The sequence below is a fragment of the Pseudophryne corroboree genome, chromosome 12, assembly GCF_028390025.1.
Source record: "Pseudophryne corroboree isolate aPseCor3 chromosome 12, aPseCor3.hap2, whole genome shotgun sequence".
NCBI classification, from domain to species: domain Eukaryota; kingdom Metazoa; phylum Chordata; class Amphibia; order Anura; family Myobatrachidae; genus Pseudophryne; species Pseudophryne corroboree.
Window position 1 is genome coordinate 21170233 of NC_086455.1, and position 72089 is coordinate 21242321.

The 72089-nt window shown below is 47.0% G+C and overlaps 1 protein-coding gene across 1 annotated transcript; it reads left to right on the forward strand.

Moving 5' to 3' along the window:
• The first annotated feature begins 11279 nt into the window (after nt 1-11279).
• Nucleotides 11280-58348, forward strand: VPS45 (vacuolar protein sorting 45 homolog). Its single transcript, XM_063947175.1, has 15 exons — nt 11280-11545; nt 13984-14118; nt 14323-14383; nt 15031-15110; nt 15367-15435; nt 18831-18968; nt 24404-24514; nt 25852-25986; nt 26622-26735; nt 34511-34678; nt 38541-38699; nt 38796-38903; nt 46690-46811; nt 49421-49552; nt 57045-58348. Exons 1-15 carry the CDS (start codon nt 11453-11455, stop codon nt 57130-57132), a joined length of 1713 nt encoding a protein of 570 aa, XP_063803245.1. The 5' UTR covers nt 11280-11452; the 3' UTR covers nt 57133-58348.
• The last annotated feature ends 13741 nt before the right edge of the window (nt 58349-72089 follow it).

The following is a 72089-nucleotide window of genomic DNA, read 5'->3' on the forward strand; positions in this document are numbered from 1 at the left end:
AGAATCTAAAGAGAAAGAGACGCTAAAGATCGGAGAAGGAATGAAGGGTGCCTACAGGATCGCACACCTTGGAGGTGACGCACAGTCCTTGATCACGCCAGAGAAGATAGCTAGAGTTGTTAATGACAGGGGGAAAGTATGCCTACTGTGTGGCATAATGTGACCGTGGTGCGCCTACTATGTGGTATAATGTGACCGTGGTGCGCTTACTGTGTGGTATAATGTGACCGTGGTGCGCCTACTATGTGGTATAATGTGACCGTGGTGCGCTTACTGTGTGGTATAATGTGACCGTGGTGCGCCTACTATGTGGTATAATGTGACCGTGGTGCGCCTACTATGTGGTATAATGTGACCGTGGTGCGCTTACTGTGTGGTATAATGTGACAGTAGTGCACCTACTGTGTGGTATAATGTGACAGTGGTGCGCCTACTGTGTGGTATAATGTGACCGTGGTGCGCCTACTGTGTGGTATAATGTGACCGTGGTGCTCCTACTGTGTGGTATAATGTGATCGTGGTGCACCTACTGTGTGGTATAATGTGACAGCAGTGCGCCTACTGTGTGGTATAATGTGACCGTGGTGCGCCTACTGCGTGGTATAATGTGACAGCGGTGCGCCTACTGTGTGGTATAATGTGACAGTAGTGCACCTACTGTGTGGTATAATGTGACCGTGGTGCGCCTACTGCGTGGTATAATGTGACAGCGGTGCGCCTACTGTGTGGTATAATGTGACAGTAGTGCACCTACTGTGTGGTATAATGTGACAGTGGTGTGTGTACCTACTGTGTGGCATAAAGTGACCGTGATGCGCTTACTGTGTGGCATAATGTGACCGTGATGCGCCTACTGTGTGGCATAATGTGACCGTGCTGCTCCTACTGTGTGGCATAATGTGACTGTGCTGCGCCTACTGTGTGGCATAATGTGATTGTGATGCGCCTACTGTGTGGCATAATGTGACCGTGGTGCTCCTACTGTGTAGCATAATGTGACCGTGATGCGCTTACTGTGTGGCATAATGTGACTGTGGTGCACCTACTCTGTGGCATAATGTGACTGTGTGCGCCTACCGTGTGGCCTAATGTGAATGTGGTGCACCTACTCTGTGGCATAATGTGACTATGGTGCACCTATTGGCCCTCATTCCGAGTTGTTCGCTCGCTAGCCGCTTTTCGCAGCATTACACACGCTAAGCCGCCGCCCTCTGGGAGTGTATCTTAGCTTAGCAGAATTGCGAACGAAGTATTCGCAATATTGTGAAAAGATTTTTCTGTGCAGTTTCTGAGTAGCTCGAGACTTACTCTTCCAGTGCGATCAGTTCAGTGCTTGTCGTTCCTGGTTTGACGTCACAAACACACCCAGCATTCGCCCAGACACTCCCCCGTTTCTCCAGCCACTCCCGCGTTTTTCCCAGAAACGGCAGCGTTTTTTCACACACACCCATAAAACGGCCCGTTTCCGCCCAGAAACACCCACTTCCTGTCAATCACACTCCGATCACCAGAACGAAGAAAAAACCTCGTAATGCCGTGAGTAAAATACCAAACTTCTTAGCAAATTTACTTGGCGCAGTCGCAGTGCGAACATTGCGCATGCGCAATTAGCGGAAAATCGCTGCGATGCGAAGAAAATTACCGAGCGAACAACTCGGAATGAGGGCCATTGTATGGTATAATGTGACCGTGGTTTGCCTACTGTGTGGCATAATGTGACCGTGGTGCGCCTACTATGTTGCATAATGCGACCGTGATGCGCTTACTGTGTGGCATATTGTGACCGTGATGCGCTTACTGTGTGGCATAATGTGACCGTGATACGCTTACTGTGTGGCATAATGCGACCGTGATGCGCTTACTGTGTGGCATAATGCGACCGTGATGCGCCTACTGTGTGGTATAATGTGACAGTGGTGGTGCGCCTACAGTGTGGCATAATGTGACCGTGGTGCGCCTACTGTGTGGTATAATGTGACCGTGGTGCGCCTACTGTGTGGTATAATGTGACCGTGGTGCGCCTACTGTGTGGTATAATGCGACCGTGATGTGCTTACTGTGTGGCATAATGCGACCGTGATGCGCTTACTGTGTGGCATAATGCGACCGTGATGCGCTTACTGTGTGGCATAATGCGACCGTGATGCGCTTACTGTGTGGCATAATGCGACCGTGATGCGCTTACTGTGTGGCATAATGTGACCGTGGTGCACCTAATGTGTGGTATAATGTGACAGTGATGCGCTTACTGTGTGGCATAATGTGACAGTGGTGCGCCTGCTGTGTGGTATAATGTGACAGTGGTGCGCCTACTGTGTGGTATAATGTGACCGTGGTGCGCCTACTGTGTGGTATAATGTGACTGTGATGCGCCTACTGTGTGGTATAATGTGACCGTGGTCCGCCCACTGTGTGGTACAATGTGACCGTGGTGCGCCCACTGTGTGGTATAATGTGACCGTGGTGCGCCTACTGTGTGGTATAATGTGATCATGGTGCGCCTACTGTGTGGTATAATGTGACTGTGATGCGCCTACTGTGTGGTATAATGTGACCGTGGTCCGCCCACTGTGTGGTACAATGTGACCGTGGTGCGCCCACTGTGTGGTATAATGTGACCGTGGTGCGCCTACTGTGTGGTATAATGTGACCGTGGTGCGCCCACTGTGTGGTATAATGTGACCGTGGTGCTCCTACTGTGTGGTATAATGTGACAGTGGTGCGCCTACTGTGTGGTATAATGTGACCGTGGTGCTCCTACTGTGTGGTATAATGTGACCGTGGTGCGCCTACTGTGTGGTATAATGTGACTGTGATGTGCCTACTGTGTGGTATAATGTGACCGTGGTGCTCCTACTGTGTGGTATAATGTGACTGTGATGCGCCTACTGTGTGGTATAATGTGACCGTGGTGCGCCCACTGTGTGGTATAATGTGACCGTGGTGCTCCTACTGTGTGGTATAATGTGACAGTGGTGCGCCTACTGTGTGGTATAATGTGACCGTGGTGCGCCTACTGTGTGGTATAATGTGACCGTGGTGCGCCTACTGTGTGGTATAATGTGACTGTGATGCGCCTACTGTGTGGTATAATGTGACCGTGGTGCGCCTACTGTGTGGTATAATGTGACCGTGGTGCGCCCACTGTGTGGTATAATGTGACCGTGGTGCTCCTACTGTGTGGTATAATGTGACAGTGGTGCGCCTACTGTGTGGTATAATGTGACCGTGGTGCTCCTACTGTGTGGTATAATGTGACCGTGGTGCGCCTACTGTGTGGTATAATGTGACTGTGATGCGCCTACTGTGTGGTATAATGTGACCGTGGTGCTCCTACTGTGTGGTATAATGTGACTGTGATGCGCCTACTGTGTGGTATAATGTGACAGTGGTGCGCCTACTGTGTGGTATAATGTGACAGTGGTGCGCCTACTGTGTGGTATAATGTGAGCGTGGTGCTCCTACTGTGTGGTATAATGTGACCGTGGTGCTCCTACTGTGTGGTATAATGTGACCGTGGTGCGCCTACTGTGTGGTATAATGTGACCGTGGTGCGCCTACTGTGTGGTATAATGTGACCGTGGTGCTCCTACTGTGTGGTATAATGTGACTGTGATGCGCCTACTGTGTGGTATAATGTGACCGTGGTGCGCCCACTGTGTGGTATAATGTGACCGTGGTGCTCCTACTGTGTGGTATAATGTGACAGTGGTGCGCCTACTGTGTGGTATAATGTGACAGTGGTGCGCCTACTGTGTGGTATAATGTGAGCGTGGTGCTCCTACTGTGTGGTATAATGTGACCGTGGTGCTCCTACTGTGTGGTATAATGTGACCGTGGTGGGCCTACTGTGTGGTATAATGTGCCTGTGGTGCGCCCACTGTGTGGTATAATGTGAGCGTGGTGCTCCTACTGTGTGGTATAATGTGACCGTGGTGCGCCTACTGTGTGGTATAATGTGACCGTGGTGCGCCTACTGTGTGGTATAATGTGACCGTGGTGCGCCTACTGTGTGGTATAATGTGACTGTGATACGATCGCACCGCAATTACAGTATGGTTGAAGAAATTGTGGATGCCTCCTGCCGGTGCAGCCTGGCTGCGACGGTAGGAGTTCCGACGCCATTTTCTCCAGCGTAGCGGCTGCATGTCGCCGCTAAAATGCCACCAACACCCCCCCCATTTCCCCGACGCTACCCCGATAATGCTCGGACACTGCTCCCACCCACCCTGCGAACGCCTCTGCCTGTCAGTCGGGCACAGGCGTTCGTGGTTAATGCAATCCAATCATATTAACTGCTCGCGCAGGACAGGACCTACGCGCACCTTTCTCAAAAACTGCGGTCGTGATGCGACCTGAATAAGGTCTTCCGGGCATAAAAGTAACAAAAATATTTTGTGAGGCAGCAGTAGAACACATAGAAAAGGAGGCTACATAGCATAGTTGGCACCAAGTTTGAAAAATGCTTGTAGCTTTTGGTGCTTTTGCAAGTGCCTCATTCACGAAGCTGGTAAACCAGGGGGTGATGTGCAGTATAATCAGATGTAATCAGTGTCAGTGATTTGTTACATAGACTATGAAGAAGCCCTATAGCACCATCTTCTGGCCATATGTGGTGGTGTCACATCTGCCCATAAACTTATGATTTCCACCTGCCTTACAGGATAATAATAATAATAATAATAATAATAATATGACAGAAGACACATAGTGGTATCCAATTAGCCGTGATAATGCCATATGCGATCGCGGCTAATGTTATTGCACCTATCTCCCGAAAGATCGGGTTATCGCACCCTGCGCACTGCGTTTATCGCACCTATCCTATTCCAATAGCATATGAAAAAGTGGGGAAATTTGCCTGTACCCCCCAAAATGACAAACTAATATCGGAAACCATTATAGAAGTCTATCAGTGGCCATACGTGTAACTAATTGTCGTCATTAAATTGGGTCAAATGGCTGTTATATGCATGTTTTTTTTAAATGCTGAAAAATTATAAAAAGATATTTTTTTTATTCAAAATTAGTGCTCTCATTAAATTTGGGGTACACAAAAATGGGTGTATATATTTGGGTCAATTTAGGGAACTTAAAAATGTGGAAACGGACCGATTACTCCCATCTGCAAGCCTAAAAACACTTGTGCCATTCATAAAACACCACAATATACCTATCCCATACCTTGTACCGTTTTCATCACTTTGCATTTTTCACCCCAAAAATTACATGTCATTATTGGCTTATTAAAAATAATTAAAAACTTCTAATTAATCATTCAGGGGGGTGTCCCCGGGGTTCAGAACCAAATCCTGACATTTTTAGCTTAAAATAGGGATTCTGCACTACTTATCACCACCTCTGAGATGGTGAAGAGAAATCTGCGATAAACCCTATGAAGACTTATCGGCAATAATTTATCATCGGTAATAGGATACCGAATTATCACACTTAATTGGATACCCTCCGTGGAAGAGCTTGAAACATTTATGTGGCTTGAGAATTAGAGCACAACTATTATTAATAATTATTATTATCCTGCCATCATTTGCTGATTTGTTTGTTTTGCATCATTTCTTTTAAGTGCCATGGTGTCTTGATATACAAATATGTGCCTCTAATTTTATGACAAAATGGCTGAAATTGCGAAGCAACCATTCGATTGGTGGAAGATGTGGTGGGTGAATAAGATAGGTAGATTGTTTCCCCACTTAATGGCCGAATGTCACATTTTGGAGGTATGTACATTTCACTGAAATTTTTATTTTTTTTATTTCTTAGTATATTGTTTATTTCATGATCAAGAAATCTTTATTTGGGTAGAATAGTGGAATAAATATGTTTTTCTTTAATATGGATGTAATGTAAGAAGAAACGTGACAATATAAAAAAACGACAACAATCTTTCTTGCCTTAATTATTCAGAGAAACCGTGAAGGGGCGCGGCAGCTTACCATGTATTTGCAAATATATGTAACAAATATCTCTGAATTTCTATTACCATATAGTTCTCAAGTATGGCGCGACAGCTTACCATGTATTTGCAAATATATGTAACAAATATCTCTGAATTTCTATTACCATGTAGTTCTCAAGTGTGGCACTGCAGCTTACCATGTATTTGCAAATATATGTAACAAATATCTCTGAATTTCTATTACCATATAGTTCACAAGTATGGCACGACAGCTTACCATGTATTTGCAAATATATGTAACAAATACCTCTGAATTTCTATTACCATATAGTTCTCAAGTATGGCGCGGCAACTTACCATGTATTTGCAAATATATGTAACAAATTTCTCTGAATTTCTATTACCATATAGTTCTCAAGTATGGCACGACAGCTTACCATGTATTTGCAAATATATGTAACAAATATCTCTGAATTTCTATTACCATATAGTTCTCAAGTATGGCGCGACAGCTTACCATGTATTTGCAAATATATGTAACAAATATCTCTGAATTTCTATTACCATATAGTTCTCAAGTATGGCGCGACAGCTTACCATGTATTTGCAAATATATGTAACAAATATCTCTGAATTTCTATTACCATGTAGTTCTCAAGTATTGTTGCAAGTACTATTTATTAGTGTGCGGGGGTATATTAGAGGGTGAAAAGCAACCCCTTTCTGTTTGCCTGAGGTTTACACCGTTATTGTGTCTTTATGTATAAATGTGAAAGCTCCTGTTCGGTTGTCCTGTACAGATCTTCTGCACAACTGTCTGTGGTATTGTGGTACGCCAGAGGAACGCATATGCCGGATGCCACTTCCCAGTTTCTGTGGCCAGCCAAGTAGCCTCGATCGCCTGATAATGTAAACTCTCCACATTGTACACTGCATGTACACATCTCATCCTGCAACACAAATTTTCCTTCTTGCATAAATGAGCACGGTGAGCGGAATCCCTCTGCACCATTCACATTTGGCAATGAAAGCCGGACTGCACCCAGCTGTTACCATGAGTAGGAGCAAAAATGTCCCCCTATAGTAGCCTATGTCATCTTGAGGTGCCAAGGCTTGTGCCTATTCATATAAACAATCCCAGTCATGCAAAATAAGGTGCATGATGCACTGACAACGTAGCAAAATCTGTTTACTGACACATGTTGTTTCCAATCTTTTATATACCGACACCGGGATCCCAAAGGAGGACGCAATCCCTGCGTCTAGATACCGACGTCCAACGGCATGCCGCTGTCACAATACCGACGGCTGACATCCAGATCGTCCTAACAGTGGGAAGCGCTGGCATCCTGCTGCAGGGGCGAGGTTAGGTTTAGGCAGAAGAAGGAGGGTAAGGGTTAGGGAGCAGGGACGGAAAGGTTAGGGTTAGGGACCGGGGAGGGTGGATTTGGTTTAGGCACATAGAAGGTGAGTTTAGGGATATCCTTAAAACCTGGACTGTTGGGGTTCCTTGAGGACAGCATGTGGGAACCTCTGCTATAAACTATGATATTACATACAAAAATACTTTATCTCATTACAAATCACTGGCTGCCAGGTAATTGTTATTAAATTGAATCCTGCTGTCTATAAATACATTATGGATTGCTATTACTTTATTAAGTCTAAGGGGTCTATTTATCACAAGAAATTTGTAGACTATCCCCCTGAAAACACATTTTTGAGTGATATCCGTAATTTTTTAGCATCCCCATAATACAAAGTTTCCCAAACTCTGCCATTGTAGTTCAGGTTTCATAGGTAAATATAGAGGGGGTTTCCAGTTGCCCTGGAACCCCTTCCCCGGACCAGACACGAGCTTGACTCATGACCACAACAGCAGTAGTACTATACTACGGTTAATCTGGAGCTGCGGCCACAGCATGTAGTATGAGGGATGGAACGGAGCTGCTGCGCATGCAGCTTATCCCTCTAAGTCTGCTGTATGTGTGAATCTGTGTGCTTAATTGGCGCCCTAAACCACATAAACCAGAGAGCTGCCTCCAGCAAGAAGAGACAGGTGTCTTACCATGAGGTGGGAGAGTGTGTCCTTAGGTAGCTTAGTACTGTCTCCTTCTGGTTATACTATGTATCATATGATGTTTAACCTTATCCTGACCACTTATTTTATTTATATGAGATAAATATGTTTCATAGACTCTACCCTACAGCTTACAATATGGATCAGGCTTTCCCAAACTTGGTTTTCAGGCAACCCCAACAGATTAGTACAAGATAAGTATGCCCTCTTCATGGGCTGGACACAATTGCGCTAAGGTCAGGCATTTGTAAACCTCTCTCTAGAAATCTTGCATTTGCCCCTGGGTTTGAAGGGTATACATGCTTGAGTCTAGATGGTTAAATCAAATTGAATGAGCTACTAATTAAGTCACCTCTGCTCAAGCATGGATATCCGTACAACCTGTTCTGTAATGGTGGAGTTTGGGAAACTCTGTAATATATTTATTGTTTTTTTTCTTGCACAAGCAGTTCCCACAGATTTCAATGGGGCTGCTATATTGTGAGATTTATCTTGTTCTGTGATGCGTAGAATTCCAGAGCTCCGCATGCTGTAAGGGCAACTGTTCTGCAATTTTTACCGGAAAGGGATCCCCCGGGAGGAGGCAGCCAGGCTGTCACAGAGAGAGGTGTTGGGCAGAATAAATGGGTGGTGCGGAGGGGGATATCCACATTGTACAGCGAGGGGCATAGCTACAATGATGCAATTCAGCGCAAATCTCATAATTGGCCGCCTTGAATGGAGTTGGCGGCTTGAATCCTCTTCCAGGAGGCCGGGAGATGCGGGAGCCTCCCAGACATTCCGGTACAGTAGGCAAGTCTGGGCTGCATATGGCTGCATGTGCGCATTAGACTGGCCGCAGAGTAAAGGGGTGATCACTCTGCTTCCAACCCTGCGCTCATATCGGAGCCCGCGTCCTGACAAGGGGTGTGCAGTGCTGAAAGTGGGGTGGTACGGTGTGTGGCATAATGTGTAATAAGCATTACGGTGTGTGGCATAATGTGTAATAAGCATTACGGTGTGTGGCATAATGTGTAATAAGCAATACGGTGTGTGGCATAATGTGTAATGGGCATTACGGTGTGTGGCACAATGCGTAATGAGCATTACAGTGTGTGGCATAATGTGTAATGGGCATTATGGTATGTGGCATAATGTGTAATAAGCAATATGGTGTGTGGCATAATGTGTAATGGGCATTACTGTGTGTGGCATAATGTGTAATGGGCATTATGGTGTGTGGCATAATGTGTAATAAGCATTACGGTATGTGGTATAATGTGTAATGAGTGTTACTGTGTCTGGCATAATGTGTAATAGGCATTACGGTATGTGGTATAATGTGTAATAAGCATTACAGTGTGTGGCATAATGTGAAATAAGCATTATGGTGCGTGGCATAATGTGTAATAAGCATTACGGTGTGTGGCATAATGTCTAATAAGCATTACGGTGTGTGGCATAATGTGTAATAAACATTACGGTGTGTGGCATAATGTGTAATAAGCATTACGGTGTGTGGCATAATGTGTAATGGGTGTTACGGTGTGTGGCATAATGTGTAATAAGCATTACGGTGTGTGGCATAATGTATAATAAGCATTACGGTGTGTGGCATAATGTGTAATAAGCATTACGGTGTGCGGCATAATGTGTAATGGGTGTTACGGTGTGTGGCATAATGTGTAATAAGCATTACGGTGTGTGGCATAATGTGTAATGGGTGTTACGGTGTGTGGCATAATGTGTAATGGGTGTTACGGTGTGTGGCATAATGTGTAATAAGCATTACGGTGTGTGGCATAATGTGTAATAAGCATTACGGTGTGTGGCATAATGTGTAATAAGCATTACGGTGTGCGGCATAATGTGTAATGGGTGTTACGGTGTGTGGCATAATGTGTAATAAGCATTACGGTGTGTGGCATAATGTGTAATAAGCATTACGGTGTGTGGCATAATGTGTAAGGGGCATTACTGTGTGTGGCATAATGTGGCCATGCCCCTATTGTCAGGTAGACACTCCCCTAGTTTTGTGTGACCACACCCCCTCATGACACATGACCACGCCGATTTTTACTATCAGTACCACTAAGAAAAAAGTTCTACTTGCACCACTGGGGGTGTGGATCATTGGGTCGACCCTTATTAGGTTGACAGTCATTAGGTCGACCACTATTGGTCGACAGTGACTAGGTCGACACCTGGAATAGGTCGACACGGTCATGAGGTCGGCACAGAAAAGGTCGACATGGGAAAAGGTTGACATGAGTTGTTTTTTTCCCTTCGTTTTTTTGGTGTCATTTTCATTGTAAAGTGACCAGGAACCCCAAGTAGTGCACCATGCAAGGTGCCTCGCTCCACTACAGGTTACTATTCCCAATCGTTGTCCACGTGTATAGTAAACCCAACAAAAAGTTTAAAAATGTTTGTTTGTTTTTTAAAAACTCATGCATACTGTCCTGATTTTTGCGGGACAGTCCCGTTTCTTTGGGACTGTCCCACCCGTGGGCCACGGTGTTCCGTGGAGGGCATGACCCCTCAGTGACTAAAACGGGGGCGTGGATTGCAATTGCGGCACTTGCATGAAGCCACGCCCCTTTCACATAGACCTCACCAGTTTTTTTCTAAATGGGGCGTGGCTTCGCCAAGTGTCCCTCTTCCACTCTACAAAATGTTGGGAGGTATGCTCATGTCGACCTTTTCATGTGTCAACATTTGCCATGTCGACCTAAAGATCATATCGATCTAAGTGAGATCGACTCAAAGACCGGATACCCTGACAAGAGAACATTACAGCAATACAGGACAGTATTATTTTTTGCTTCAGGTTATTTGTACATTTTCACATCCACACTGCAGTAAATTCAGGATGCGATACAGCTGTATAGACCCCACTCTTGTTTTTGCCATTGTCTATCATTGCTTGTATTATGGAATGACTTGCTTGTATGTTTATTGTTTACATATCATTTTTTGTTTTTGATCCTTTCATAAAAAATCAGAGTATACAAAAAAAAATGTGGGCTGGGATAAAGAGGCCTCTGTGTAGGACTGCAGGTAATGTGTGGGTGACTTGGGCAGTGGGCTTTGCCCTATATAGGACATAGATAGTACTTGTATTATCAAAACAGGGCCTGGAAAACTGCTGAGGACTACAACTCCCGGCGTGCCTTGCGAGACGCGATGTCGCTCACCACCTAATTACTAAAGGTAATAGTTGGTGGCGTGGATAGTAGAGGAACTATCCCGCTGGCCTAGCTCCTCCCCCTTGCGTCGTAACTCCTCCCCCTTACGGAAAAGGTCCCTTAGCCCACTTGATTCTAGCATCTACCGTGAGCAGACAGCGGCTGACTACAACTCCCGGGGTGCTTTGCGGTTACACCCGGAAGTGAAGCACCCTACGGCGCTGTACAGCTGAGAGCAGCCGGGTGTACCGTCCTGTCACTGGGGAGATCTCTCAGCCCGCAGCAGCCATGAACACCACGTTGGCTGTCAAGCATTACGTCTCCAAGATGATAGAGGACAGCGGGCCCGGGATGAAGGTCCTGCTCATGGACAAGGAGACGGTGAGGGGCTGGCACTGTGCAGCCGGGCAGGGATGCTGTGTCTGCATTTACGGGGGGCAGTGTCCTGCCAGCCATGGACATTGTCCAGCAGGCCAGGGATTGGGATATCTGTCTTCCCTCCTCTAGGCTTCGTGTCACTGGACTACACCACCTGTCATAAGTAGACCTCAGGTGACTGCTGGGAGTTGTAGTTCAGCAGCTGGCACCTTGTCTAGGGGAACTTAATTCGGCTATTATATCTGTGCTACTTCGCCGCATTCTACTATTATTATTATTATTATTTGCATAGTGGTCAGCATTGCTTCCTCACAGCGCTGATGCCTTGGCTTCACTTCCTGCCAAGGCAGATATCTGTGTGGAGTTTGTATGTTCTCCCTGTGCATGAGTTTCCGCCCTCGCTCCAAAAACATACTGGTAGGTTACTTATACAGAAACATAGAATGTGACGACAGGTAATAACCACCTGGCCCATCTAGTCTGCCCATGTACACGCACACACTAAAGGTGGGTACACACTGGCCGATATATCGGGCGTTCTCTTGAACGGCCGATATATCGCGGGTCCGTCAGCCAGTGTGTATGGCCGATACGTCTGTGAACTCCGTCGTTCACAGATGTATCGCGCTGGCGGTAAGTGTTCTAACTCTAACCCTCCATTCCTGCAGCCTGACCCTAACCTACCCCCCCAGTGCCTAACCCCCCCCCCCCAGTGCCTAACCCTCCCTTCCTGCAGCCTGACCCTAACCCCCCCCAGAGCCTAACCCTAACCCTCCCTTCCTGCAGCCTGACCCTAACCTACCCCCCCAGAGCCTAACCATCTCTTCCTGCAGCCTGACCCTAACCTACCCCCCCAGAGCCTAAGCCTCCCTTCCTGCAGCGTAACCCTAACCTACCCCCTCAGAGCCTAACCCTCCCTTCCTGCAGCCTAACCCTCCCCCAGAGCCTAACCCTCCCTTCCTGCAGCCTGACCCTAACCGTAATAGTGTTCACTCTAGGAGTGAAAAGAGGCAGGGTGCCGGACTCCGGGGGCAAATGTGCTTCGCCGCGCGCGCCCCCGTTTCGGGGACGCGGCCACGCAAATTAGGGGGCGTGGCCACACCTACGTCATTTTAGGGGCGGGGCGGCCCACAGACGCTACTATAGAGAGCGTCTGTGGCCGGCGACGTCACTGTTGGGGGCGTGCCCAGCACCTCCGTCGGTGCTGGGCTTCCCCCAGCCCTCTCCCAATGCGTGAATGGATGCTGCGCGCATGCGCACGGCATCTATACACGCCGGGAGGGCAGGAAGCGGGCAGCTGTTCTAGCAGGGCGCCGAAAAAGGGGCAGGGCGGGTTTTGCCTGCTAAAAAACGGGCAGGGCGCGGCGCCCTGCTAAAACAGCCTAGAGTGAACACTACGTAACCTAACCCTCCCTTCCTGCAGCCTAAGCCTAACCCCCCCCCTCCCCCCCTATAGCCTAACCCTCCCCGATGGTCCCTAACCGTAACCCTCCCAACTTAGTGCCTAATCTAAACCCACCCACCATTCTTAGTGCCCCCCTCCCCCCGCAGCATAACCATAAAATCCCCCTGCCCCCACCCCTCCTACACAGCCTAACCCTAACTTTCTTGTGCTGCAGCCTACCCTAACCCTTCCCCTGCAGCCTGAACCTTACCCGCCCTGGCGTAGTTATGATCGGGATGCTGGCAGTTGGGGTTCCGGCGCAGGCATTGTGATCCGTGTCAGGATATCGGCGTCGGTCTTCTGACCAGTGCCGGGATTATCCCGTCTGCCGGCATGCCGGCGGGATCCCCTGTGTGTCATGTCTGAAAAGAATTTGTATTTTAGCCGTGCTTTGCTCTTGGAGAATGTGAGTAACCCGATGTTGGCCCTCATTCCGAGTTGTTCGCTCGGTATTTTTCATCGCATCGCAGTGAAAATCCGCTTAGTACGCATGCGCAATGTTCGCACTGCGACTGCGCCAAGTAACTTTACTATGAAGAAAGTATTTTTACTCACGGCTTTTTCTTCGCTCCGGCGATCGTAATGTGATTGACAGGAAATGGGTGTTACTGGGCGGATACACGGCGTTTCAGGGGCGTGTGGCTGAAAACGCTACCGTTTCCGGAAAAAACGCAGGAGTGGCCGGGGAAACGGTGGGAGTGCCTGGGCGAACGCTGGGTGTGTTTGTGACGTCAACCAGGAACGACAAGCACTGAACTGATCGCACAGGCAGAGTAAGTCTGGAGCTACTCTGAAACTGCTAACTCGTTTGTAATCGCAATATTGCGCGTACGTCGGTCGCAATTTTAAGAAGCTAAGATTCACTCCCAGTAGGCGGCGGCTTAGCGTGTGTAACTCTGCTACATTCGCCTTGCGAGCGAACAACTCGGAATGAGGGCCGTAGTGCGATGTAAAGCGAGAGTAACATCATTACCTGCCCTGTGTCCTTCTTCTGCAGACGAGTGTGGTGAGCATGGTTTACACGCAGTCTGAGATCCTGCAGAAAGAGGTCTATCTGTTTGAACGCATTGATTCAGCTCACCGGGAGAGCATGAAGCATCTGAAAGCCATTTGTTTTCTCAGGCCCACCAAGGTGAGCATCAGTGTTTTACTTTTATTACTGCGGCCTTGACCACAGGGCACTTTGGTGACTTGTTAATATCCTGATATTTAACGGCAGGGGATTTCTTATTGTAAATATCTAGGCATGTTTTATGTTGATGTTAATCCTTAATATTTTTCTTAGTGAATCAGATTCCTAGCACTTAACGCATGTTTCTTTCTTTCTTCTAACAAGGAGAATGTAGGTTACCTAATCAAAGAACTTCGCAGACCCAAATACAGCGTCTATTTCCTCTGTAAGTACATGTGAGAGATAATTTCTAACCACTCCCTCATGAACACTACGGCGGCCATATTGCTTGTTGTATGACCACCTATTTGGAATGTTTCCCTAGCCGCCTTTCCCAGCTGCTGTTCCAATGAGTGTAGATCGTTGGGTCGACAATAACTAGGTCGACAGTCATTAGGTCAACCACTATTGGTCGACAGTGACTAGGTTGAAACGGTCATTATGTCGACATGAACCAGGATGACATGACATTTTAAATTTTTTTTTTCTTTTTTGTGTTTTCTTTGTAAAGTTACTGGGAACCCCAGTTAGTGCACCCCCTCGCATGGCTCCAAGGTGCCTCACTCCACTGTTCCAATAGCCCCTTGTGATTTGAGGCTTGAAAGAAATGCTAAGTGGCTAGCTGAATTGGATATTCCTCTTGTTAGGGCATTTGTCAGTGTCAAATAAGTTGGTGTTGTAAACGTTACTCAGCACCTGTATTCATGTTACTGTTGTGTGACGGTCCAAACGGCAACCTGTGCTTATTGCATCTTGAATATGGAAACTCTATTACTAAGGTTCCCTACACAAGACGATATGCTAGTTCCGTATTTAGAGCAGGCCAGCGTTTTAGGCTTCGATGTCCCTCTCTCATGCAAGTGTCATTTTCAGACTTCAGCAACGTGATCAGCAAGAGCGACGTGAAGTCTCTGGCGGAGGCAGACGAGCAGGAGGTTGTCGCTGAAGTACAGGTAAAGGATCTGGCGTAGGAACGTCATACAGGGCTGTAGAGGAAAGATTTCTGTATAGAACAGGTGGATGAAAGCTTGCCGGCAATAGGCATACCCATTTTATATCATTTTAGCTTACTAGCAACTGTAATCTGTTACCATTATGGGTAAAGAAGAGCACGGAGGGCTCAGTCATAGGTCTGGGCACCTCTGTCAGCCATGTTTGTGTAGCCCTTTCATCCCCTGAGGTCTGACATTCGTCCTTTGTGTTTTGCAGGAGTTCTATGGAGATTACATTGCTGTGAATCCTCACGTCTTTTCTTTAAACATTATGGGCTGCTATCAGGTGAGATGTCTGCCAGGGCTGTGACGGCTGAACGTGGGTGAGACATTCTGAGCAGCAGCGGCGGCATTCAGTGGCTAAACCGGAACTTCAGCTTATCTTCTATAAAGTCGCTATTAATAATGCATAGGCACACTGTAGTGTTCATTCTAGCACCCTGCACCTTTCAAAGTCCATGCAGTTCCTCTTTCTTGCCTGGGGTGTCGCTCTCTGCTGTGATGCTTCTCGGCACACTCTGATCTGTTACTCAGTGCTGTGATACAGACCTGTGTGTGCTGAGAAGCACCAGAGCAGAGAGTGACACCTCAGGCAGGAAAGAGGAACTGCACAGGATTGGAAAGGTGCAGGGTGCTAGAATTAACACTACACTGTGTAGCACCTGCACTGCTGACGGGGCGTCTCCTGTGTGTAGGGAGATGTCTCGGCGGCAAGGACCGGGGCCTAGAAACCGCATGAAGTGTGAGGGTAGCTTGTCAGCGGAAACCCCACACTAGGAATAGGCTGGTGCCTTGGCAGTGAGGTGGGGGAGTGGGGCACATTTTACATTCAGAGTAACTCCGCCTCCCTAGCGGGCTTCCTGGCACTAACTGGACAGGAGTCATGCTGCTCTCTGCCTCCCCTCCGTGTCCTCAGCTGCTGGGAAGTACACCCAGAGCTGGGGGGGGGGGGGCATTGCGGGCTGGGACTCTGGTTTTTCTCTTATACTTCACTGCTAGTTTGCTATTTTACAGCTGGGGTATTGTATGTATGCGGCCCTCCGGCCTTTGTGGAACTACAAAAACCAGCATGCCCTGAATCCGTTTTAGCATGCCCTAGTAGCAAAACTGTGGCAGATCATGCTGGGATGTGTAGTTCCACAACAGCTGGAGGGCTGCTTGGTGAATATTCGTTTTACAGTGTTCCTTTGTAAACCTGTTTGTAGTGGCTAGGGGCAGCTTTGAGACCCTCTTTGATCCATGGCCTGCGTCGACATGCCTTTGGAAAATGGGTTCAGAGGAACTCTGGAAAAGGTTTCATGTCGGCATGTTATATATCGAACTCCTTGAAATTGGGAAAAAGGTGCACAATCCATCTGGCTGTCTATGGTTGAGCGCCGTCAGTAACACCAGACTGGCCAAGGCGGTGATGGTACAGAGTGCCCCATGTTCTTGTGTCCTCCAAGTGGATGAAAGAGGAAATGGGATTTATATCCTTTTTCCCCGAATCCATTGTGAGGTCACCGAGCACCCACCCATGTACGCTCTACTTCTCTGGTTACAGTCTTACTAAAGTGAAATCTTCCTGACACTGATGTTCCCCTCTCTTTGTCCGTTTCCCTCCGGCCGTGTTCTGCGGGAGCAGTTAGAAATATACAGGTGCCGTGCAGGGTGGGGATATAGAAGAAGGCGAAACACAAAACATTGACTATCGTAAAGTACCAAAGAGGCAGATTTACTAAATGTTCTAATACAGACAAGGGAAGGTGTCGCCCAGATTCTATCATTTTCTGAAATGCAGTGGAGACATGGTCCTCATTCCAAGTTGATCGCTCGCTAGATATTTTTTGCAGAGCAGCGATCAGATAGTCTCCGCCTCTAGGGTAGTGTATTTTCACTTTGCAAGTGTGCGAACACCTGTGCAGCCGAGCGGGACGAAAACGTTTTGTGCAGTTTCTGAGTAGCTCTGGACTTAGCCCTTGCGATCACTTCAGCCTGTCCGGTCCTGGAATTGACGTCAGACACCCGCCCTGCAAACGCTTGGACACGCCTGCGTTTTCCCAAACACTCCCTGAAAATGGTCAGTTGACACGCATAAACGCCTTCTTCCTGTCAATCCCCTTTGCGATCAGTTGTGCGAATGGATTCGTCGCAGCAACGATACTATTTGTACCCGTATGACGCGTGCGCGCATTTCGGTGCATACGCAGTAGTAACCTGATCGCTACGCTGTGAAGAACGGCAGCAAGCGATCAACTCGGAATGAGGGCCATGGTTGCTAAAATCTGGTTGCTATGGGCAACTCCACCACTTTTCATTTTTAGAAGCTTAAGTAAATCTACCCCCAATTCTAGAATGTGGCAGTAAACCCCATGATCCAACGTCCACCCACGGAATAGGAGAAATAATTTATTGTACGCCTAAAAATCTTGTGCTAGCGATTTAATAGCCTGTGAAGCCGCTGTCTGAGATTGCTATATATGAAAGACTGTACTTCTGAGCTGAATAGTGCACACAAAGTAACTGGGGGATCTATACGGGTAAGTTCTCATATCTGCAGCAAGTACCTATGTTAGAAGGGAGGTGATTCCATAGCTGAGCAGCCACAGGGCGACTGACATGCTTTGGAGTGTTGCTTTGAGGAAACGCACTGTATAGATGGGCTGATCCATAAACAAAGGCAGGGCCGCTGATGGCGCAGTAACCGCGATTGTCTGCGTAATCAGCTTTTTGACCTGTATAATGTACTAACAGGACACTGTACCAGAAAGGTGACAGGGCGTACACTATCTGTCTCTCTTTCTCAGACTCCATAGCAGATCCTACTTATTCGGTGACCCTAGTTCAGCTGAGTAGAGGTGGGAACCTCTGGAAGGTATATAGGGGGTCATTCCGACCCGATCGCAGCATGCTTTTGTTCGCACAGCTGCGACCGGGTCACTACTGCGAACGCCCGGGCGCCGTAATGCGCACGTGCGACGCTGACAGCGGAAAAAGCGGTCGCAGTGGCGATTGTAAGAAGATTGACTGCAGGAATGCGTTCCGGGGTGTCATCTGACCGTTGGAGACCGTTTTCGGGGAGTGGTAAGGAAAACGCAGCCGTGTCCAGGCGAACGGAGGGCGGATGTCTGACGTCAAAGCCGAGCCCATCATTGCTGGATCCGTCGAACAGGGTAAGTATGTCCAGGGCTGGTCTTGTTTTGAGTGAAACTTTTTTAGCATAGCAGGGATGCACGAGCGAACGCAGCCCTGCTATGCTAAAATACACTCCCCCATAGGCGGGGATTAGTTGATCGCACCAGCAGAAAAAAGTTGCTTGGTTGCGATCAACTCGGAATGAGGTCTCTAGTGTGACTCCGAGTCCTTCTTCCCTTACCTGTCTTTAAGGGGCGGCCTGTGCTGCCCCTGACACAAATATTTGTGGGAAATATCCGGGCTTCAAAGAAATGACATGATCAATTAAACCTAGTTCTTAGTCTCCATGGCAGTCCTTGCTTACGGGATTAAGCCAAGCCAATTTTTTCCATTTAATATTTTTTATGGTCTCCAAAGGGCTGAATAGGTCACGTAAAGAAATTCTAGTGGGAAGACTGAATGAAATGCACAAACTATACATTATGTATGGATGCTTTGTACAGACTTGGAGGATAGGTCCTCACAAGAGTTACCATGTTTTCTAAAATAGCTCTTTCTGCATTTCAGGGTCGGAACTGGGATCCTACACAGCTGTCCAGAGCAACGCAGGGACTGACCGCGCTGCTGCTCTCCCTGAAGAAATGCCCCATGATACGGTACCAGCTCTCTTCAGACATGGCGAAGAGGCTAGCTGAGGGAGTCAAGGTGGGTGTAAGGCAGCAAGGCCCCAGCCCTGATAATTGGTCAGGTGCTCGTGCTACGCCTGGGAGTCGGCTCTGTCATCCTTAGTTCTGCTTTAAATATTGTCATATTATATCCGCCCTCTTGGGGGGGGGTACAAACTAACCAATGTGGGCCAAGCCCCACGCTTGGGAAGCAAGGCACTTTAAAGACAACAGGCTCCTCCTCTCACTACTTAAAAAAATAAAATAAAATTTAAATCCCCTCCACAATGTGACCTCTGCCACTGCCGCACTGTTCCACCTTTATTACTTTCATTCATTAAAGATTGATTACTGTCCTTCTGACTCCACTTAGCACCTGGAATTGATTTCCACTGTCTCCCCGTTTTTTTTTACTCTTCTTCCTGAGTTGCCTTGCTCTCCCATTGGGGGAGCTAGGTGAAGCACATGGCCTGGGGGTAGACTATACATCTGGGCACTCTCGCCCATCTGCTGAGGATTGCTCCCGTCTCGTCTCGGCACAGAGACTAATGTCTTTTATAGTGGTTCATACACAGTAATTCTGCGTGTCACGGGAACCCACCCAGGCTGAGATGCACCCCTATGTTTTTAGTCTAGACCAACAGGTTGAGAACTTATAGACCAGGGTAGAGTACACAATCTGTGACTCTCTGGCTTGGTTAGTGCATGATAGGACTTGTAGTTCCACAACAGCCGCAAGTTGCCTAAACGTAGAATGTACGGTGTACATTGTTCTCTTACCAGGTATGTCTAGTGGAACAACAATACCCAGCAAGCTGTACCGAGTCTGCTAATTATCACATAGGAATATCCTGAATGCTTAGCCATAGGTATGTCTAGTCACTAGTGTATTAAATATTAGCAGATTTATCCAAGTTTTATTTGTAGTTATTTGGGGAATGTGTAATGGTTTCATCCCTACACATTATTTGTTTGTTTAAGTTTTATTGCCCCAAATGGGTGATGGGCTAGGGGAGGGTCCAATCAATCAATGTGCTTACATACACATGTTTGGGCTTTATATTGGTGTGTAGTTTAGCTGATTTTAGCGTAGCTGAATCATTGTGTGGAGAAAATCTCTAAGGGATTCGTCTGGCACTTATACTGGACTTTAACTGGACGGAAACTGCATGGAAACTCCAAACAAAAGCAAATCAACACAATCCACCAAACCTTGGACTGCAGCTACAAATGTATGTACACACCTATTATTCTCCAAACCTCACTTACCCGGACACTAAACATTCACTTTCTGCAAAAAACCTGCAATACAACTTTTACTCTGACCCTGCAAATACCTGGAAAACAAATGTTTAATTGAGAAGCATATTTGATGAAATAACACTGACTTGTGGTTTGCCAACACTGTATAATTTTCCATCTAACATCAACAAATATTTGATTTACTGGTAATCTGTAGATATTAACATCATTTTAATTACTTGCAAATCGTATTTCTTTCTGCAAACTTCACTGCTCTCTCATACAGCCACCACTCCTCCCCCTATTCTCATTACACTACCAGTTTACACACCATCCACACTATGGCCAGGCTGGCAACCCCCCTTACTCATTGTCCTTCTATTCCTTTATTCTGTCCCCTGTTACCACCTCTATCCCTCTCTCACAGTCTCCTACATCTCATCCTCCCTCCTCTCCTCTGTCTGCCTCCCTACCCCTCTTCTGTTTCCCCATTGCAATTCACTTCTGCCCCTTCACACCACTTATACCCCACCGCTCAACCCTACTCTTTCCCTCCTCTGCCTGTCTCCTCACCTCTCCTCCACCAGTATCAAACTGCACTCCCTCCCTGTTTCACGCATGCAGTCTCCCTTCCTAGCCAAGGCCCCAGCACCATCATCACACCCTCTTTATCTTCTCCTTCCAAATTACTCCTACCTCAACGCTACAGCAATCCTGATAATCTCATTCACATCTCTCCCACAAACTCATACCCCCTATCTTGTGCACTCTGGAATGCCCGATCTATTTGCAACAAACTGACCCCCACTCATGACCTTTTCATTTCCAACTCCCTGCACCTCCTGGCCATTACAGAAACCTGGATTACTCCTCATGACACCACTTCTCCTGCTGCTCTCTCTGCTGGGGGCCTCACATTCTCACACACACCCCGACCCGGGGGTCGCCATGGGGGTGGTGTTGGGATCCTTTTACCCTCAAGCTACACATACCAACTTATACCTCCAGAACCTTCTCTTACATTCTCTACATTTGAGGTCCATGCATTACGCCTCTACCAACCAACTAATCTTCGAGTTGCTGTAATTTACCGTCCACCTGGCATTTCCTCCAAATTCCTTGACAACTTTGCTTCCTGGCTACCTCACTTCCTCTCTTCTGACATTCCCTCCATTATTCTAGGTGATTTCAACATCCCTATCGATAACCCCACAAAATCACCTGCCTCTAAACTCCTTAACCTCACCTCTTCACTTGGTCTCTCCCAGTGGACCACCTCACCCTCCCATGTGAACGGGAGCTCACTGGATCTGGTTTTCACTCACCGCTGTGATATTTCTGATTTCTCCAATTCCCCTTTTCCCCTCTCTGACCACCATTTGCTCTCTTTCAACTTATCTATCTCTGCTTCCCCATCTCTCCCTCCTAAGGCTACCATCACGAAGCGTAACATTGAGGCTATTGACACCTCATCCCTGTCCTCCCTGTTTGACTCCCTTCTCTCTCCTCTTCTCTCTCTCACATGCCTTGAACAAGCCACATCCCTATACAATGCATCTCTTACTTCTGCCCTTGACTCTGTTGCTCCGCCAACCACTATTCACCCTCGCAGATCAACACCTCAACCCTGGCACACCAAATGCACCAGATACCTACAAAAATGCTCACGTACTGCCGAGCGACAGTGGAGGAAATCACGCTCTAAAGCAGACTTCCTCCATTTCAAATTCATGCTCTCATCCTTCAGTACTGCCCTTTCCCTTGCTAAACAATCATACTTCAAAATCCTCATTTCTACACAGTCTTCCAACCCCCGGCGCCTCTTTGCCACTGTTAACTCCCTCCTCTGCCCACCACCACCTCCTCTCCCTTCCTCATTGTCTGCTCTTGACTTTGCCACTTATTTCACATCCAAGATTGACTCCATACGTCAGGATATCACTTCCCACCAGACCAGCAACCAGCCACCACCCATCCCTTGCCACCCCTCCCCTTCCCTCTTACCAACTCTGACATCTTTCTCCCATGTATCTGGCGAGGAAGTCATGGCCCTCATCCGTTCCTCCCCCCCCACAACCTCCCCGCTCGACCCTATCCCCTCCCACCTCCTCCGTTACCTCTCCCCTTCTGCCTGTTCCCATCTTGCCCACCTTCTCAATCTCTCCCTTTCATCAGGCACTGTCCCCTCTGCCTTCAAGCATGCTCTTGTCTCCCCTATTCTTAAAAAACCTACCCTTGATCCTAACACTCTCTCCAACTATCGACCCATCTCTCTCCTCCCCTTTGCCTCCAAACTTCTTGAGCGTATTGTCTATAATCGCCTCACTGCCTTTCTTTCCTCTCACTCACTGCTTGACCCATTCCAGTCTGGTTTCCGTTCTCTCCACTCCACTGAAACTGCCCTCACAAAAGTCTGCAATGACCTCCATGCAGCCAAATCTAAGGGCCACTACTCTCTGCTTATTCTTCTTGACCTCTCTGCTGCTTTTGACACTGTGGACCATCCTCTCCTTCTGCAAATCCTTCACTCTCTTGGTCTGCGTGATACTGCCCTCTCCTGGCTGTCCTCCTACCTCTCTGATCGTTCCTTCTCTGTCTCCTCTCATGATGCTACCTCCCCCCCACTTCCACTAACTGTTGGTGTCCCCCAAGGCTCTGTTCTTGGTCCTCTCCTTTTCTCTCTCTATACGTCCTCTTTAGGTGAACTCATTAGTTCTTTTAACTTCCAATATCACCTCTATGCTGATGACACTCAAATCTACCTCTCCTCCCCTGATCTCTCCACGGCTCTCCTCACTCGTACCTCAAACTGTCTTTCTGCTATCTCTTCCTGGATGTCTCAGCGCTTTCTTAAACTCAACATGTCTAAGACTGAGCTGATCATCTTCCCACCCTCCCGCACAGCCTCACCTCCCACAATCTCATTATCCATTGATGGCACAACTATCTCCCCTAGCCCCCAAGTACGCTGTCTTGGCGTAATCCTTGACTCCTCCCTCTCCTTCAAACCACACATTCAGCACCTCTCACAAACCTGTCATTTTCATCTCAAAAACATTTCTAGAATCAGACCTTTTCTCACACAGGATGCCACTAAGATCATTATTCACTCACTGATTATTTCCAGACTGGACTACTGTAATCTCCTCTTAACTGGCCTCCCTGACAATCACCTCTCTCCACTCCAATCTATCCTCAATGCTGCTGCCCGGCTCATCTTCCTCACCAAACGCACTACGTCTACCTCCCCCCTCCTACAGGCCCTCCACTGGCTTCCCTTCCCTTTCAGAATCCAATTCAAACTTCTCACACTCACTTACAAAGCACTCACCCACTCCTCTCCCATCTACATCTCTGACCTTATCTCCCTTTACTCTCCCACCCGTCCTCTTCGCTCTGCTAATGCACGCCGTCTCTCCTGTCTTCTGATTACTTCCTCCCACTCCTATCTCCAAGATTTTTCACGTGCTGCTCCATTTCTCTGGAATTCTTTACCTCTCCCCCTCAGACTCTCCACCTCTCTACAAAACTTCAAACGGGCTCTTAAGACCCATTTCTTTACCAAACGTAGCCAAATCTCAACATAACCCTCTGTTCCACGCTCTCTATGTACCCCATCTGTGTCATCCCTGTCTGTCTACCCCTCCCCTTAGAATGTAAGCTCTCACGAGTAGGGCCCTCTTCCCTCATGTGCTTATACTTTTCTTACTTTAATAATCCTCAACCGCCCAGATCCCACAGTTTTTTGACCACCTGGAACTTATCTCTATGTTTACTGGTGTAGTTATGCTTAGCTGCCCTGTACTTGTCCTATATTGTATTCAACTGTAAGTCACTGTTTTCCTATTTTTTATGTGCATTTGTACTCTGTAATCGGGCGCTGCGGAACCCTTGTGGCGCCATATAAATAAAGGATAATAATAATAATAATACTTGTAGGGCACCTGGGAAAAGGGATATCCTGTAAAATGTAATCTAAGGAGAGAATGTACAGTATTATGTATAGATTGTTTTCCCATACTGAGTACAAATTAACTTGAGAGACGAGAAGTTACGTAGTTTGTAATTAAGCGACACAGCTGGCCTATCCGCTTCAGCCTTTCATATTTTCTAATTGTGTGGGCACAAAAGAGCGAATAGTATAATGGAAATTTCCCGGGGTAATTGTATGTCTAGCTGTAGGGTCATCAGCCTCTTGTACTCGCGTTCTTACACTTACCCTTACCTTCCCAGCAAGTCATCACCAAGGAGTATGAGCTGTTTGATTTCCGCCGCACCGAGGTGCCCCCCTTGCTCCTCATCCTAGACCGTACTGATGATGCTATCACTCCGCTGCTCAACCAGGTGGGCTCACCTCTGTGATGTCAGTATGGTATGACTAACCTAACTCTGGGACGATCATTTTGTTTTTTTTCTTCCTCTAGTCTGGGGTTACATCACGCTGAATTGAATTGACCCCAATGATCACAATAATGTAAAATTGCAGTGGGAGAAACTGTATAACTTTATTTGACTCTGTCTTTCTATTGGGGGACACTGCTATCTTGGGGTATAGAGGCTGAAGCAGGTGTTAATTATGAAGTATGAAATCTGCTGCTTACAATTCAGACACCTTCCCCCCCCTATAAACCAGTATAGAACTAAACGTCCAGGGAATGGGGGGCTTCTGTACAGTGCGGGCATAAATTTTAAAGGTGTTTGTTTATTTTGTTTTTTAACTATGAATATGTCTTTATTCATTTCTGCTTGGTTTTTTTTTTTTTTTTTTTGCTGCAGTGAGACAGCGGCTTGTAAAGCCCTCACTCACAAGCTGGAAATAGGTGGTGCTAAGTACGTAGGGTGTTTACACCAAATTACTTTAAAAAAAAAAAGCAAATATTTATAAATAAAGCGAAGAGAACATATACCTAAAATATAATATTATATATATGTATATAGAATAGGTATTGATGGAAAGAAATCCAGCGGCACTCGGAGACTTTCAGTGTCAAAAATGTGTAATAAAAATCACTACATAACACTAGGAGTGTTATCTAGTGATTTTTATTACACATTTTTGACACTGAAAGTCTCCGAGTGCCGCTGGATTTCTTTCTATCAATTCCTTGCCTATTCCTTAACGCGCGGGAGTGCCGGTCCACAAACTTTTAGCTATGTATATAGAATATATATAACTCCCAGGAGTGGGGCAGATAAAAACAGTCAGTAGAGTTCATATAAGATCCCTGTTAGCAATATAACTAATGTAAATGGTCACTTGGATAACAATCGCTGCAGAGCTGGCACTCACATACAGCTCAGGTAGAATATAAAGTCTCCCTCGTAAATTTCTTACCCAATAGTACCTCAATCGTACAGCCAGTATAATCCTGGGAACATGCTTTTACCAGTGCAGTCACAGTAACGCAGGTTCTGCAGACGCCTGTGGATAAAAGCACTTGGGCCGATGAATGGTAATCCACATCCGCTCTCCTACTGGCCGGCTGCATCCTAGCCACACTGCCTCCGAGCAACGTGACCCTTCTCAGGGGAAGTGATGCCACAAATGGGACACTGTATTTCAAAGGGGCACAGTGGGGCAATAGGCTAAGGAGGAAATGGCAGGTTGATATGATCATACACTGATGAGATAGACAGTGCCTCTGTAAGATGTAAGCATTAATCGTGTATTCTGATAACAGTGGGCTTACCAGGCCATGGTCCACGAGTTACTGGGCATCAACAACAATCGCATCGACTTGTCCCGGGTACCAGGGATCAGCAAGGATCTGAAGGAAGTGGTGCTGTCTGCGGAGAATGATGAGTTCTATGCTAATGTAAGTCACCTGAGGGCTGGGAAATGGGCTTGTGTGAGATTAAACATTACTTTCATGCCCAGTGGCGTCTACATGCGGAGGAGGAGGCTGGCTGAGACCGCACAGTACACAGACTTGACTAGCGGGTAAGAGGCAGACAGGGGGTCGTGGCCTCCGCTCTAAGTGTGCTTTAAACACCGCAGAGCAGCCGGCCAGTCTCCCCTGCCACCTCGTCTGCCAGGAACACCTGATTGGTGCGTGGCACTGGTCATCTACTGGTCACCGTGCAGGAGGGGGCACGGTTAAGCTAAATTGCCTCTACCTCGTCTGCCTGTCTAAATTCACAATTGCCCTTATGCCCCAGTTCATTTACACTGATGCATAATTAGTCATCACTAATGGATTTTCTGATTCTGTGTTGGAGAATAACAGGCTATGAATTGATTGCAGTCACTGTGTGCGCTATATATAAGTGTGTACCTATGTACAGGAGAGTAAAGACAGTGTAGGCCGGGAGTATTCTTATTGGGATGGATTACATTATAAGTACTGATGTCCTGATGGTGTGTGGGACTCTATGGGACTAACCTGCCTCTCATGGCTGTGTTTGAGTCTAGAACCTCTCAATTCATGGTAAAACCTATTAACCCTTGCAGAACATGTATCTGAATTTCGGAGAGATTGGGACCAACATCAAGAACCTGATGGAAGATTTCCAAAAGAAGAAACCCAAAGAACAGCAGAAGCTTGAGTCCATTGCAGACATGAAGGTAGGAGACATGAAGGTGTATTATACCAACATTCTTGAAATCTGCATGCGTGCAGGCAATGATAAATATATATATATATATATATATATATATATATATTATAGATATGACAACGGAGGGGGTCCGGCACAGCCACTTGTTAAAATATTACACTGGGTGCCCTCACAGTGAAACAGATAGTAGACACGAGGTGGTACCTGACGAAAATGCCATTCCATTAAACGGGCATTGAAACGTATCTTAACCTTTGTCTTTGCGAATCATTGGAGTGCCGCACCACCCTGTGTCTACTATATATATATATATATATATATATATATATATATATATATATATATATATATATATATATATATAAAAAAAAAAATTTTTATTATATACTAACGTCCTAGTGGATGCTGGGGACTCCGTCAGGACCATGGGGATTAGCGGCTCCGCAGGAGACAGGGCACAAAAAGTAAGCTTTTAGGATCACATGGTGTGTACTGGCTCCTCCCCCTATGACCCTCCTCCAAGCCTCAGTTAGGTTTTTGTGCCCGTCCGAGCAGCGTGCAATCTAGGTGGCTCTCTTAAAGAGCTGCTTAGAAAAAGTTTTTAGGTTCTTTATTTTCAGTGAGTCCTGCTGGCAACAGGCTCACTGCATCGAGGGACTTAGGGGAGAGAAGTGAAGCAGCTTCTTAGGCTACTGGACACCATTAGCTCCAGAGGGAGTCGGAACACAGGTCTCGCCCTGGGGTTCGTCCCGGAGCCGCGCCGTCGACCCCCCTTGCAGATGCTGAAGATTGAAGAGGTCCGGAACCAGGCGGCAGAAGACTTTCAGTCTTCATCAGGTAGCGCACAGCACTGCAGCTGTGCGCCATTGTTGTCGGCACACTTCACACAGCGGTCACGGAGGGTGCAGGGCGCGGGGGGGGGCGCCCTGGGCAGCAATGTATAATACCTGTATGGCGAAAAATACATCACATATAGCCCTTGAGGCTATATGGATGTATTTAACCCCTGCCAGATATCACAAACTCCGGAGAAGAAGCCCGCCGAAAAGGGGGCGGGGCCTATTCTCCTCAGCACACAGCGCCATTTTCCCTCACAGAAATGCTGGTGGGAAGGCTCCCATGCTCTCCCCTGCACTGCACTACAGAAACAGGGTTAAAACAGAGAGGGGGGGCACTGATTTGGCGATATGAATATATATTAAATGCTATAAGGGAGGAACACTTATATAAAGGTTGTCCCTGTATAATTATAGCGTTTTGGTGTGTGCTGGCAAACTCTCCCTCTGTCTCCCCAAAGGGCTAGTGCAGGCCTGGCCAACCTGTGGCTCTCCAGATGTTGTGAAACTACACATCCCAGCATGCCCTGCCACAGTTTTAGCCTTCCCTAATAGCAAAACTGTAGCAAAGCATGATGGGACTTGTAGTTTTACAACAGCTGGAGAGCCACAGGTTGGCCAGGCCTGGGCTAGTGGGTCCTGTCCTCTATCAGAGCATTCCCTATGTGTGTGCTGTATGTCGGTACGTGTGTGTCGACATGTATGAGGAAAATGTTGGTGAGGAGGCGGAGCAAATTGCCTGTAATGGTGATGTCACTCTCTAGGGAGTCGACACCGGAATGGATGGCTTATTTATGGAATTACGTGATAATGTCAACATGCTGCAAGCCGGTTGACGACATGAGATGGCCGGCGATCAAATTAGTACCTGTCCAGGCGTCTCAAACACCGTCAGGGGCTGTAAAACGCCCATTTACCTCAGTCGGTCGACACAGACCCAGACACGGACACTGATTTCAGTGTCGACGGTGAAGAAACAAACGTATTTTCCTTTAGGGCCACACGTTAAGGGCAATGAAGGAGGTGTTACATATTTCTGATACTACAAGTACCACAAAAAAGGGTATTATGTGGGATGTGAAAAAACTACCTGTAGTTTTTCCTGAATCAGATAAATTAAATGAAGTGTGTGATGATGCGTGGGTTTCCCCCGATAGAAAATTATTGGCGGTATACCCTTTCCCGCCAGAAGTTAGGGCGCGTTGGGAAACACCCCTTAGGGTGGATAAGGCGCTCACATGCTTATCAGAACAAGTGGCGGTACCATCTACAGATAGGGCCGTACTTAAGGAGCCAGCTGATAGGAGGCTGGAAAATATCCTAAAAAGTATACACACACATGCTGGTGTTATACTGCGACCAGCGATCGCCTCAGCCTGGATGTGCAGAGCTGAGGTGGCTTGGTCGGATTCCCTGACTAAAAATATTGATACCCTTGACAGGGACAGTATTTTATTGACTATAGAGCATTTAAAGGATGCATTTCTATATATGCGAGATGCGCAGAGGGATATTTGCACTCTGGCATCAAGAGTAAATGCGATGTCCATATCTGCAAGAAGATGTTTATGGACACGACAGTGGTCAGGTGATGCAGATTCCAAACGGCACAAAGATGTATTGCCGTATAAAGGGGAGGAGTTATTTGGGGTCGGTCCATGGGACCTGGTGGCCACGGCAACTGCTGGAAAATCCACCGGTTTTTACCCTAAGTCACATCTCTGCAGAAAAAGACACCGTCTTTTCAGCCTCAGTCCTTTCGTCCCTATAAGAGTCATATCTGCCCAGGGATAGAGGAAAGGGAAGAAGACTGCAGCAGGCAGCCCATTCCCAGGAACAGAAGCCCTCCACCGCTTCTACCAAGTTCTCAGCATGACGCTAGGACCGTACAGGACCCCTGGATCCTACAAGTAGTATCCAAGGGGTACAGATTGGAATGTCGAGACGTTTCCCCCTCGCAGGTTCCTGTAGTCTGCTGTACCAATGTCTCCCTCCGACAGGGAGGCAGTATTGAAAACAATTCACAAGCTGTATTCCCAGCAGGTGATAATAAAATTACCCCTCCTACAACAGGGAAAGGGGTATTATTCCACACTATATTGTGGTACTGAAGCCAGAAGGCTAGGTGAGACCTATTCTAAATCTGAAATATTTGAACACTTACAAAGGTTCAAATCCAGATGGAGTCACTCAGAGCAGTGATAGCGAACCGGGAAGAAGGGGACTATATGGTGTCCCGGGACATCAGGGATGCTTACCTCCATGTCCCAAAATTTGCCTTTCTCACCAAGGGTATCTCAGGTTCGTGGTACAGAACTGTCACTATCAGTTTCAGACGATGCCGTTGGATTGTCCAAGGCACCCCGGGTCCTTACCAAGGTAATGACCGAAATGAGGATTCGTCTTCAAAGAAAATGGACGACCTCCTGATAAGAACAAGGTCCAGAGAACAGTTGGAGGTCGGAGTAGCACTATCTCAAGTAGTTCTACGACAACACGGGTGGATTCTAAATATTCCAAAACCGCAGTTGTTCCGACGACACGTCTGCTGGTCCTAGGGATGATTCTGGACACAGTCCAGAAAAAGGTGTTTCTCCCAGAGGAGAAAGCCAGGGAGTTATCCGAGCTAATCGGGATCCTCCTAAAACCAGGAAAAGTGTCAGTGCATCATTGCACAAGAGTCCTGGTAAAAATGGTGGCTTATTACAAAGCGATTCCATTCGGCAGATTTCACGCAAGAACTCTTCAGTGGGATCTGCTGGACAAATGGTCCGGATCGCATCTTCAGATGCATCAGCGGATAACCCTATATCCAAGGACAAGGGTGTCTCTCCTGTGGTGATTACAGAGTGCTCATCTTCTAGAGGGCCGTAGATTCGGCATTCAGGATTGGATGCTGGTGACCACGGAGGCCAGCCTGAGAGGCTGGGGAGCAGTCACACAGGGAAAAAATTTCCAGGGAGTGTGATCAAGTCTGGAGAATTCTCTCCACATAAATATACTGGAGCTAAGAGCAAATTTATAATGCTCTAAACTTAGCAAGACCTCTGCTTCAAGGTCAGCCGGTATTGATCCAGTGGAATAACATCACGGCAGTCGCCCACGTAAACAGAAAGGGCGGCACAAGAAGCAGGAGGGCAGTGGCAAAACTGCAAGGATTTTTCGCTAGGCGGAAAATCATGTGATAGCACTGTCAGCAGTGTTCATTCCGGGAGTGGACGACTGGGAAGCAGACTTCCTCAGCAGGCACGACCTCCACCCGGGAGAGTGGGAACTTCATAGGGAAGTTTTCCGCTTGATTGTGAACCGTTGGGAAAGACCAAAGGTGGACATGATGGCGTCCCGCCCGAACAAAAAACGGGACAGGTATTGCGCCAGGTCACGAGACCTTCAGGCGATAGCTGTGGATGTCCTGGTAACACCGTGGGTGTAACAGTCGGTGTATGTGTTCCCTCCTCTGCTTCTCATAACCAAGGTATTGAGAATTATAAGACGTAGAGGAGTAAGAACTATACTCGTGGCTCCGGATTGGCCAAGAGGGACTTGGTACCCGGAACTTCAAGAGATGCTCATAGAGGACTAATGGCCTCAGGAGCTAAGAAGGGACTTGCTTCAGCAAGTACCATGTCTGTTCCAAGACTTACCGCGGCTGCGTTTGACGGCATGGCGGTTGAACGCCGGATTCTAAGGGAAAAGGCAGTCCGGAAGAGGTCATACCTACCCTGGTCAAAGCCAGGAAGGAGGTGACCGCACAACGTTATCACCACATGTGGTGAAAATATGTTGCGTGGGTGAGGCCAGGAAGGCCCCACGAAGAAATTTCAACTAGGTCGATTTCTGCACTTCCTGAAAACAGGAGTGTCTATGAGCCTCAAATTGGGGTCCATTAAGGTTCAAGTTTCGGCCCTGTAGATTTTCTTCCAGAAAGAATTGGCTTCAGTTCCTGAAGTCCAGACATTTGTCAAGGGAGTATTGCATATACAGCCCCTTTTGTGCCTCCAGTGGCACCGTGGGATCTCAAAGTAGTGTTGGGATTCCTCAAATCATATTGGTTTGAACCGCTCAAATCTGTGGATTTGAAATATCTCACATGGAAAGTGACCATGCTGTTGGCCCTGGCCTCGGCCAGGCGATTGTCAGAATTGGCGGCTTTGTCTTACAAAAGCCCATATTTGATTTTCCATTCGGACGGGGCAGAACTGGGACTCGTCCCCAGTTTCTTCCTAAGGTGGTGTCAGCGTTTCACCTGAAACAACCTATTGTAGTGCCTGCGGCTACTAGGGACTTGGAGGCCTCCAAGTTGCTAGACGTTGTCAGGGCCCTGAAAATATATATATATATATATAATTCCAGGACGGCTGGAGTCAGAAAGTCTGACTTGCTGTTTATATTGTATGCACCCAAAAAGCTGGGTGCTCCTGCTTCTAAGCAGACTATTGCTCGTTGGATTTGTAGTACAATTCAACTTGCACATTCTGTGGCAGGCCTGCCACAGCCAAAATCTGTAAATGCCCATTCCACAAGGAAGGTGGGCTCATCTTGGGCGGCTGCCCGAGGGGTCTCGGCTTTACAACTTTGCCGAGCAGCTACGTGGTCAGGCGGGAACACGTTTGTAAAATTCTACAAATTTGATACCCTGGCTGAGGAGGACCTGGAGTTCTCTCATTCGGTGCTGCAGAGTCATCCGCACTCTCCCGCTCGTTTGGGAGCTTTGGTATAATCCCCATGGTCCTGACGGAGTCCCCAGCATCCACTAGGACGTTAGAGAAAATAAGATTTTAGTTACCGATAAATCTATTTCTCATAGTCCGTAGTGGATGCTGGGCGCCCATCCCAAGTGCGGATTGTCTGCATTACTTGTACATAATTATTGTTACAAAAATCGGGTTATTATTGTTGTGGGCCATCTTTTCAGAGGCTACTTCTTTGTTATCATACTGTTAACTGGGTTCAGATCACAAGTTGTACGGTGTGATTGGTGTGGCTGGTATGAGTCTTACCCGGGATTCAAGATCCTTCCTTATTGTGTACGCTCGTCCGGGCACAGTACCTAACTGAGGCTTGGAGGAGGGTCATAGGGGGAGGAGCCAGTACACACCATGTGATCCTAAAAGCTTACTTTTTGTGCCCTGTCTCCTGCGGAGCCGCTAATCCCCATGGTCCTGACGGAGTCCCCAGCATCCACTACGGACTATGAGAAATAGATTTATCGGTAAGTAAAATCTTATTTTTTTTTCTATTTTTCATTACATTGTAGGTATAGTAGTAAAAATCCAAGCGGTATGAAGCTTCAGGTGTAGACCTCTACTAAAGAATAGTGGAATCTCTAAACTACTACTCAGCCCCTTACATTTCCAAATCCGGCTTTGTGATATTACAATGAGAGATGCTGTTTATGTACTTGTCTGGGCATTTTAAACTTCTGCCACTAGATGGCAGATCTGTCCCGGACATTATTTGTAGCAAATTCGTTAGAGATTGTAACAATGTATTAGAGAGGAGAGTGCTAAGATGGTGCCAGAGAAATGGTTGGAAGGCTGGCACCTGGCGGGCATTGCCTACAGTATGAGGACTTTTTATTAAACTATTTCTTTCCTGTGGTTATGCAGTAAAACATGTCTCTTGCGGTTGCTCTGTCTCCACGTATTGTACTACCCTACTATTCATGGAGATGATTTGGACCTGTGCTGAGCAAAGCAGAAAACAAGTGTATGTTGCTCCTAAACTGCCTTTGCGGATAACACCTATCCCCAAATCACACCAAATAAGGGCTATTGGTGCACCACAGGCTTTGCTACTTAGCCGTGCCACAACCCTATCCTGAGCACTTAGGGAGTTATTCAGCGATGGTCGCAGATTTTGCTGCTATAGCAAAATCTGCGACCATACTACTCACAGGCTGGGTGCCGCCCAGCAATGTGATTGCAATTCAGTTGCGATCGCAAGGCATTGAGGTTGACCCCTGCCTATGCAGCATGGCTGTGTAGGCAGGGGTCTCGCCTCCATGGGGCAAATGTATTCAGCATGGAGAAGGGATAAAGACGTGATAAGTGCAAGGTGATAACGCACCATCAATCATTATGGATTTGAAAAATGAGAGGAGCTGACTGGCTGGTGCGTTTTCACCATCCACTGTTTTATCATTTCTTTATCACTTCTCCAGGTTTAATACATCTACCCCCATGTTTCTTATCTCAGGCAATGTCATCGGCAGGCCATAACACGCCCGCCCCCCTCCACGCCACATTGCTGCACCCGGACTCCCGCAAACGAATATCACTGAATAAGGCCTTAGGCCCTCATTCTGAGTTTATCGCTAGCTGCCGTTGTTCGCTGAGTAGCGATCATTTAAAAAAACTGCAAATCTGCGCATGTGTATGCAGCGCAATGCGCATGCTTGGCGTAAGAGTACAACGAGCATCGTGGTTTTGCACAGGTACTAGCGACGCTTTCAGTCGCACTGGCGGACGCAAGGAGTTTGACAGGAAGCGGGAGTTTCTGGGTGTCAACTGACCGTTTTCTGAGTGTGTTTGGAAAAACGCAGACCTGGCAGGGCGTTTGCTGGGTGGGTATCTGACGTCATTACCGTGTCATTCGTCGCAGCAATCAGCGCATAGGATAAGTAACTACAGGGCTGGTCATGTTCTGCACAAAATGTGTTTGCAGCCGCACTGCTTGCACAGGCGTTCACACTCCTGCAAAGCGAAAATACACTCCCCAGTGGGCGGCGACTATGCGTTTGCACGGCTGCTAAAAGTCGCTAGCGAGCGATCAACTCGGAATGAGGGCCTTAGTACACTAGCAGTGAACAAGGCACAAAATTGAGAAAAAAGTAGCAGAAGTATGCGGCACAGCAGAGGGATCCATAGATGGCCAAGCTGGTGGAATTATCTCATCGCTTATTTTGTTGGTTGTGATTGGCTTCTGGCTTCTCTTCCTTTTTCAGGCTTTCGTAGAAAACTATCCTCAGTTCAAGAAGATGTCTGGCACGGTGTCCAAGCATGTGACGGTGGTGGGAGAGCTGTCGCGGCTGGTGAGCGAGCGCCACCTTATGGAAGTGTCTGAGGTGGAGCAGGAGCTGGCCTGCCAGAACGACCACTCCAGCGCCCTGCAGGTAACACGCAGCATGAAGTCTGCCCTTCCCACAATGCACGCTGCCAGTGAGGAGACCAATATGTTGCAGTGCGCTGTATGTTATGTAATATGGGATGCGGTTCAGTCACTATACCGACGCCAGAATCCCATCCAGTGGAAAGTCCAACAGTCGGCATGCCGACTGACAGGGACTATTCCCACTCGTAGGTGTCCACTTTACCCATAGAGTGGGAATAGAACCTGTGGCGAGCGCAGCAAAGGACGAGCCCGCAAGGGGCTTCATTGTGCTCGCCCTCCTTGCCGGCAATCTAAGCACCGGGATCCCAGTGTCAGTATGGTGACCGGCGATATCCCAACCGCCGGTCACCCATACCCAAACCATACATGTATATATAATACAGGGTGACGCAGAAGTTGTAGTAAACCCTTTTGTTTCAAAAACTGTACAGGAAATGGGAAAACTGAATACTCCAGTAAGGTGTGGGTGAGGTGGGCTATCTTTTAGGGTATGTACCGAACATGGGCGCCATCTTGAAATCGGCCATCTTGATCTAAGTCCGTTTTCCCATTTCCTGCAGTGTCTGAAACAAAATGGTGTCCTGCGACTTTTAAATCACTGTGTGTATGTATGTGTATATATATGTATGTATGTATATAATATATATTTATTACGTACATACGTGTGTTTTTATGTTATTTTATACACACACTGCAGTACTGTGGTAGAACATACAAACTCTGCACAGAGAGGTAATTACACTCGTGAACCCCAATGCTAGCCACTGTGCTGTTCTGCACTGTACGTTGGCACAGGGTACTGTATAAAGTGCGTTCTGCTATATAAGTATTTTCTGTTTAGTGCCCCCCCCCCCCCCCCCAGCAGTGAGCACTACGCAGCACACTACTTGCAGAAGTAATGAGTCATGTAGTGTCCCTTTAAACCCGCATGCCAGTGACGTATAGGAGGGCACCCAGCCCTTTGTTCTCTACGTCATTTTTTTGGCCATCATTTATTAATTTATGGTCCCAGTACAAGTTCTTGAGTCGGCTAATTATCTGCACAATGCCCCCGATTTAAGAGCCATAGTGGCCGGCTCTGGTAAGGTCACACCAGGCTGTCCCCCTCTGTCCGGGGGCCGATGACACAGCCCTGTGTGTAGGCCTGGGATGCTGAATGAGGCAGTCTTTGTACCCGTGGACCTGGCCTATGAATAGGAAGCAGACAATAGCCTGGCTGTGCAGTGTGCGCACAGACGTCACCGCTCCTCCGCGTCCTTTCCAGCGCAGCCATTTCATCTACATTCTGCATCATGACCAGTCCGAGAAGGTTACATACCAACAGCATGATGCTGGTTAACCCTGTGTGTGCTCCAGACTCCCAAACGCCGCCAGTCTACTATTAACCAACCGCTAGGTCTGTGGAGCCCACCACACATATAGGACCTGGCAGGGGCGGGTAAGAGAGACAGACTCCATGCAGCCTCTCTCCTTGTCATGCAGTAGACTGGCACTGTGCCAGAGTACTGAGCATACGCAGGTCTCCGGGAACATGGCTGCCGCACCATTTTCCCAGTGATCTGTGCTGCAGTGCCGACGCAGACTCCGGAAAGGTAAGTAATTAAACATGGGTGTGTACAGTAGGTTGTATTGATACGCCAATTGGGCCTGGTCAAAATAGAACCTATGACCCCAGACCTGTGATGTAGCAATGCTAACCACGGTGCTGACATCTGATGGTTAGGTAATGTGCCATGTATGATAATCCCACTCATGTTTATAGGATAGGGAGCAAATACATTTTATGTATGATAATTTGGTTTGTGTTTATAAGATGGCGATTATACTCTGTTGCTTTATAGGGTAGTAATGATTTATGATAATCACTATTGTGCGGTATAGGATACTGATCACGTATGATAATCCCTGCTGTGTTTATTAGGCTAGTGATCACATATGATAATCACTATTGTGCTGTATAGGCTAGTGATCATGTATGATGATCCCTGCTGTGCTGTATAGACTAGTGATCACGTGTGATAATCCCTGCTGTGCTGTATAGACTAGTGATCATGTGTGATAATCCCTGCTGTGCTGTATAGACTAGTGATCACGTGTGATAATCCCTGCTGTGCTGTATAGACTAGTGATCACGTGTGATAATCCCTGCTGTGCTGTATAGACTGGTGATCACGTATGATAATCCCTGCTGTGCTGTATAGACTACTGATCATGTGTGATAATCCCTGCTGTGCTGTATAGACTAGTGATCACGTGTGATAATCCCTGCTGTGCTGTATAGACTAGTGATCACGTGTGATAATCCCTGCTGTGCTGTATAGACTAGTGATCACGTGTGATAATCCCTGCTGTGCTGTATAGGATAGTGATCACGTGTGATAATCCCTGCTGTGCTGTATAGGATAGTGATCACGTGTGATAATCCCTGCTGTGCTGTATAGACTAATGATCACGTGTGATAATCCCTGCTGTGCTGTATAGGATAGTGATCACGTGTGATAATCCCTGCTGTGCTGTATGGGCTAGTGATCACGTGTGATAATCCCTGCTGTGCTGTATAGGATAGTGATCACGTGTGATAATCCCTGCTGTGCTGTATGGGCTAGTGATCACGTGTGATAATCCCTGCTGTGCTGTATAGACTAGTGATCACGTGTGATAATCCCTGCTGTGCTGTATAGGATAGTGATCACGTGTAATGATCCCTGCTGTGCTGTATAGGCTAGTGATCACGTATGATAATCCCTGCTGTGCTGTATAGACTAGTGATCACGTGTGATAATCCCTGCTGTGCTGTATAGGCTGGTGATCACGTGTGATAATTCCTGCTGTGCTGTATAGACTAGTGATCACGTATGATAATCCCTGCTGTGCTGTATAGGCTAGTGATCACGTGTAATGATCCCTGCTGTGCTGTATAGGCTAGTGATCACGTATGATAATCCCTGCTGTGCTGTATAGACTAGTGATCACGTATGATAATCCCTGCTGTGCTGTATAGACTAGTGATCATGTGTGATAATCCCTGCTGTGCTGTATAGACTAGTGATCACGTGTGATAATCCCTGCTGTGCTGTATAGGCTAGTGATCACGTGTGATAATCCCTGCTGTGCTGTATAGACTAGTGATCACGTGTGATAATCCCTGCTGTGCTGTATAGACTAATGATCACGTGTGATAATCCCTGCTGTGCTGTATAGACTAGTGATCACGTATGATAATCCCTGCTGTGCTGTATAGGCTAGTGATCACGTGTGATAATCCCTGCTGTGCTGTATAGACTAGTGATCACGTGTGATAATCCCTGCTGTGCTGTATAGGCTAGTGATCACGTGTGATAATCCCTGCTGTGCTGTATAGACTAGTGATCACGTATGATAATCCCTGCTGTGCTGTATAGACTAGTGATCACGTGTGATAATCCCTGCTGTGCTGTATAGGATAGTGATCACGTGTGATAATCCCTGCTGTGCTGTATAGGATAGTGATCACGTATGATAATCCCTGCTGTGCTGTATAGACTAGTGATCACGTGTAATGATCCCTGCTGTGCTGTATAGACTAGTGATCACGTGTGATAATCCCTGCTGTGCTGTATAGGCTAGTGATCACGTGTGATAATCCCTGCTGTGCTGTATAGGCTAGTGATCACGTGTGATAATCCCTGCTGTGCTGTATAGACTAGTGATCACGTATGATAATCCCTGCTGTGCTGTATAGACTAGTGATCACGTATGATGATCCCTGCTGTGCTGTATAGACTAGTGATCACGTGTAATGAGTCTTTATAGCAGCAGTGATTGGGCAGTCTGCTGTCTGCTCTGTTCTCCTCTCCAGCTCTCTGGTTGTTTCTTTCCTGCAGAATGTGAAGCGTCTCCTGCAGAACCAGCGCCTGTCTGAATTGGACACCGTGCGTCTGGTCATGCTGTACGCTCTGCGCTACGAGAGGCACAGCAGCAACGCTCTGCAAAGTCTCCTCGCCGACCTGCGGACTCGGGGAGTGTCTGAAAAGTATCGCAGGGTGAGTACTGGGTGCTGGACCCCACAGCGTCCTATTACGGAGTAAGCCCTAGGCTGCTGACTCACAATGACCACTGACATTCTCTCTGCTTGGCAGCTGGTGTCTGCGGTGGTGGACTTTGGTGGGAAGAGGATCCGCAGCAGCGACCTCTTCAGTCCAAAGGATGCAGTGGCCATCACCAAGCAGTTCTTCAAGGGCCTCAAGGTGAGTACATCTCTCCTGTCTCACAGAACACCCTAACCAGCCAGAGGTGCCCACAGATGCGGTTAGTCAACACTCTATAGTAGCTGGGTCAGTGAGCCGTTTGTCCACATGGCGTGTATACATATAGACACCATTCTGGAGACCCCTCTGGATTGCTGGGATTCAACAATTACTCCACACGTGTGGGAATTGGGTCTTCACTTTGCCTGGTTTTCCTGCCATACCCAATCCAGTTCCATCTGGTGGGATCAGAAATAGGTCTTGTACACCAGCGTTTCCTAACCTCAGTCCTCAAGCCAGTCAACAGTCTTGGTTTTAAGGATAGCCTTATTTAAGCACAGCTGACTTAATTAGTACCTCATTGATTTAGATTTAACCATCAAGCATGGATATCACTAAATCCAGGGCGGTTAGTGTGTTTGAGGACAGAGGTTGGGAAACACTAGCGTAAAGTGATAGGTTCTGCCACTACACATGGTATTTGTTTTGGTAAGTTTGGTTAAGTTGACCATCTTAATTCACAATGTGCATGGCTGTCATTAAAGAGTTTCACACTTTTTTTAAAATTTTTCTAAAACCATTTCCAGTACCGCATAATATTTGAGGGAGGCCGTCTTTTGGAACGTCCACTGTTGGCATAGTCCACGAGTGTCCCGGTTCCTAAGGTCTGCCTGGTCCACAATGAGAAAGACTACATGTTGGATATGCTACCATCAGCATGTGTGTGTGTTGGAGGGACCATAACCAATGTGCATGGGGAAGGGGTGTCTTTATATTAAAAAAAAAAACTATTAAATTCCATTAACACTAAAGTGTCGGATTAAAACCAGGGGATACAGTGGCTTCATTCGCGCCAAATAGCCCCTCTCTGCGCCTCAGGTCCCGGGCAATCCGGCTGTGCTGAGTGTTTTTCTCACTCACAATGTGCATTTTATTGGCATAAATAAAACCACTTTGGGAGACCAAACTGCTTTGCTGGTATATACTGATCAATTTGATGTGTGCCATTTGTGCGTCTGTGTGTGACTGTGTAATAAAGGGCTCCGATGCCGCCGCATTTCCTCACGCCAAGTTCCATTATGCGTCATCTGCGACTTTGTATGTGTTATTCCGATATCTTGTGCGGGTAAAGTCGCAGCCTGGCCTCTGTAGTACACTGTGAGTGGCTACGCTGTATGTGTGATGCATATAATACATACGGCTTACATTGCTGTATGTGTGATGCATATATACACCTCTCAGAAAGCCTAGGGTAGGCATGTCCAAACTGCGGCCCTCCAGCTGTTGTGAAACTACACATCCCAGCATGCCCTGACACAGCTTTAGCATTCTCTGACAGAAAACCGTGTCAAGGTATGCTGGGATAATAAGATTTTACTTACCGATAAATCTATTTCTCGTAGTCCGTAGTGGATGCTGGGACTCCGTAAGGACCATGGGGATATAGCGGCTCCGCAGGAGACAGGGCACAAAATAAAAGCTTAAGGATCAGGTGGTGTGCACTGGCTCCTCCCCCTATGACCCTCCTCCAAGCCTCAGTTAGGATACTGTGCCCGGACGAGCGTACATAATAAGGAAGGATATTGAATCCCGGGTAAGACTCATACCAGCCACACCAATCACACCGTACAACTTGTGATCTGAACCCAGTTAACAGTATGATAAACGCAAAGGAGCCTCTGAAAAGATGGCTCACAACAATAATAATCCGAATTTTTGTAACAATAACTATATACAAGTATTGCAGACAATCCGCACTAGGGATGGGCGCCCAGCATCCACTACGGACTACGAGAAATAGATTTATCGGTAAGTAAAATCTTATTTTCTCTGACGTCCTAGTGGATGCTGGGACTCCGTAAGGACCATGGGGATTATACCAAAGCTCCCAAACGGGCGGGAGAGTGCGGATGACTCTGCAGCACCGAATGAGAGAACTCCAGGTCCTCCTCAGCCAGGGTATCAAATTTGTAGAATTTAGCAAACGTGTTTGCCCCTGACCAAGTAGCTGCTCGGCAAAGTTGTAAAGCCGAGACCCCTCGGGCAGCCGCCCAAGATGAGCCCACCTTCCTTGTGGAATGGGCTTTTACTGATTTTGGCTGTGGCAATCCTGCCACAGAATGTGCAAGCTGAATTGTACTACAAATCCAACGAGCAATCGTCTGCTTAGAAGCAGGAGCACCCAGCTTGTTGGGTGCATACAGGATAAACAGCGAGTCAGATTTTCTGACTCCAGCCGTCCTGGAAACATATATTTTCAAGGCCCTGACAACGTCAAGCAACTTAGAGTCCTCTAAGTCCCTGGTAGCCGCAGGTACCACAATAGGTTGGTTCATGTGAAATGCAGAAACCACCTTAGGTAGAAATTGAGGACGAGTCCTCAATTCCGCCCTGTCAGAATGAAATATCAAGTAAGGGCTTTTATATGATAAAGCCGCCAATTCTGACACACGCCTGGCTGAAGCCAAGGCTAACAGCATCGACACCTTCCATGTGAGATATTTTAAGTCCACAGTGGAAAGTGGTTCAAACCAATGTGACTTTAGAAAACTCAACACCACATTGAGATCCCAAGGTGCCACTGGAGGCACAAAAGGAGGCTGTATGTGCAGCACCCCTTTTACAAATGTCTGAACTTCAGGTACTGAAGCCAGTTCTTTCTGGAAGAAAATCGACAGGGCCGAAATTTGAACCTTAATGGACCCTAATTTTAGGCCCATAGACAGTCCTGTTTGCAGGAAATGAAGGAAACGACCCAGTTGAAATTCCTCTGTAGGGGCCTTCTTGGCCTCACACCACGCAACATATTTACGCCAAATGCGGTGATAATGTTTTGCGGTTACGTCCTTCCTGGCTTTGACCAGAGTAGGGATGACTTCTTCTGGAATGCCTTTTTCCCTCAGGATCCGGCGTTCAACCGCCATGCCGTCAAACGCAGCCGCGGTAAGTCTTGGAACAGACAAGGCCCCTGCAGTAGCAGGTCCTTTCTTAGAGGTAGAGGCCACGGTTCGTCCGTGAGCATCTCTTGAAGTTCCGGGTACCAAGTCCGTCTTGGCCAATCCGGAACCACGAGTATAGTTCTTACTCCTCTCCTTCTTATGATTCTCAGTACTTTTGGTATGAGAGGCAGAGGAGGGAACACATACACTGACTGGTACACCCACGGCGTTACCAGAGCGTCCACTGCTATTGCCTGAGGGTCCCTTGACCTGGCGCAATATCTGTCCAGTTTTTTGTTTAGACGTGACGCCATCATGTCCACCTTTGGTTTTTCCCAACGGTTTACAATCAGGTGGAAGACTTCTGGGTGAAGTCCCCACTCTCCCGGGTGAAGGTCGTGTCTGCTGAGGAAGTCTGCTTCCCAGTTGTCCACTCCCGGAATGAATACTGCTGACAGTGCTATCACATGATTTTCCGCCCAGCGAAGAATCCTTGCAGCTTCTGCCATTGCCCTCCTGCTTCTCGTGCCGCCCTGTCTGTTTACGTGGGCGACTGACGTGATGTTGTCCGATTGGATCAACACCGCCTGACCCTGAAGCAGAGGTTTTGCTTGACTTAGGGCATTGTAAATGGCCCTTAGTTCCAGAATGTTTATATGAAGAGACGTTTCCAAGCTTGACCACAGGCCCTGGAAATTCCTTCCCTGTGTGACTGCTCCCCAGCCTCTCAGGCTGGCATCCGTGGTTACCAGGATCCAATCCTGAATGCCAAATCTGCGGCCCTCTAGTAGATGAGCACTCTGCAGCCACCACAGGAGAGACACCCTTGTCCTTGGCGACAGGGTTATCCGCTGATGCATCTGCAGATGCGATCCGGACCATTTGTCCAGTAGATCCCACTGAAATGTTCTTGCATGGAATCTTCCGAATGGAATCGCTTCGTAAGAAGCCACCATTTTCCCCAGGACCCTCGTGCACTGATGCACTGAGACCTGTCCTGGTTTTAGGAGGTTCCTGACTAGCTCGGATAACTCCCTGGCCTTCTCCTCCGGGAGAAACACCTTCTTCTGGACTGTGTCCAGAATCATTCCTAGGAACAGTAGACGTGTCGTTGGAATCAGCTGCGATTTTGGAATATTTAGAATCCACCCGTGCTGACGTAACACTACCTGAGATAGTGCTACTCCGACTTCTAACTGTTCCCTGGATCTTGCCCTTATCAGGAGATCGTCCAAGTAAGGGATAATTGAAATGCCTTTTCTTCGTAGAAGAATCATCATTTCGGCCATTACCTTGGTAAAGACCCGAGGTGCCGTGGACAATCCAAACGGCAGCGTCTGAAACTGATAATGACAGTTTAGTACTACAAACCTGAGGTACCCTTGGTGAGAAGGGTATATCGGGACGTGGAGATAAGCATCTTTGATGTCCAGAGACACCATATAGTCCCCTTCTTCCAGGTTCGCTATCACTGCTCTGAGTGACTCCATCTTGAACTTGAACCTTTTTATGTAAGTGTTCAAGGATTTCAGATTTAAAATTGGTCTCACCGAGCCGTCCGGCTTCGGTACCACAAACAGCGTGGAATAATACCCCTTTCCTTGTTGCAGGAGGGGTACCTTGATTATCACCTGCTGGGAATACAGCTTGTGAATGGCTTCTAGAACTGCCTCCCTGTCGGAGGGAGACTTTGGTAAAGCAGACTTCAGGAAACGATGAGGGGGAAACGCCTCGAATTCCAGTTTGTACCCCTGCGATACTACCTGTAGAATCCAGGGATCCACTTGCGAGTGAGCCCACTGCGCGTTGAAATTTTTGAGACGGGCCCCCACCATATCTGAGTCTGCTTGTAAAGCCCCAGCGTCATGCTGAAGACTTGGCAGAAGCAGGGGAGGGCTTCTGCTCTTGGGAAGCGGCTGCATGGTGCAGTCTTTTTCCTCTTCCTCTGCCCCGGGGCAGAAAGGAGTGGCCTTTTGCTCGCTTGTACTTATGGGAACGAAAGGACTGAGATTGAAAAGACGGTGTCTTTTTCTGCTGATGTGGAGTGACCTGGGGTAAAAAGGTGGATTTTCCAGCCGTTGCCGTGGCCACCAGGTCCGATAGACCAGCCCCAAATAACTCCTCCCCTTTATACGGCAATACTTCCATGTGCCGTTTGGAATCCGCATCCCCTGACCACTGTCGCGTCCACAACGCTCTTCTGGCAGAGATGGACATAGCACTTACTCTTGATGCCAGGGTGCAAATATCCCTCTGTGCATCACGCATATATAATAATGCATCCTTTAAATGTTCTATAGTTAACAAAATATTGTCCCTATCCAGGGTATCAATATTCTCAGTCAGGGAATCCGACCATGCGACTCCAGCACTGCACATCCAGGCTGAGGCGATTGCTGGTCGCAGTATAACACCAGTATGTGTGTATATACTTTTTAGGATATTTTCCAGCCTTCTATCAGCTGGTTCTTTGAGGGTAGCCGTATCAGGAGACGGTAACGCTACTTGTTTAGATAAAAGTGTGAGCGCCTTATCTACCCTAGGGGGTGTTTCCCAACGCGCCCTAACCTCTGGCGGGAAAGGATATAATGCTAATAATTTTTTAGAAATTATCTGTTTTTTATCGGGAGAAACCCACGCTTTTTCACACACCTCATTTATTTCCTCTGACTCAGGAAAAAATATTGGTAGTTTTTTCTCACCCCACATAATACCCTTCTTTGTGGTACTTGTAGTGTCAGAAAGGTTCAATGCCTCTTTCATTGCCGTGATCATGTAACGTGTGGCCCTACTGGACATTACGTTTGTCTCGTCACCGTCGACACTAGACTCAGTATCTGTGTCAGGGTCTGTGTCGACCCACTGAGGTAACGGGCGTTTTAGCGCCCCTGACGGTGTCTGAGACGCCTGGACAGGCACTAACTGATTTGCCGGCTGTCTCATGTCGTCAACAGTTTTTTGCAAATTGCTGACATTATCACTTAATTGTTTAAATACAACCATCCAGTCAGGTGTCGACTCCCTAGGGGGTGACATCACCAACGCAGGCAACTGCTCCGCCTCCACATAATTTTCCTCCTCATACATGTCGACACACGCGTACCGACACACAGCACACACACACCGGGAATGCTCTGATAGAGGACAGGACCCCACTTAGCCCTTTGGAGAGACAGAGGGAGAGTCTGCCAGCACACACCCAGCGCTATATATATATACAGGGATAACCTTATATAAGTGTTATTCCCTTATAGCTGCTGTTAATTATTGTTATTTGCTGCCAACAATGCCCCCCCTTCTCTTTTTTACCCTGATTCTGAAGCAGGACTGCAGGGGAGAGTCAGGGAGCCGTCCTTCCAGCGGAGCTGTGAGGGAAAATGGCGCTTGTGTGCTGAGGAGATAGGCTCCGCCCCTTCACGACGTCCTTATCTCCCGCTTTTTTGTGTAAAATGGCAGGGGATTAAAATACATCCATATAGCCCAGGAGCTATATGTGATGTATTCTGTTTTGCCACCTAAGGTATTCTGTTATATTGCGTCTCAGGGCGCTCCCCCCCCAGCGCCCTGCACCCTCAGTGACCGGAGTGTGAAGTGTGCTGAGAGCAATGGCGCACAGCTGCGGTGCTGTGCGCTACCTTAGTCTGAAGACAGGATGTCTTCTGCCGCCGATTTCACCGGACCTCTTCGTCTCTTCTGGCTCTGTAAGGGGGACGGCGGCGCGGCTCCGGTGACCCATCCAGGCTGAACCTGTGATCGTCCCTCTGGAGCTAGTGTCCAGTAGCCTAAGAAACCCGATCCACTCTGCACTCAGGTGAGTCCGTTTCTTCTCCCCTTAGTCCCACGATGCAGTGAGCCTGTTGCCAGCAGGACTCACTGAAAATAAAAAAACCTAACTAAACTTTTATTCTAAGCAGCTCAGGAGAGCCACCTAGATTGCACCCTTCTCGGCCGGGCACAAAAATCTAACTGAGGCTTGGAGGAGGGTCATAGGGGGAGGAGCCAGTGCACACCACCTGATCCTTAAGCTTTTATTTTGTGCCCTGTCTCCTGCGGAGCCGCTATATCCCCATGGTCCTTACGGAGTCCCAGCATCCACTAGGACGTCAGAGAAATGTAGTTTCACAACAGCTGGAGGGCCACAGTTTGGACATGCCTGGCCTAGGGCTTCTCACGCCATATGGTGTATAGATGCTCGGGAGTATGAAGACACATCTATACTTTCATTTGTTTCCCTTCCTATCGTCCCTTACACAACCCTCTGCATTCTGTCTGAGTCTCTTCATTTCCAGGCCTTCCCTAACTGTATTGCAGTTCTCGGGAGGTGTATGAGGTTACAGTCCCTGACCATATTGCTCCAAACACTATAGAAAAGTGTAGAATGGCTAGTTATCTCTGCACGTTTTAGTCATAGAAGTGTTGTATTCATTCTGTGTGTCGGACAGAACCGACATTATATCCCCTGCCAGGGATTGTAACCTGTCTGTCTCTTTACAACACTCAACCTTGAGACATCTCCTCACACCTGCAACCAAAGCTCCTGAGCGACGGCTGACAAATTATAAATAAGTCATTGTATACTATGTGGTCGTGTTGTGGGCAGAACCCATGTTGTCAGTGGGTCCCAAAGCGCAGGCAGCCATTTTATGGACTGAACCATTGTGAGAATGTGTTTTATTCATTCACTATGACAGAAAAAAAAAAAACCTGTTCAAGTCACAAAATGGCTGACAGAAATGAAGAATTGTGTTGTCAAACCATTCAAGCAACCAATCACAAAGATTTCCAAGGTCATCATACTTTTTGTGTCACATTTATCATGTGTAATGTGTTGTTTCATTGTTGTATAGGGGGTGGAAAACGTATACACGCAACACCAGCCCTTCCTCCTGGACACCCTGGACCAGCTCATCAAAGGGAAATTGAAGGACAGTATGTACCCTTACGTGGGGCCCAGCACGCTCCGTGACAGGTAGGACATTGGGATATGCCCCACGTGACCAATTACTTCAAAATGTGGAAAGCTTCAGAGCTATTATAGGACCCTTAAACAAACCTTATTACTAAAATAGTGCTAATAGAACACTCTGTGTAATCAATGGCAACCAATCAGCTAGTCGCTGTCATTACTCCGGACCATGGTAGACTGCTAAATGCTATCTGATTGGTTGCTATGCATTACCAGGACAATATAGCTGTCAGCATAAATCCTGATACTGTACAATGTATTTCATCCCACATGAGAACAGGCACGTAGCATTCAAACGGGAGGCAATCCCGATACCGCCAGTTAGGATCCCAGCAGTCACAAAGCCATCGCCGTAATCTCGTCAGGCGGTGAAATGCCGCCGCCGGAGTCCCAGCGACACAGGCTGTTCTCTCTCTGTGGGTGTCAGCCGCACCCATAGAGGGAGAATATAACCTGTGGCGAGTGCACTGTGGGATGTGAGACCTGTCTCTGGCTGTCATGAGGTAATTACTGCATGGTCAGAAACAGGTTGGGGAGCCTAGTCAGTGCATCAGTCCTGAGGTACCCCATTATAAACACAGCACACATCCATTATGTGGCAAATGTTAGGCTAAAGCTAGGTACACACTGTTTGATTTTAGTTGATCGAAACGACAATCTGGTTGTGTCTCCAGCAACTCGAAGGGCCCAATATCTGAGCTACACACTGCGATTTTTTTTCCACCCTACACCCAATGTGCGTATGTCCGCCCAGAAGGCGGATTTCATTGTGGCGGCAAAACTAAACAAGTCTGGTCAGATTTTTGGCAGTACGCACACAGTGCTCGATATCTGGAGATGTTCACCAAGAAAGAGAATCTTGGTCACAGATACGATATTCGAAGGAGCGTGTTGGTGGCCATGATTCCTCCGATGTATCGGTGAAACACTGAAGCGATAGTTCATACACACTATATAATAAAACAGGCCGAGCACACGAATATTGGCAGATTGGTCCAGTAATTGTATAGTGTGTACCTTGCGTCTCTGCAGGGATTACTCACAGCTCTATTCAAAGATATACAATTGGTTTCATTTGTAGTAAGAATATATAAATGTATATTCTGCCGTGCAAATGTGAGGTAACTAATGGCAAACAACAAGATGGCTGCCAGCTGTCTAGTACAGCAAACCTCTGACGTTACAGCATCTGCTCCCCAGGTTCATAAATATCCCCTTACATGTCTTAAGGTGTCCACACACGGTAAGATTTTCTTTAAACGATGTGGGCGTTTCCAACCGATCGGAATAACGTTGTTAAAAAACGGTCCATGTGTGGGCATGTCAGTGATGCAATGCGCTCACCCGCGGGTGTTGTGTCGCCTCATCCGATCTCTTGAACATGCAGAAGGATCTGAGGAGGTGGCGAATGATGTTGACCCTAGTGTGTGCGCACTTGCCGTGTCCTGTCGCTCGCGATATGTCCCTGGAGAACAACTTTTCATTTATTTTTTTAGTTTCTTCCAAAGAGTGTGAAAGTTGAATTTTTATACAGTCATTGCGTTAGATTTCGGAAGGAATGGTTTGGTGGGTGGGGGTGATGGGTGATTTATGGGAGGGGCCCTCACAGGTTACTTTTGCCTTGGTTCCTGTATTTTGCAAACCACCCTGGTCACAGAGATAGTGTAAAGCTGGGTACACACCATGCGACGGTGCAGGTGCGATGTTACGATACACATTACATGCAATGGCCGTGGAATCGCCACGTTGGGTGTGGCGCACATCCACTGGGGCAGTTCAATAAAAGATGTCCAGGAACAACAGATCGGGGTACACACTATACAATGTGTGCGATGGGTGGTAAATCACCCATTATCGGGCGATAGCACTTGCGATCTGTGATAACTTCTTGGACGAATGTGTTCCCGTCTGATAACGGATCTCCTGTGGTTGGTTATCGGCAACTCTGCGGCACATGAAGCAAAATCCCCAATAAGTGCCGGACTACAGGTCTAATATAATAGCCCCAGGGGAATCCATCAGCTGTGGTAACTCACCGCAGCTAATACGATACCGCCCGATGTATCGTTCTGATCCGCTTTGGTGTGATATATCTCATGATAAATCTTATAGTGTGTACCCAGCTTTACTGAAGCAGGACAGATCGCTACTGTTTTCAACGTATGGCCCATACAAAAAGCACTGAGCAACCTTTAATCTGCAAGGGGGATATGTATCAAGCCTTATAAAGTGGAGAAGTTACCCAAAACAACCAATCAGATTTTGGCTGTCATCTCAAAGACTGTGCTAGATAAATGATAGTTAGAAGCTGATTGGTTTATTTGGGCAATGTCTCCCCGTTATCACTCGCCAAGACTTGTTACATCGCCCCCATCTGATAGCGAGATAAGTGTAGCAGTGTGTCTCGTACTAGAGAGTGTAATATCTGTGCACATACGAGCGACCAACCAATGAAGGACCTCCATTCTCCTCCAGCTGATGCCTACACCCCTTTGCCCTCCCCGCCACAATGCCTGCTGCTAATTATAAGATGTGTGATGTTTTCCTGATCACCTCCTGCCTAACACCGCACCCAAGCAACGCTCTCTTTACTCTCTGCCACTCTCTTACAGGCCTCAAGATATCATTGTGTTTATAGTGGGTGGCGCAACCTATGAAGAAGCTTTAACTGTGTATAACATGAACCGAACAACGCCGGGGGTCCGCATCGTCCTAGGCGGGACCACTATGCATAACACAAAGAGGTGAGGGCTGTACTTTCTCCCTATTTCTCTGACCCACAATGAAGCTGGTTGCTGGCGTTCTACCGGATTGAGGCGGCCAACCCAGAAAGCGCAAATGCGTGGTAATTCATAGCAATCATTAACGACTTTCTGATTGGTAGGTCATTAGGGATTACGTCATAGTTTTGTGATATTTGCTTCCTGTAACTGAAGGGTCTCGCTTCCCGCTGTATTATGCTGCCTGTGCATTTGCATAATTTAAATATTTACAAATGTATGTAAATGTATGATCTGCATATTTTAGGACTTGTTGTATTTTTTTATGAAGGTATTACTGTGCAATAGAATACCATTGTTTGTCTCTCATAATCCCATAATTACCTCCCAGAAACCTTATTTATGTATAATATAATAGCCTAGTGGCAAAGAGGTGGGCATGCCATCAGTGAGATGTGGCTACGTTTCCGAAGGCTGAAAATATTAGTCTGCTGTGCTTTATTCTCCTGTATTATTATTTTTGTATATCCTGCAGATATCCGTTTACAACAAGCAGCCTTACTAAGAGGTTTAGGGGTCAATCCAATGATATAGCGGGAGCGAATCATCGCGGCAACGGGTAGCGAGCAATTTTGTGCAAATTCAGACAGAATCCAGGCTGCGAAGGGTGCGAGATCGGGTGCTAATGGATCACAGACCCTATGTCCCAATTGTCCAGGTGATGTCATGGCGCTGCCACCAGGTGTCAGCACTGCTCTTGCTTAGGAGGAGACAACGCTCAGATTGAGGGGAAGATTTATCAAAGCTTGGACAGAAATAAAGTGGAGAAAAATAAAGTACCAACCAATCAGCTCCTGTCATTTTTTCTCCGAATAGCCTTTAACATAACAGAAGCTGATTGGTTGGTAGTTTATCTCTCTCCACTTTATCTCTCTCCAATCTTTAATACATCGCCCCCTGAGTGCTGGATTTATTTCTTGGGTGCCTAGGGAGAATACAGCGCTACACCAGATTGGCCTCTCATGCTGTGTGTACTGTTGTGTCAGAGTCACTAATAACCATTGCGCAGGCTCCGTCTTGCATTGTGATCCTGAGAATACTTGTGTTGTGTCACAAGGCCAGTCATCCGGTTTGATTGTCACACAGGTTGTCCATCTAGCTAGTGTGAGATACCGGGCTATTGTGTAATCGGTATATCCTATCCCTTGTCCCCCCGCCCCCCACCCCACCCCCACCCCGATATCTCCAGTACAGGATAGGGCAGAGTGTATATTGCAGTATGGAGGGAAGATTATCTTGCTGAGCTTATGTCCAGTGTTGGTGACAATACATTCCTACACAGCGTATCAGCTTCCACTTATGCCGTCCCTCTTTGGCACCACTGCCCCTTCAACAACCCATCAATCCACATTAGCAGCTTACAGCTGACACAAAGTGTCGGAAACCTGACCCGGATTTTCCTACGGCCTCTCCATCATGTGCTAACAGTCGTGCTGGACAAACCGTCCCATGTAACCAACGCCATCTTTCAGCCGACACTTGATCCGCGCTTAATCGTGCATTTTCCAGGTCTGTCATCGAGCGGCCAGAGTGGGGGGGAATCTGGTTACAGGATCTGTGTAATGGAGTCGCAGCAGTTAGTGCTCAGAGGGAGCGGTAGAAGAGGCTAAGGCTGATCCTGTGAATGGGATTGTCATATTCCACTGACAATGCTGCCACTACAACCTGTCATTAAATAGTAAAATAATATTTCCATCTATGCAAAGGCTTTACGAGCACTTTAGATAGTTTGTGATAAGCAACTGGACTGTCCGGTTTCACCTCCTGAGGTAATTGCATTGAGTCTATGGGGCAGATTTGTTTAGTCGCAAGGTTCCACCAGAGTCACGATCGCTAATACTGCGCAGCTAATCGGGGCAGAAAAACTTCACTAGTATTTGCTGTCGTCGCATACAGGCGTGAGCAAAAAAGATAAGATGGTCTTTCTAGCCATATATCGCGCAAGTTTCTGACAGAACCTTGCGGTTAATTGAATCTGCCGCTATGGAGGCTTTCTAAATCACATTCTAGGAAAATGTGTCATCTGTTTGTATGTACTAATATAGCTGAGGCCAAATTAGTACCAGTTGGGCCAAGTGGTTCGTATCTGCCGTCGAATTCTCTGTTTCTATGAGGTCAGCCATTTTGTTTTTCCTGGTCTTTTCCATTGATAGCCAAGAGATAGCCAAGGGTAACATTTATCCTTATTTTACTCGGCTATTGTCCCCTTTAAAAAAAAAAAAAGAAATGTTTCCAAAATTCTGTCTTCAAGGCACCCTAACAGTCCAGGTTTTAAGGATGTCAATGTTTAAGCACAGGTAACTTAATTAGTACCTCATACAGTTAGATAATACCGTCAAACTGTCTGAAGTATGAATAACCTTAAAACATGGACTGTTTGGGTGCTTTGCGGACCATGCTTTAAGGCTGCGAACACAATTGCAAATCCACAGTTAATGGAAATGAAACCGATATAAATGGCTGCAAAATATAATAATTATTGTGCCAAATGATGCTCTCACATTTTATCTGTTTGGCCAACCAAAGTCCACCTCATGGATGTATACAATGGTCTACACACCGTGTGTGGTCACCATGGTAAGACTACCCCAAGGAGGCTGAGCTCAGGTGACGTGCCAGGGGGCCGGTCACAAGAAGGAATGTTCTTGGGGAAGATGGCTGCTCCCCCCCCTCCTGAGCCTTTCAATTATTTACATACACCACAGGCTTGTGTGACAGGATTTGCATCGAGAGTAGAAACCCTAAACGCTCACTCACTGGAATACCATTAACCACAGAACGGCCGACACTGCAGACCGGTTACTGTGCCGGGCAGTTCTGTCAGCAAACACTTAAAGGTTTTGCATCCTATTTTACTGGGCCAATATATACGTTCTATATAATATAGCTGAGAGAGGTGTTAGAGCACCTAGATCTAAGATACGTGTGTGAGACTGATTTTTTTTTTGTTTTTGTGTACACCAGATCTCCTGTCTGATCACCACTGATATACCCTGGCCATTGGGCTGATATTCATGGTTATAGATTTTATTGGGAATAAATGCATGTTCAGATTGTCTGTCTGTTTCGCTATAAGAGCCTTGCACATCGGTCAGTCTCGCTTTACGGTATTCATCACTCCATCCTCTCATTGGGCCTGGTTTAGTAGTGCTGATGCAGCCTCCCGTCGTTTGCAGGATGGCGAGACGCTTGCACAAATGAGCACGGTCTCTTGCTGCGGAGTACAAGATGTTCATTTGATTCATCGTTCGTCTTGTGGACAGTACAGGCAACGCGGCGTAGGGATGAATAATGCCCCAACCTGCTCATTTCTCTCTCTCTGCACTCTGATTGGAATGCAGTGGAAGAATCGGCTCATCTGGCCGAGGCATTGGGAAGAAATGCTGGAGGACATTTTTTATTTTGGCCATACTACGTTCTATTTATTACTATGTCTACACAGGATGGGCTAGTGTCCTTCTATGTCCTGTTATGCTACGGCAGTCTTTGGGCATCCCGTGGCTCTTAAACGGTTGCGGCACTACAAGTCACAGCATGTCCTACCAGGTTGTATCAGTTATTTTGTTTTGATTTTTACAGCTGACTGAGGGTGATTTTTGGCTCTAGCTGCTGTGCAACAGCAAGGTCCAGCGTTCCCGCTGGCTCGGCATGCTGGGACATGTAGTTCCAGAATACAGGTTGCACACTGCAGTTAGGCAATAGGGAGGAACAGTAGATGCAGTTGGATGATGATACTTTTCTGTGTGTGCGGAACTTTCAGAGTTGGCCATACTCATTGACAGAGGTAAGTTCCCACTGCATAGTCCTAGCTGTAAAGCCCAGCGCAATATGCTGATTGCATTAGAAGTAACTTAATAAATAATAGTGCATCACTCATGTTACAAGATGCCTATTTAGGGGTATATTCAATACGAGTCGGGTCCATTCCGACATGCAGTTGTTGGAATGGACCCGACAGCCCCTATTCAAAGAGCGACTGTCGGTTTGGCCATTCCCGGAGTCCTGTCCTGCTGTAAGCGGCAGCGGGGGGAGCTATCAGCGGTGCCAAGGGGGGGGGGGGGGGGGAAGAGATGTCTGCGGCGGTGTGGAGAGCAGCAGAGGAGGAGGAGACGGAGCGGAAGAGAGGAGGAGGAGCAGCGGCTGCAGCAGCGTAACTGGAGGCTCACGGCAGCATCCACCCAGCTCCAGCAAGCGGGACCTCGCTTGCTGGAGCCGGGTGGACGCTGACGTCAGCGGAGCCGGTGCCCCATACTCCTGCTACGGCCGGGACCTCACTGTTGGAGCTGGGTGGATGCTGCCGCTGGGTTCCTGCTTCCCCCCCCCCGTCTCCTGCTCTCAGCTCCCTCATCTCAATCCGACTTTAAAGTCAGATTGAGATTGTTGGAAACGGAGCTAAAACCGGTCTGGTTTGGCCCCGCTTCCGACAATGCACGCTGATCGGCGGCATCGGCGTGCATTCCGACAAGTCAGGTTTCTCAACTTGTCGGAAAAAACAGGGCCGTAATGAATAGGTCGGAACCCCTTCCGACCTAAAACTGTCGGAAGCTGCCGTCTTTCCGACAAGACGGCAGCTTCCGACAGTTATTGAATATACCCCTTAGTGTGTGTTGAGTTTCAATTACTCCTGAAACTGGACACTGGAAAAATATAAAATGTAAGCCTTCGATTCATGGCGATGGCCGCAAAGTGCCTCTGTAACCGTTGAGCGAAGACTCTCCACAACCAGGCTCCTGGGCGACTCTGCCGTATTGAGAATCTTTCTCGCTCACAATGTGCATTCTGTTCGTATAATTAAAACAACTGGGAGCAACAAAACGACATCGGTGTGAGCCCCCCCCCAGCTTTTTCCTCACGCCGAGTTCCGTTGCGCTTCATCTGCGACTTTGCACTTGTCTAAAACCATTCCCTGTGTGGGTGAAGTCGCAGCCTGACGTCTCTACTACACTGTGTGCGGCTTTTTTGTGTGACGAAGACAAGGGGGGTCATTCCGAGTTGTTCGTTCGTTATTTTTTTCTCGCAATGGAGCGATTAGTCGCTAATGCGCATGCGCAATGTCCGAAGTGCGACTGCGCCAAGTAAATTTGCTATGCAGTTAGGAATTTTACTCACGGCATTACAAGGTTTTTTCTTCGTTCTGGTGATCGTAGTGTGATTGACAGGAAGTGGGTGTTTCTGGACGGAAACTGGCCGTTTTATGGGTGTGTGTGAAAAAACGCTACCGTTTCTGGAAAAAACGCGGGAGTGGCTGGAGAAACGGAGGAGTGTCTGGGCGAACGCTGGGTGTGTTTGTGACGTCAAACCAGGAACGACAAGCACTGAACTGATCGCACTGGAAGAGTAAGTCTCGAGCTACTCAGAAACTGCACAGAGAAGTCTTTTCGCAATATTGCGAATCTTTCGTTCGCAATTTTGATAAGCTAAGATTCACTCCCAGTAGGCGGCGGCTTAGCGTGTGCAAAGCTGCTAAAAGCAGCTTGCGAGCGAACAACTCGGAATGAGGGCCAATATTTTAAAAGTAAAATACGGTACGTTACTCATCTCACAGCGTCTCAGTTTTGCCTGGCGTCTCGCGCTTTATGGCGTATAGAAGCTAGGACACCTCTGAAGTAGATGGTAATGTGCCAGCACAGTTGGCGTAGGGGTTAGCATTAACTGCCTCACAGCTAAAACGTCATGAGTTTAATTCCCAGTCATGCGTGATCTGTGTGGAGTTTGTATGTCCTCTGGTGTTTGCTGGGACTTCCTCTGGGTACTCCAGTTTCCTCCAAAAACATACTGGTAGATAAATAATCGTATGTCAAAAATGAACAGTCGTGTGTGTGTGTGTGTGTGTGTTTTTTTCATGTGATGGGGAATAATAGAGTGTAAGCTCCACTGGTAGATACTGGAAAAATGATTAACACCCTGGATACTGGGTCAGTAGACACCTGGCCGGTACACCCAGCAAATGGGTCACCTTCCAATGCTGTATGTTAGTTACAGCAAAGAATCCACTGCTCTTAACCCCTCGCCTCCCCGCTGGCTCTGCCATATCTCCGTGTAATGGGCGCCTCTATCATTGGGATTAGTGGTGAGATCCCATGAAAAACAAGAGGATTTCAGCCCTTAATATGCCAAGCTGCTCTCCTAAGAAGCATCTAATCCGCTGGCCTGATTGTTATTTTCAGTCCGGCTTACACCATCCATCTCTGACGGGCGATATGATGACGCAGACTACACTCCGCATAACTGCTACTGAACCCCAGTGCTGTCGCTATGGAGGTTTTCCTCCACAGAGTGCTCAGCACGTGAGGTGAGGTGTATGGCATCCTGGCATCTAACTAGGAGCAGATCCGTGCGGTCAGATATCAGGGGACACGTTTGATATTTGGGGTGGGTTTAAGAATTCAGAAATCAGTATTAAGGATTTCCATATTCCCACTATCTCCAGTGACCACATATCTTCCTCTCAAACGGGGACAAAATAGAACGTGGGTACTCCCATCACCCCAGCAGGACCTGTCTTGTTTATGGTTTTTAGCAATTCCCTCCTGAGGTCAGGGTGGTGGATCAAACCAGAAAAATGATGTGTGAGGTAAATATTGGCTCTGTAGCTGAAAAGTGAAGAGGGGAGGTTTTTGGAGGCACTGATGTTGCTTAAAACGACATATCCTCCTATATATTTGACCTGGGCCTGAGCCTTTGGTGGCTCTGGTTCCGTGTCTTAGTCAGATAAGCCGGACACACAGCCTGATCGCTGAATGACTGGATTTATGCTCATTCTGGCCACAAACCTGGTAGACAGATGTGATCAATCTACTGGTCTGCCTTGGATCCGGTTAGTGGGGTCGGGCATCTCTGTAGGGTAACTCCTACCCCCAATGTCCCGTAATTGGCATGTTTGGCGTGGGTAACCCCTTATATCTACTCTGTGCTCCTGGTGGGTATCTAAATGCTACTTGTGTTTGTCCTGCACTTTTGCTCTATTGCACATTCCTGACTGTGATAACACACACATAAATAGATAAGGGCATGCAACATGGCCGCCGGGTACTGGTGTGTGGGTCCAAGATGACCAGCAATGCCGGCGACCAGGATATGTGGGTGTGGTCATATAGTGTTCATTCTTGCACCCTGCAGCTAGTCGGTGAGGAGGGCATTTTTTTAAGTTTGAAGGGCAGAATGTTATACCTGAAGTAGCAATACAGCTACTACTGTGGTGGCTTTAGAGCGCGTCTATAATTTTGCCCTTCAAAATTACAATGTGCCCCATGCGACCTGGGTATTTAGCCTGGCCACTGTATTCCCTAGATATGTACCCCAGGGGTGGGGGTGGAACTTGGGCAGTAACTAAGCACGTCATAGTGGCAACACTAGCATGGAAAATTGTCTAATGACGCATATTGGCTCATATTCATTATAGTGTTTTATGACGCACAATGATTATATAGCGTTTTTTTGTTTTTGTCTTTTTCAGTTTCCTTGAAGAGGTTCAATCAGCTGGTTTCCACGTGCGCGCTTCAGAAACGTTTCAGGGAACAACACGGCCGTCCGCAAGGCGGTGAGGACAACACCATGCTGTTCACATCTGGCTTGCTCAGCCCTCCTACCCATTGCAAGGGCTCTGTGTCATGCGGTGCAGGAGATTCTCATCCACCACATAGAGTATATATATATTGTACGCGTCTGGCTCCTCTCCCCAGAACTAGACGTTCAAACCAAGAAGACCAGAGGCTTCAGCTGTCAAAACTACTAGTGGACCACTACATAGATAAAGGGGGGAGATGTATCAAAGGTCGGAGAGAGAGAAAGTACCAGCCAATCGGCTCCTAGCTGTCATTTTACAAACACAGCCTGTAAAGTGACAGAGAAGCTGATTGGTTGGTACTTTATCTCTAACCAAGCTTTGATACATCTCCCCCAAAGTATGCTGAAGATGTTTATTCAAAGGCGGGAGTGCAAGAGACACTGATGGGTAATGCAGCTGCATAGCTACCCCCAGTCCCGATTTTCTGTGGACGAGGCCTGTTGGGAATGTGGGTGGCCGTAGTTTAGTCAGAATGCAGGCGCAACCTATCTTGTCTTAATTTTTCCCAATCCGAATGAGTTTCCTGTAACGTGGAATATAACACTATAATTGGGGACTGTGTAATTAGTCATAAATGAACAGTAGGGTTGTCTGTTGACAGATGTAAAATGAGTATGTTGTGTGGCTGCATTACCATTAATACAGAAACATCGGTGGCTGCGCAGGAACCATTAACATGCATGTACGATAAAGTGCACCTGTGTGTGTACACAGTGGGGGCAGCCATTTTGTGGGAAATTATTCATGAGCACTAGTGACTTTGCTGAGACCTGAGGCCCCACAAAATGGCTGCGTCCAGTGTGGCTGACATTTATATAAATGACGTGTGTACAGTTGTGAGTGACATCACTGTACTATTTATTTGGGTGACTGTTACTGCTCTGTATTATACTGAATCTCATTCCCAATAATGCTCACCAGGACTGCCCGTTTCTAGTTCCCACGTCCGATATAGCCTCCAGCCTTTTGGCCCCGCTAAAATCTTCTATGTAGACTCTGTTATTTGGCTTTCGTTCTTATATGATATCCATAATCCATTACTTTCCCATGTGAGAGGGCACATAACTCTTGTACATAAGGCCGCCACACAATTTTGGTGTAGATATAAGTTGTCTGTTTTTTCTTTGTTGGCTGTGCTGCTGTAAATGACGTCTAAATGTATTAATAAAGAACAACTCATTTTAGAACAGTAATTTTATGTTTGCTGTGGTGCAGAATATTTACTTGGCGGCCATTTTGTCTCCGCGAGTGCAGTGTTATCCCAGGCTCCCTAATGCTGCAGTGATATCCTCCGTGTGCACTCCTAAGTGCACTTGTCAACATGAATTACACTACGATTGTTTAAAGGACCACTTAACCTAGAGTGCGGATATATAGAAGAGCAATCCAGTATTCAGAGTTATATAGGGATGTTTTATCAGACCAGAGATATTTGAAGTAAGGGTTTTGTGTGTAATGTCCGCTAAACAGCAGAGCTCCTGCCATGCTCCAACTACAGTGGCTGATAACTGTGGGCAGTCGTTTGCATATCTCCTGTTTGCGAAAGCCGATAGCTCTTACTTTGATACTTGCGAATGCCAACCTATATGTGTTTTTAGGTCTAGTAATCCTTTTATAAAGAGTTCCAGCCATTACTAATGGCAAGTAGCCCCCTCCCCTTATAATGGAAGAATGGAGAAGTACTCCAGTGGTCTGGGAGTTACTCATTAAAGTCAGCCCTGTACCTGTCTCTTCTCCAAGGGCCACAGCTGAGAAATGTTCTGACGGGTGTGGCATGGAGGGTCGACACTGTCTAGGTCGACCACTATTGGTCGACAGGGTTTCTAGGTCAAAAGGTCAACATGCGTTTTTTATTTTATTTTTTTGGTGTCGTTTTCTTTGTACAGTGCCCGGGAACCCCAATTAGTGCACCGTGTCCCCTCGCATGGCGAGCGAGCTTTGGGCAAGGTGCCTCGCTCGGCTACTGCTGCGCTCGGCACAGGTTACTATTCCCAGTCGTAGTCCACGTGGATCATTAAGTATGAAAAAGTAAAAAAAAAATTGTGAAAAACTCATGTTGATCTTTTGACTCGTCATCCTAGTTACTGTTGACCAATAGTGGTCGACCTAGACATTGTCGACCTAGAGACCGGATACCGTACTGACAGGCTGTGGCCGCATGGTTATGTCGTGGTATTCTGGGAGCCCTCGGAAACTGTATACACTTATTTATTGTATCACTACAACCCTAGCAGCCGTGCCACCACTGAAAAATCAGTATGTATATGTGTGATTAAAGTTTAGGTGTGTGCTGTCATTTTGAATGACTGAATAGAAAAGGAAATAGCCATATAATCCAATGGAACAGTGCCTCTACAGGGCAAATTAGGAAATGCAGTAATTTACACACCTAAGCAGAGTTCCAATATATTGCACACCACTTATGTAACCAGTACCTGCTTACACTCTCTACTGCCTATCACACGGGCGCACATGTAACTAGGGGCCTTTATTGTTGCCATATATCCGATTACATACCAATAAGTCTATTATGCGTGGGAGGAAGCTCACACAAACATTGGAGGACATACAAACTCCACACAAAGGATGCACTGCTGTGATACTAAGAGGGCTTGGCATTCATAGCAGGGCGTGGTCATGCTCCCTTGTTTTCCAGTGATATGGAGATAACAGCGGCTCCGATACTGGGAAGGGAGGGCGTGGCCACACCTTATCAGGTTGCCTTATAATAAACTAGCTGCTGACGCCAAGGGAGGTACGGCTGCCTGTCTGTTGCAATCGACGCCAGATTTCCTGAGGTAAGGTGGGATCAGATTTCCAGTGCTCCACTGGAAGAGAGAGTCCTGCCTTTGGACACAAACTTCAATTACCTTTTCCACTGCCATTAGTCCGATAACACTGCCTTATATGAATCGCCAAGGCAGTGTATGTGTGGAGTTTGTATGTTCTCTATATGTTTGCGTGACTTTCTTCCTATTTTATCGCTGGTTAATTAAATACTGATAACACAAATTATCCCTATATATATATATATATATATATATATATATATATATATATATATATATATATATATATATATATATATATACATATATATATACATACAGGTTGAGTATCCCTTATCCAAAATGCTTGGGACCAGAGGTATTTTGGATATCGGATTTTTCCGTATTTCGGAATAATTGCATACCATAATGAGATATCATGGTGATGGGACCTAAATCTAAGCACAGAATGCATTTATGTTTCATATACACCTTATACACACATCCTGAAGGTCATTTTAGCCAATATTTTTTATAACTTTGTGCATTAAACAAAGTGTGTCTACATTCACACAATTAATTTATGTTTCATATACACCTTATACACACAGCCTGAAGGTCATTTAATACAATATTTTTAATAACTTTGTGTATTAAACAAAGTTTGTGTACATTGAGCCATCAAAAAACAAAGGTTTCACTATCTCACTCAAAAAAGTCTGTATTTCGGAATATTCCGTATTTCGGAATATTTGGATATGGGACACTCAACCTGTATGTATGTATGTATATATACAGTATGTATATATGTATGTGTGTGTATATATATATATATATATATATATATATATATATATACACACACACACACACACACACACACACACACACACACACACACGTGATAGGGAATACAGATTGTAAACTCTGCTGGATCAAGAAATTTATGTGGGTGACTGAAATATTCTCTGTAAAGCGCTGCAGAATATAAGTGCACTATATACATAACTGGTAATGAATAAAATAATAGTCTCTGGCTACATCATGAATTGTGTGTGGAGAAGAGAATCTAAAGGTTGGCTGCATTGGCAATCTGCTGTCTAGTGCAACCCCACACACTAGAGTTGTGGTTCTCAAACTCAGCCCTCAGGACCCTGGACAGCTCACGTATTCCAGGTCCTCTAGCAGGTGCACAGGTGTGTTCATTACTCATTGACCCATTTGAAAAGTTCCACAGGTGGAACTAATTATTTAACTTGTGATTCTGTGAGGAGAGCTGGAAAACCTGCCCTGTTTGGGATCTTAAGGACCGAGTTTGAGAACCTGTGAATTATATTTTTGCTGACCAGTCATGTTTTCCGGACTGTTACCAGCTCCACTAATTCATTGTAGTGATCTCGTGCAAAATCAGTCATTGTGTTATTTTTAACTCCATAACCTCGAAACTTCCTTCTAGGACTGTCGCAAGATTGAGCGTCGGGTCAACTGATCATTATCGAGCGGAGGCGGCTAGCAGCAATATGTCGCAAGACGTCTTTGTTATAGGCCGCAAGGCTGTGTCACATGACACAGCCGTCTCTTTCACAATCGCCCATACAGTCACTGGGGTGCTGAAATGTGCCTCACCGTGGTGCTAGGTCCTGCTACTGCCAGTGCAGGAGATATGGCTATGATATTGCAGTGTTAAAGTTTATAGCAAAAATTAACCTTTTTGGTTTTTTTATTTTATTTTACAAAATAAAACTAAATTTTAAGTTAACAAGCAAATATATTAGCACTCAGGGTTGCCTGATTTAGAGGGGGCACACCGTGGCGATGTCGCACGCAAGCGGACGGTGTTTTCAGTCTGCATGTGTCTTGTTGGTCACCGCCCTAAGATGCAGATCGGAATTGCATGCAGACAGTGATTTTTCATTGTGGGTGTTCTGGGACGTAATGGCGGTGGCTAGTCGAACGCAGGGGTGTTGCTGGCAGCAGATGCGGCAAAATACACCGTGTCACTAATGCAGGACACCCAGACGGCAAAACTGCAGCTGACGCAGGGCTGATGCGATCTTCCATGTTGTGACTGATAGCGCGGCTATGGCATTAGCACTGCAGCCGTTGGACTACAGTTTTTGCAAAAGTATTACCAAAAGCGCTATTACCTGCAGTTGGGTTGTCTACATCTAGAACATTGCAAAATAATTTTTTTCTGTTTATTATGTGCAGTTGCCTATTTCATCATATTATTTAATGACACTTCTGTTGATATGAGATGGCAACACGGACCAGGAATCCTTTCTGTACCAGTCTTTGTCAGGATTAGGTAAAAACCGGAACGGTTTGGACCCCGGAATGCCGGCACTGGACCAGCTTTCTGCAGCATTCTGGCACTTGTAGTGCTTGTCCCTGTCCAGGGGGTATCCTGCCCAGGGGGAGCTGTTACCAGAGAGATGTGGAGGAAGAGGTTACAACATCCCTGTATGGTCCAGGGATGGAGTAGTAGCCGGAACGGTCCGCACCATACAGGGAGGCTGTAATATCTCCCTCACCGCCTCCCTGGTGATAGCTGTCACAGGCACCCTCCCGGACATGACACCATCCGAATGAGGACAAGCACTACAAGCTCCAGAATGACAGTTTGCTGCAGGGAGCAGGTCCTGTCCGGCATTTCGGGGTCTGGACCATTCCGGTCTTTACCTAATCCCGTCTTTATCAACGTGCCCTCTCTTAGCCCGCAACCCGTCGACTGTGACCATCCTCCTTTGTGCTTCTCTAACTTGGCCAGCGGGACTGCCGGTAATCCTGATTCATCGATGCACCATGGAGACGCAGCCTGGCCTCAACATATCATGTTGGTTATGGCAGTACATAAAGTTCCACCTGCCCGGAAAAGTCATTTCTTTAAATGCAATAAATGTCCCTCAAAATTGCAACTGTGCATTCCTGCGGCTACTCAGCGTATGATTCTTCATTGCCGCTGTTGTGCATGAGCGGCACCGGAGCATTCGCAGAGCAAAAAAACAAGATACGCGCCGCAGTCTGATTTGCCTTCAGTTCTGCATCAGACTCATTAACGGCTGAAACATGGGCATTCAATATGCGACCCTCTAGTTGTGGAACTATACATCCAAGCATGCCCTGCCAGTTTTAGCATGCCCGAATAGCAAAACTGTTGCACGGCATACTGGGATGTGTAGTTTCACAGCAGCTGGCGGGCTGTTGACTATGCTGAGCATGTTGGCAGGCTAGCGAGAGTAGGAACTTGTCGATAAAAGCTGGGAACGCAGTGGAATGGTTTAAGTCTGAGCAAATAGGGAGCCAGATACCTTGACTCCATTAAAGGGTCATTAGGGGGTCATAATGAAGGGGGAGCAAAAAAAAAAAAAAAAAAATGAAGATCACCAAACACAAGAGAAGATGAAGATATAGTAAAATAAATAACCGGTTACTTGTTTTGTATAGAATGTGCTATAGTTCTGTCACATAATATCAGTGCTAGTAGGAAGGTTATTTGTGTACCATCTGTGGCCACCGTCCAATTTGTCCTACGTGAGTGAGCAGCATGTGAATGACGTGCCCGCAGTCAGCAAAGCAACACAGCCCATTCTAGTCATTGTTTCTTAAGAAAACTTCGCAGCGTGTTGACTCCGAATTCCCAGGGTCTATTATCTCAGGGAACAGCAGGATAAAAGCTCAGGCCTGGGCTGGGGGAGACGTAATGCTAGGAATCTCCCTCCTATCCACATAATGAGTTAAAGCGACAGTGCTGCCAAGACGTCCTTTTGTTTTATACTTTTAACCTTATCAATAAACTCTAAAGGGATGTCTGTATGACCTACAGTATTGTCTAACGGCTCTTTGTTTCCACAGCTTCCAGAATCTTGAGTATACAATAATCCATTAGGCAACCTAGGCACATACCTGGGGTGCGGATTACTCAAACAGCATCAGGGTCACCATGTTCTGAAAATGAAATCTCTCTTCCCTTCAGATTATAATTTACATTTCTGTACATCTCTGCCTATCGTCAAACAATTTGGCATTGCATGCTCATCGTACACTACTCAATACCTATTATTACCTGTTTGTAGCGCCAACAAGCCTTTTGCAGCACGAAAATAACTGTTATAACCGTTTCTGAGGGAGATGTATCACACCTTATAAAGAGTGTAGAAAAGGACAAGTGGAAACTTCCCATTACAACCAATCAACTTCTACCGAGAGATGTGCGGCAGGCACTTTTCGTGTTTTGGTTTTGGTTCCATCCTCGTGTTTTGAATCTGGATTGGTTTTGACAAAACCACCCTTTCGTGTTTTGGTTTTGGATCTGGATGATTTTTGAAAAAAACATAAAAACAGCTAAAATCCCATAATTTGGGGGTATTTTTGATCCTACAGTATTATTAACCTCAATAACATTCATTTCCACTCATTTTCAGTCTATTCTGAACACCTCACAATGTTGTTTTTAGGCCAGAAGTTTGCACCAAGGTGGCTGTATGACTAAGCTAAGCGACACAAGTGTGCGGCACAAACACCCGGCCCATCTAGGAGTGGCACTGCAGTGGCAGACAGGATGGCAGATTTGAAAACTAGGCCCCAAACAGCACATGATGCAAAGAAGAAAAAGAGGTGCAATGAGGTAGCTGTATGACTAAGCTAAGCGACACAGGTGTGCGGCACGAACACCTGGCCCATCTAGGAGTGGCACTGCAGTTGCAGACAGGTTGGCACTTAAAAAGACTAGGCCCCAAACAGCACATCAAGCAAAGAAGAAAAAGAGGTGCAATGAGGTGGCTGTATGACTAAGCTAAGCGACACAAGTGTACGGCACAAACAACATGGAATGTGCTGGAATTTGCCCAGATGTAAAACACGCACAATATTGGTGGCACAGGATAGCGTACCCCTAAATCAAACACACTCACACACACACACACGGCAAAGCCTGGAAAATTAATTTGGATAATAATAACCCTTTTATTTGGAGCTATTATAATAATATGCAGCACAGACGAGCATACCCCTACACCACACAGGGCAAACCCTGTAAAAATTATTTGAATAATAATATATAATGTATATAACCCTTTTATTTGGAGTAAATAATATACAGCACAGGACACCACCACTGGACTTATGGCAGCACAAGACAGCATCACTGGACTGGATTTATACGCCAGTACCACTGGATTTATACGGCATGACCACTGGACAATCATATACGGCAGTATCACTGCATCACAACACAGCACCACTGCAATGGACTGGACTTATACAGCAGCACTGGACATATGGCAGCAGAGGACACCACCAGTGTGACTGGACTGATGCTGCACAAGACACTACCACTGCACTGATGCAGGACACTGAGGACGGAGACACGTCCTCTCTCTACACTCTCCAATGCCGGAGTGAAAATGGCGACGAGCGGCTGTTTATATGGTATCCAAACCCCGTGAGAATCCGACAGCGGGATGATGACGTTTTGCATCATTCTGGTTTCCGAGTCAGGCGGGAAAACCTGAGCTTGACTCGGAGTCGGGCTCGGATAGTGAAGTTTGGGGGGGTTCCGTTCTCAGGGAACCGAACCTGCTTTTCTCTACTTCTACCTATCATTTTTTACAATGTACATGATAAATGCTAGCTAGAATCTGATTGGTTGATACTGGCAACTTCTCCATTTCTTAGAAGGTCTGGTACATTTCCCCCATAGTCCTGTAAAAACCGGGGATAGCGGTGGTTTATGACTATATGAAGTAATTAAACATAAAACGTATGATCTACAGCAGAGTACGTATCTCGTATAGTACAGAACAGTCCCTCAGCAATAACAAGGGATATTATCACTAATCACTGATTATAAGTAACGACAGTCACTATTTACAAAGGTCACCATTGCATCATACATGGGATGACGTTATTATACACTATTATAAACCCACTAATATGTTCTGAGAGGGAATAACAGAAGGAAGATGTGTTGTGTATACATTATAAGTACACACAATCCTCTAGTGTAACCCGCAGAGTATAACGCAGACACTCACTGACTGATCTGTGTGTCATGCGGATGTATAGGAATACTGTATGTTGATTCCCTACAGGATTGTAGTGACGTAATGTGTTGCTGCTGATCTCCCAGGCAGATTACCATAGCGATTGGTCACCGAGGGGGGACTCTGCCCTGTAGCTGGCCTCACGTCTGTAGGATGGAACTTTCTTGTCACATCTTTCCCACCATTGTGAAAAAACACTCACACCATGTTCCCGAATTGAGAAGTGAAAAAAAAATAAAAAAATTATTTGTTGGAACTAAAAATAATGGATGTTCTACTCCGTTAGCGCTGATGTCATCACAAGTGTAAATAAGGAAAATGTATTACAGGAAGCATCACGTACCTTACTGTAAATGATTACACATATATTAGGGCACCTCAGATTTCTGTCACCTCATTATCTTATAAAGTCACATTGTCCGACATATGAGTATATTTTTATTTAGTTTACTTTTAGTTATGAAGATGCAGCGATAACGTTTTATTTATAAAGAGGTAGAGATAACAAAGTTTTATTTCTAAAGATGTAGCGATAGTTTCATTTCTAAAGATGTAGCGATAAATATTTCTAAAGATGTAGCGATAAAGTTTAATTTCTAAGGACGTAGCGCTAAATATTTTTCTCTGACGTCCTAAGTGGATGCTGGGGACTCCGTCAGGACCATGGGGAATAGCGGCTCCGCAGGAGACAGGGCACAAAAGTAAAAGCTTTAGGATCAGGTGGTGTGCACTGGCTCCTCCCCCTATGACCCTCCTCCAAGCCTCAGTTAGGTTTTTGTGCCCGGCCGAGAAGGGTGCAATCTAGGTGGCTCTCCTAAAGAGCTGCTTAGAGTAAAAGTTTTATTAGGTTTTTTATTTTCAGTGAGTCCTGCTGGCAACAGGCTCACTGCAACGAGGGACTTAGGGGAGAAGAAGTGAACTCACCTGCGTGCAGGATGGATTGGCTTCTTAGGCTACTGGACACTAGCTCCAGAGGGACGATCACAGGTACAGCCTGGATGGGTCACCGGAGCCGCGCCGCCGACCCCCTTGCAGATGCTGAAGAGAGAAGAGGTCCAGAAATCGGCGGCTGAAGACTTCCCAGTCTTCTTAAGGTATCGCACAGCACGGCAGCTGTGCGCCATTGCTCTCAGCACACTTCACACCAACGGTCACTGAGGGTGCAGGGCGCTGGGGGGGGCGCCCTGGGCAGCAATGAAAGTACCTATACTGGCTAAAAATACATCACATATAGCCTCTGGGGCTGTATGGATGTATTTAACCCCTGCCAGGTTGTCAGAAAAACGGGAGAAGAAGCCCGCCGCAAAGGGGGCGGGGCCTATTCTCCTCAGCACACAGCGCCATTTTCCCTCACAGAACTGCTGGTGGGAAGGCTCCCAGGCTCTCCCCTGCACTGCACTACAGAAACAGGGTTAAAACAGAGAGGGGGGGCACTTATTTGGCGATATGATTATATATTAAGATGCTATAAGGGAAAACACTTATATAAAGGTTGTCCCTGTATAATTATAGCGTTTTGGTGTGTGCTGGCAAACTCTCCCTCTGTCTCCCCAAAGGGCTAGTGGGGTCCTGTCCTCTATCAGAGCATTCCCTGTGTGTGTGCTGTGTGTCGGTACGTGTGTGTCGACATGTATGAGGACGATGTTGGTGAGGAGGCGGAGCAATTGCCTGTAATGGTGATGTCACTCTAGGGAGTCGACACCGGAATGGATGGCTTATTTAGGGAATTACGTGATAATGTCAACACGCTGCAAGGTCGGATGACGACATGAGACGGCCGGCAAACAAATTAGTACCTGTCCAGGCGTCTCAAACACCGTCAGGGGCTTTAAAACGCCCATTTACCTCAGTCAGTCGACACAGACACAGACACGGACACTGACTCCAGTGTCGACGGTGAAGAAACAAACGTATTTTCCTTTAGGGCCACACGTTACATGTTAAGGGCAATGAAGGAGGTGTTACATATTTCTGATACTACAAGTACCACAAAAAAGGGTATTATGTGGGGTGTGAAAAAACTACCTGTAGTTTTTCCTGAATCAGATAAATTAAATGAAGTGTGTGATGATGCGTGGGTTTCCCCCGATAGAAAATTATTGGCGGTATACCTTTTCCCGCCAGAAGTTAGGGCGCGTTGGGAAACACCCCTTAGGGTGGATAAGGCGCTCACACGCTTATCACAAGTGGCGTTACCGTCTCCAGATACGGCCGCCCTCAAGGAGCCAGCTGATAGGAGGCTGAAAAATATCCTAAAAAGTATATACACACATACTGGTGTTATACTGCGACCAGCGATCGCCTCAGCCTGGATGTGCAGCGCTGGGGTGGCTTGGTCGGATTCCCTGACTGAAAATATTGATACCCTTGACAGGGACAGTATTTTATTGACTATAGAACATTTAAAGGATGCATTTCTATATATGCGAGATGCACAGAGGGATATTTGCACTCTGGCATCAAGAGTAAGTGCGATGTCCATATCTGCCAGAAGATGTTTATGGACACGACAGTGGTCAGGTGATGCAGATTCCAAACGGCACATGGAAGTATTGCCGTATAAAAGGGAGGAGTTATTTGGGGTCGGTCCATCGGACCTGGTGGCCACGGCAACAGCTGGAAAATCCACCTTTTTTACCCCAAGTCACATCTCAGCAGAAAAAGACACCGTCTTTTCAGCCTCAGTCCTTTCGTCCCCATAAGGGCAAGCGGGCAAAAGGCCAGTCATATCTGCCCAGGGATAGAGGAAAGGGAAGAAGACTGCAGCATGCAGCCCATTCCCAGGAACAGAAGCCCTCCACCGCTTCTACCAAGTCCTCAGCATGACGCTGGGGCCGTACAAGCGGACTCAGGTGCGGTGGGGGGTCGTCTCAAGAGTTTCAGCACACAGTGGGCTCACTCGCAAGTGGACCCCTGGAGCCTACAAGTAGTATCCCAGGGGTACAGATTGGAAATTCGAGACGTCTCCCCCTCGCAGGTTCCTGAAGTCTGCTTTACCAACGTCTCCCTCCGACAGGGAGGCAGTATTGGAAACAATTCACAAGCTGTATTCCCAGCAGGTGATAATCAAAGTACCCCTCCTACAACAAGGAAAGGGGTATTATTCCACACTATATTGTGGTACTGAAGCCAGACGGCTCGGTGAGACCTATTCTAAATCTGAAATATTTGAACACTTACATACAAAGGTTCAAATCAAGATGGAGTCACTCAGAGCAGTGATAGCGAACCAGGAAGAAGGGGACTATATGGTGTCCCTGGACATCAGGGATGCTTACCTCCATGTCCAAATTTGCCCTTCTCACCAAGGGTACCTCAGGTTCGTGGTACAGAACTGTCACTATCAGTTTCAGACGCTGCCGTTTGGATTGTCCACGGCACCCCGGGTCTTTACCAAGGTAATGGCCGAAATAATGATTCTTCTTCAAAGAAAATGGACGATCTCCTGATAAGGGCAAGGTCCAGAGAACAGTTGGAGGTCGGAGTAGCACTATCTCAAGTAGTTCTACGACAGCACGGGTGGATTCTAAATATTCCAAAATCGCAGCTGTTTCCGACGACACGTCTGCTGTTCCTAGGGATGATTCTGGACACAGTCCAGAAAAGGGTGTTTCTCCCGGAGAAGAAAGCCAGGGAGTTATCCGAGCTAGTCAGGAACCTCCTAAAACCAGGAAAAGTGTCAGTGCATCATTGCACAAGGGTCCTGGGAAAAATGGTGGCTTCTTACGAAGCGATTCCATTCGGCAGATTTCACGCAAGAACTTTTCAGTGGGATCTGCTGGAAAAATGGTCCGGATCGCATCTTCAGACGCATCAGCGGATAACCCTGTCTCCAAGGACAAGGGTGTTTTTCTGCGGTGGCTGCAGAGTGCTCATCTATTAAAGGGCCGCAGATTCGGCATTCAGGACTGGGTCCTGGTGACCACGGATGCCAGCCTGAGAGGCTGGGGAGCAGTCACACAGGGAAAAAATTTCCAGGGAGTGTGATATAGTCTGGAGACTTCTCTCCACATAAATATACTGGAGCTAAGGGCAATTTACAATGCTCTAAGCTTAGCAAGACCTCTGCTTCAAGGTCAGCCGGTATTGATCCAGTGGGACAACATCACGGCAGTCGCCCACGTAAACAGACAGGGCGGCACAAGAAGCAGGAGGGCAATGACAGAAACTGCAAGGATTCTTCGCTGGGCGGAAAATCATGTGATAACACTGTCAGCAGTGTTCATTCCGGGAGTGGACAACTGGGAAGCAGACTTCCTCAGCAGGCACGACCTCCACCCGGGAGAGTGGGGACTTCATCGGGAAGTCTTCCACATGATTGTGAACCGTTGGGAAAGACCAAAGGTGGACATGATGGCGTCCCGCCTGAACAAAAAACTGGACAGGTATTGCGCCAGGTCAAGAGACCCTCAGGCAATAACTGTGGACGTTCTGGTAACACCGTGGGTGTACCAGTCGGTGTATGTGTTCCCTCCTCTGCTTCTCATACCCAAGGTACTGAGAATTATAAGACGTAGAGGAGTAAGAACTATACTCGTGGCTCCGGATTGGCCAAGAAGGACTTGGTACCCGGAACTTCAAGAAATGCTCACAGAGGACTCATGGCCTCTGCCGCTAAGAAGGGACTTGCTTCAGCAAGTACCATGTCTGTTCCAAGACTTACCGCGGCTGCGTTTGACGGCATGGCGGTGGAACGCCGGATCCTAAGGGAAAAAGGCATTCCGGAAGAGGTCATTCCTACGATGGTCAAAGCCAGGAAGGAGGTGACCGCACAACATTATCACCACATGTGGCGAAAATATGTTGCGTGGTGTGAGGCCAGGAAGGCCCCACGAAGAAATTTCAACTCGGTCGATTCCTGCATTTCCTGCAAACAGGAGTGTCTATGGGCCTCAAATTGGGGTCCATTAAGGTTCAAATTTCGGCCCTGTCAATTTTCTTCCAGAAAAAATTGGCTTCAGTTCCTGAAGTCCAGATATACAACCCCCTTTTGTGCCTCCAGTGGCACTGTGGGATCTCAACGTAGTTCTGGGATTCCTCAAATCACACATGGAAAGTGACCATGCTGTTGGCCCTGGCCTCGGCCAGGCGAGTGTCAGAATTGGCGGCTTTGTCTCACAAAGCCCATATCTGATTGTCCATTCGGACAGGGCAGAGCTGCGGACTCGTCCCCAGTTTCTCCCTAAGGTGGTGTCAGCGTTTCACCTGCACCAGCTTATTGTGGTACCTGCGGCTACTAGGGACTTGGAGGACTCCAAGTTGCTAGATGTTGTCAGGGCCCTGAAAATATAGGTTTCCAGGACGGCTGGAGTCAGGAAAACTGACTTGCTGTTATCCTGTAGGCACCCAAAAAACTGGGTGCTCTTGCTTCTAAGCAGACGATTGCTAGTTGGATGTGTAGTACAATTCAGCTTGCACATTCTGTGGCAGGCCTGCCACAGCCAAAATATGTAAATGCCCATTCCACAAGGAAGGTGGGCTCATCTTGGGCGGCTGCCCGAGGGGTCTCGGCTTTACAACTTTGCCGAGCTGCTACTTGGTCAGGGGCACACCCTGGCTGAGGAGGACCTGGAGTTCTCTCATTCGGTGCTGCAGAGTCATCCGCACTCTCCCGCCCGTTTGGGAGCTTTGGTATAATCCCCATGGTCCTGACGGAGTCCCCAGCATCCACTTAGGACGTCAGAGAAAATAAGAATTTACTTACCGATAATTCTATTTCTCGTAGTCCGTAGTGGATGCTGGGCGCCCATCCCAAGTGCGGATTGTCTGCAATACTTGTACATAGTTATTGTTACAAAAATCGGGTTATTATTGTTGTGAGCCATCTTTTCAGAGGCTCCGCTGTTATCATGCTGTTAACTGGGTTCAGATCACAGGTTGTACAGTGTGATTGGTGTGGCTGGTATGAGTCTTACCCGGGATTCAAAATCCTTCCTTATTGTGTACGCTCGTCCGGGCACAGTATCCTAACTGAGGCTTGGAGGAGGGTCATAGGGGGAGCAGCCAGTGCACACCACCTGATCCTAAAGCTTTTACTTTTGTGCCCTGTCTCCTGCGGAGCCGCTATTCCCCATGGTCCTGACGGAGTCCCCAGCATCCACTACGGACTACGAGAAATAGAA

Bases quoted from the DNA above. Each gene is read 5' to 3' on its own strand.
- VPS45 (XM_063947175.1), top strand. From the start codon at position 11,453: ATGAACACCACGTTGGCTGTCAAGCATTACGTCTCCAAGATGATAGAG. The intron at 18,969-24,403 runs GTGGGTGTAAGG...TTACCTTCCCAG, and splicing joins GGCTAGCTGAGGGAGTCAAG to CAAGTCATCACCAAGGAGTA. The intron at 24,515-25,851 runs GTGGGCTCACCT...TTCTGATAACAG, and splicing joins TCACTCCGCTGCTCAACCAG to TGGGCTTACCAGGCCATGGT.